Consider the following 71,917-nt stretch of genomic DNA (forward strand, 5'->3'; position numbering starts at 1 on the left):
CAAGAGCAACGGACGAAGCTCCATAGCTCTCAGGCAGAACGAAAGTACGCTGAAAAGAAGAGCAACGGACGAAGCTCCGTAGCTCTCCGGCAGAACGAACGTACGTTGAAAAGAAGAGGTTCGGACGAAGCTCCGTAGCTCTCCGTCAGATCGAACGTACGCTGAAAAGAAGAGCAACGGACGAAGCTCCGTAGCTCTCCGGCAGAACGAACGTACGTTGAAAACAAGAGTAACGGACGAAGCTCCGTAGCTCTCCGGCAGATCGAACGTACCTTGAAAAGAAGAGAAACAGGCGAAACTCCGTTGATCTCCGGCAGAATGAAAGTACGTTTAAAACAAGAGCAACGGACGAAGCTCCGGAGCTCTCCGGCAGAACAAACGTACTTTGAAAAGAGGAGCAAAGGACGAAGCTCCGTAGCTCTCCGGCAGATCGAACGTACTTTGAAAAGAAGAGCAACGGAAGAAGCTCTGTAGCTCTCCGGCAGAACGAACGTACATTGAAAAGAAGACCAACGGAAGAAACTCTGTAGCTCTCCGGTAGAACGAACGTACGCTGAAAAGAAGAGCAACGGACGAAGCTCCGTAGCTCTCCGGCAGAATGAACGTAAGTTGAAAACAAGAGCAAGGACGAAGCTCCGTAGCTCTCCGGCAGATCGAAAGTACCTCGAAAAGAAGAGCAACGGACGAAGCTCCGTAGCTCTCCGGCAGAACGAACGTACGTTGAAAACAAGAGCAACGGACGAAACTCCGTAGCTCTCCGGCAGAACGAACGTACGTTGAAAACAAGTGCAACGGACGAAGCTCCGTAGCTCTTCGGCAGAACAAACGTACGTTGAAAACAAGAGCAACGGACGAAGCTCCGTAGATCTCCGTCTGATCTAACGTACCTTGAAAACAAGAGCAACGGACGAAGCTCCGTAGCTCTCCGGCAGAACGAACGTACGTTGAAAACAAGAGCAACGGACGAAGCTCCGTAGATCTCCGTCTGATCGAACGTACCTTGAAAAGAAGAGCAACGGACGAAGCTCCGTAGCTCTCCGGCAGAACGAACGTACGTTGAAAAGAATAGCAACGGACGAAGCTTCGTAGCTCTCCGGCAGAACGTATGTACGTTGAAAACAAGAGCAACGGACGAAGCTCCGTAGCTCTCCGGCAGAACGAACGTACTTTGAAAACAAGACGAACGGACGTAACTCCTTAGCGCTCCGGCTGATCGAACATACGTTGAAAAGAAGAGCAACGGAAGAAGCTCTGTAGCTCTCCGGCAGAACGAACGTACGTTGAATACAAGAGCAACAGACGAAGCTCCGTAGCTCTCCGGCAGATCGAACGTTCGTTGAAAAGAAGAGCAACGGACGAACCTCCGTAGCTCTCCGGCAGAACGAACGTACGTTGAAAACAAGAGCAACGGACGAAGCTCCGTAGCTCTCCGGCAGAACAAACGTACGTTGAAAGCAAGAGCAACGGACGAAGCTCCGTAGTTCTCTGGCACAACGAACGTACGTTGAAAACAAGAGGAACGGACGAAGGTCCGTAGCTCTCCGGCAGTTCGAACGTACGTTGAAAAGAAGAGCAACGGACGAAGCTCCGTAGCTCTCCGGCAGAACGAACGTACGTTGAAAACAAGACGATCGGACGAAACTTCGTAGCGCTCCGGCAGAACGAACGTACGTTGAAAAGAAGAGCAACGGACGAAACTCCGTAGCTCTCCGGCAGAACGAACGTACGTTGAAAAGAAGAGCAACGGACGAAGCTCCATAGCTCTCAGGCAGAACGAAAGTACGCTGAAAAGAAGAGCAACGGACGAAGCTCCGTAGCTCTCCGGCAGAACGAACGTACGTTGAAAAGAAGAGGTTCGGACGAAGCTCCGTAGCTCTCCGTCAGATCGAACGTACGCTGAAAAGAAGAGCAACGGACGAAGCTCCGTAGCTCTCCGGCAGAACGAACGTACGTTGAAAACAAGAGTAACGGACGAAGCTCCGTAGCTCTCCGGCAGATCGAACGTACCTTGAAAAGAAGAGAAACAGGCGAAACTCCGTTGATCTCCGGCAGAATGAAAGTACGTTTAAAACAAGAGCAACGGACGAAGCTCCGGAGCTCTCCGGCAGAACGAACGTACTTTGAAAAGAGGAGCAAAGGACGAAGCTCCGTAGCTCTCCGGCAGATCGAACGTACTTTGAAAAGAAGAGCAACGGAAGAAGCTCTGTAGCTCTCCGGCAGAACGAACGTACATTGAAAAGAAGACCAACGGAAGAAACTCTGTAGCTCTCCGGTAGAACGAACGTACGCTGAAAAGAAGAGCAACGGACGAAGCTCCGTAGCTCTCCGGCAGAATGAACGTAAGTTGAAAACAAGAGCAACGGACGAAGCTCCGTAGCTCTCCGGCAGATCGAAAGTACCTCGAAAAGAAGAGCAACGGACGAAGCTCCGTAGCTCTCCGGCAGAACGAACGTACGTTGAAAACAAGACGAACGGACGAAACTCCGTAGCGCTCCGGCAGATCGAACGTACGTTGAAAAGAAGAGCAACGGAAGAAACTCTGTAGCTCTCCGGCAGATCGAACGTTCGTTGAAAAGAAGAGCAACGGACGAAACTCCGTAGCTCTCCGGCAGATCGAACGTACGTTGAAAACAAGAGCAACGGACGAAGTTCCGTAGTTCTCCGGCAGAACGAACGTACGTTGAAAACAAGAGCAACGGACGAAGCTCCGTAGCTCACCGGCAGAACGAACGTACGTTGAAAACATGAGGAACGGACGAAGCTCCGTAGCTCTCAGGCAGATCGAACGTACGTTGAAAAGAAGAGCAACGGATGAACCTCCGGAGCTCTCCGGCAGAACGAACGTACTTTGAAAAGAAGAGCAAAGGACGAACCTCCGTAGCTCTCCGGCAGATCGAACGTACGTTGAAAAGAAGAGCAACGGAAGAAGCTTCGTAGCTCTCCGGCAGAACAAATATACGTTGAAAACAAGAGCAAAGGACGAAGCTCCGTAGCTCTCCGGCAGAACGAACGTACGTTGAAAACAAGAGCAACGGACGAAGCTCCGTAGCTCTCCGGTAGAACGAACGTACGTTGAAAACAAGAGCAACGGACGAAGCTCCGTAGATCTCCGGCAGAACGAACGTACGTTGAAAACAAGAGCAACGGACGAAGCTCCGTAGATCTCCGTCTGATCGAACGTACCTTGAAAAGAAGAGCAACGGACGAAGCTCCGTAGCTCTCCGGCAGAACGAACGCACGTTGAAAACAAGAGCAACGGACGAAGCTCCGTAGATCTCCGTCTGATCGAACGTACCTTGAAAAGAAGAGCAACGGACGAAGCTCTGTAGCTCTCCGGCAGAACGAACGTAAGTTGAAAACAAGAGCAACGGACGAAACTCCGTAGCTCTCCGGCAGATCGAACGTTCGTTGAAAAGAAGAGCAACGGACGAAACTCCGTAGCTCTCCGGCAGAACGAACGTACGTTGAAAACAAGAGCAACGGACGAAGTTCCGTAGTTCTCCGGCAGTTCGAACGTACGTTGAAAAGAAGAGCAACGGACGAAGCTCCGTAGCTCTCCGGTAGAACGAACGTACGTTGAAAACAAGACGATCGGACGAAACTTCGTAGCGCTCCGGCAGAACGAACGTACGTTGAAAAGAAGAGCAACGGACGAAACTCCGTAGCTCTCCGGCAGAACGAACGTACGTTGAAAACAAGAGCAACGGACGAAGCTCCATAGCTCTCAGGCAGAACGAACGTACGCTGAAAAGAAGAGCAACGGACGAAGCTCCGTAGCTCTCCGGCAGAACGAACGTACGTTGAAAAGAAGAGCAACAGACGAAAGTCCGTTGCTCTCCGGCATATCGAACGTACGTTGAAAAGAAGAGCAACGGACGAAGCTCCGTAACTCTCCGGTAGAATGATCTTACGTTGAAAACAAGAGCAACGGATGAAGCTCCGTAGCTCTCCGGCAGAACGAATATACGTTGAAAACAAGAGCAAAGGACGAAGCTCCGTAGCTCTCCGGCAGAACGAACGTACGTTGAAAACAAGAGCAACGGACGAAGCTCCGTAGAACTGCGGCAGATCTAAGTACCTTGAAAAGAAGAGCAACGGACGAAGGTCCGTAGCGCTCCAGCAGAACAAACGTTTGTTGAAAACAAGAGCAACGGACGAAGCTCCGTTGCTTTCCGGCAGAACGAACGTACGTTGAAAACAAGAGCAACGGACGAAGCTCCGTTGCTCTCCGGAAGAACGAATGTACGTTGAAAACAAGATTAACGGACGAAGCTCCGTAGCTCTCCGGCAGATCGAACGTACGTTGAAAAGAAGAGCAACGGATGAGCCTCCGGAGCTCTCCGGCAGAAAGAACGTACTTTGAAAAGAAGAGCAAAGGACGAAGCTCCGTAGCTCTCCGGCAGATCGAACGTACGTTGAAAACAAGAGCAACGGAAGAAGCTCTGTAGCTCTCCGGCAGAACGAACGTACGTTGAAAAGAAGAGCAACGGACGAAGCTTCGTAGCTCTCCGGCAGAACGAATGTACGTTGAAAATAAGAGCAACGGACGAAGCTCCGTAGCTCTCCGGCAGAACGAACGTACGTTGAAAACAAGACGAACGGACGAAACTCCGTAGCGCTCCGGCAGATCGAACGTACGTTGAAAAGAAGAGCAACGGAAGACGCTCTGTAGCTCTCGGGCAGAACGAACGTACGCTGAAAACAAAAGTAACGGACGAAGCCCCGTAGCTCTCCGTCAGATCGAACGTTCCTTGAAAACAAGAGCAACGGACGAAACTCCGTAGCTCTCCGGCAGAACGAACGTACGTTGAAAACAAGTGCAACGGACGAAGCTCCGTAGATCTCCGTCTGATCTAACGTACCTTGAAAACAAGAGCAACGGACGAAGCTCCGTAGCTCTCCGGCAGAACGAACGTACGTTGAAAACAAGAGCAACGGACGAAGCTCCGTAGATCTCCGTCTGATCGAACGTACCTTGAAAAGAAGAGCAACGGACGAAGCTCCGTAGCTCTCCGGCAGAACGAACGTACGTTGAAAAGAATAGCAACGGACGAAGCTTCGTAGCTCTCCGGCAGAACGTATGTACGTTGAAAACGAGAGCAACGGACGAAGCTCCGTAGCTCTCCGGCAGAACGAACGTACTTTGAAAACAAGACGAACGGACGTAACTCCTTAGCGCTCCGGCTGATCGAACATACGTTGAAAAGAAGAGCAACGGAAGAAGCTCTGTAGCTCTCCGGCAGAACGAACGTACGTTGAATACAAGAGCAACAGACGAAGCTCCGTAGCTCTCCGGCAGATCGAACGTTCGTTGAAAAGAAGAGCAACGGACGAACCTCCGTAGCTCTCCGGCAGAACGAACGTACGTTGAAAACAAGAGCAACGGACGAAGCTCCGTAGCTCTCCGGCAGAACAAACGTACGTTGAAAGCAAGAGCAACGGACGAAGCTCCGTAGTTCTCTGGCACAACGAACGTACGTTGAAAACAAGAGGAACGGACGAAGGTCCGTAGCTCTCCGGCAGTTCGAACGTACGTTGAAAAGAAGAGCAACGGACGAAGCTCCGTAGCTCTCCGGCAGAACGAACGTACGTTGAAAACAAGACGATCGGACGAAACTTCGTAGCGCTCCGGCAGAACGAACGTACGTTGAAAAGAAGAGCAACGGACGAAACTCTGTAGCTCTCCGGCAGAACGAACGTACGTTGAAAACAAGAGCAACGGACGAAGCTCCATAGCTCTCAGGCAGAACGAAAGTACGCTGAAAAGAAGAGCAACGGACGAAGCTCCGTAGCTCTCCGGCAGAACGAACGTACGTTGAAAAGAAGAGGTTCGGACGAAGCTCCGTAGCTCTCCGTCAGATCGAACGTACGCTGAAAAGAAGAGCAACGGACGAAGCTCCGTAGCTCTCCGGCAGAACGAACGTACGTTGAAAACAAGAGTAACGGACGAAACTCCGTAGCTCTCCGGCAGATCGAACGTACCTTGAAAAGAAGAGAAACAGGCGAAACTCCGTTGATCTCCGGCAGAATGAAAGTACGTTTAAAACAAGAGCAACGGACGAAGCTCCGGAGCTCTCCGGCAGAACGAACGTACTTTGAAAAGAGGAGCAAAGGACGAAGCTCCGTAGCTCTCCGGCAGATCGAACGTACTTTGAAAAGAAGAGCAACGGAAGAAGCTCTGTAGCTCTCCGGCAGAACGAACGTACATTGAAAAGAAGACCAACGGAAGAAACTCTGTAGCTCTCCGGTAGAACGAACGTACGCTGAAAAGAAGAGCAACGGACGAAGCTCCGTAGCTCTCCGGCAGAATGAACGTAAGTTGAAAACAAGAGCAACGGACGAAGCTCCGTAGCTCTCCGGCAGATCGAAAGTACCTCGAAAAGAAGAGCAACGGACGAAGCTCCGTAGCTCTCCGGCAGAACGAACGTACGTTGAAAACAAGAGCAACGGACGAAACTCCGTAGCTCTCCGGCAGAACGAACGTACGTTGAAAACAAGTGCAACGGACGAAGCTCCGTAGCTCTTCGGCAGAACAAACGTACGTTGAAAACAAGAGCAACGGACGAAGCTCCGTAGATCTCCGTCTGATCTAACGTACCTTGAAAACAAGAGCAACGGACGAAGCTCCGTAGCTCTCCGGCAGAACGAACGTACGTTGAAAACAAGAGCAACGGACGAAGCTCCGTAGATCTCCGTCTGATCGAACGTACCTTGAAAAGAAGAGCAACGGACGAAGCTCCGTAGCTCTCCGGCAGAACGAACGTACGTTGAAAAGAATAGAAACGGACGAAGCTTCGTAGCTCTCCGGCAGAACGTATGTACGTTGAAAACAAGAGCAACGGACGAAGCTCCGTAGCTCTCCGGCAGAACGAACGTACTTTGAAAACAAGACGAACGGACGTAACTCCTTAGCGCTCCGGCTGATCGAACATACGTTGAAAAGAAGAGCAACGGAAGAAGCTCTGTAGCTCTCCGGCAGAACGAACGTACGTTGAATACAAGAGCAACAGACGAAGCTCCGTAGCTCTCCGGCAGATCGAACGTTCGTTGAAAAGAAGAGCAACGGACGAACCTCCGTAGCTCTCCGGCAGAACGAACGTACGTTGAAAACAAGAGCAACGGACGAAGCTCCGTAGCTCTCCGGCAGAACAAACGTACGTTGAAAGCAAGAGCAACGGACGAAGCTCCGTAGTTCTCTGGCACAACGAACGTACGTTGAAAACAAGAGGAACGGACGAAGGTCCGTAGCTCTCCGGCAGTTCGAACGTACGTTGAAAAGAAGAGCAACGGACGAAGCTCCGTAGCTCTCCGGCAGAACGAACGTACGTTGAAAACAAGACGATCGGACGAAACTTCGTAGCGCTCCGGCAGAACGAACGTACGTTGAAAAGAAGAGCAACGGACGAAACTCCGTAGCTCTCCGGCAGAACGAACGTACGTTGAAAAGAAGAGCAACGGACGAAGCTCCATAGCTCTCAGGCAGAACGAAAGTACGCTGAAAAGAAGAGCAACGGACGAATCTCCGTAGCTCTCCGGCAGAACGAACGTACGTTGAAAAGAAGAGGTTCGGACGAAGCTCCGTAGCTCTCCGTCAGATCGAACGTACGCTGAAAAGAAGAGCAACGGACGAAGCTCCGTAGCTCTCCGGCAGAACGAACGTACGTTGAAAACAAGAGTAACGGACGAAGCTCCGTAGCTCTCCGGCAGATCGAACGTACCTTGAAAAGAAGAGAAACAGGCGAAACTCCGTTGATCTCCGGCAGAATGAAAGTACGTTTAAAACAAGAGCAACGGACGAAGCTCCGGAGCTCTCCGGCAGAACGAACGTACTTTGAAAAGAGGAGCAAAGGACGAAGCTCCGTAGCTCTCCGGCAGATCGAACGTACTTTGAAAAGAAGAGCAACGGAAGAAGCTCTGTAGCTCTCCGGCAGAACGAACGTACATTGAAAAGAAGACCAACGGAAGAAACTCTGTAGCTCTCCGGTAGAACGAACGTACGCTGAAAAGAAGAGCAACGGACGAAGCTCCGTAGCTCTCCGGCAGAATGAACGTAAGTTGAAAACAAGAGCAACGGACGAAGCTCCGTAGCTCTCCGGCAGATCGAAAGTACCTCGAAAAGAAGAGCAACGGACGAAGCTCCGTAGCTCTCCGGCAGAACGAACGTACGTTGAAAACAAGACGAACGGACGAAACTCCGTAGCGCTCCGGCAGATCGAACGTACGTTGAAAAGAAGAGCAACGGAAGAAACTCTGTAGCTCTCCGGCAGATCGAACGTTCGTTGAAAAGAAGAGCAACGGACGAAACTCCGTAGCTCTCCGGCAGATCGAACGTACGTTGAAAACAAGAGCAACGGACGAAGTTCCGTAGTTCTCCGGCAGAACGAACGTACGTTGAAAACAAGAGCATCGGACGAAGCTCCGTATAACTCCGGCAGATCTAAGTACCTTGAAAAAAGAGCAACGGACGAAGCTCCGTAGCGCTCCAGGAGAACGAACGTTTGTTGAAAACAAGAGCAACGGACAAAGCTCCGTTGCTCTCCGGCAGAACGAACGTACGTTGAAAACAAGAGCAACGGACGAAGCTCGTACCTCTCCGGAAGAACGAACGTACGTTGAAAACAAGAGTAACGGACGAAGCTCCGTAGCTCTCCGGCAGAACGAACGTACGTTGAAAACAAGAGCCACGGACGAAGCTCCGTAGCTCACCGGCTGAACGAACGTACGTTGAAAACATGAGGAGCGGACGAAGCTCCGTAGCTCTCAGGCAGATCGAATGTACGTTGAAAAGAAGAGCAACGGATGAACCTCCGGAGCTCTCCGGCAGAACGAACGTACTTTGAAAAGAAGAGCAAAGGACGAAGCTCCGTAGCTCTCCGGCAGATCGAACGTACGTTGAAAAGAAGAGCAACGGAAGAAGCTCCGTAGCTCTCCGGCAGAACGAATATACGTTGAAAACATGAGCAAAGGACGAAGCTCCGTAGCTCTCCGGCAGAACGAACGTACGTTGAAAACAAGAGCAACAGACAAAGCTCCGTAGCTCTCCGGCAGAACGAACGTACGTTGAAAACAAGAGCAACGGACGAAGCTCCGTAGATCTCCGGCAGAACGAACGTACGTTGAAAACAAGTGCAACGGACGAAGCTCCGTAGCTCTTCGGCAGAACGAACGTACGTTGAAAACAAGAGCAACGGACGAAGCTCCGTAGATCTCCGTCTGATCGAACGTACCTTGAAAAGAAGAGCAACGGACGAAGCTCCGTAGCTCTCCGGCAGAACGAACGTACGTTGAAAAGAAGAGCAACGGACGAAGCTTGGTAGCTCTCCGGCAGAACGAATGTACGTTGAAAACAAGAGCAACGGACGAAGCTCCGTAGCTCTCCGGCAGAACGAACGTACGTTGAAAACAAGACGAACGGACGAAACTCCGTAGCGCTCCGGCAGATCGAACGTACGTTGAAAAGAAGGGCTACGGACGAAGATCCGTAGCTCTCCGGAAGAACGAACGTACGTTGAAATCAAGGGCAACGGACGAAGCTCCGTAGAACTCCGGCAGATCGAAGTACCTTGAATAAAGAGCAACGGACGAAGCTCCGTAGCGCTCCAGCAGAACGAACGTTTGTTGAAAACAAGAGCAACGAACGAAGCTCCGTTGCTCTCCGGCAGAACGAACGTACGTTGAAAAGAAGAGTAACGGACGAAGCTCCATAGCTCTCCGGCAGAACGAACGTACGTTGAAAACAAGAGCAACGGACGAAGCTCCGTAGCTCACCGGCAGAACGAACGTACGTTGAAAACATGAGGAACGGACGAAGCTCCGTAGCTCTCAGGCAGATCGAACGTACGTTGAAAAGAAGAGCAACGGATGAACCTCCGGAGCTCTCCGGCAGAACGAACGTACTTTGAAAAGAAGAGCAAAGGACGAACCTCCGTAGCTCTCCGGCAGATCGAACGTACGTTGAAAAGAAGAGCAACGGAAGAAGCTTCGTAGCTCTCCGGCAGAACGAACGTACGTTGAAAACAAGAGCAAAGGACGAAGCTCCGTAGCTCTCCGGCAGAACGAACGTACGTTGTAAACAAGAGCAACGGACGAAGCTCCGTAGCTATCCGGTAGAACGAACGTACGTTGAAAACAAGAGCAACGGACGAAGCTCCGTAGATCTCCGGCAGAACGAACGTACGTTGAAAACAAGAGCAACGGACGAAGCTCCGTAGATCTCCGTCTGATCGAACGTACCTTGAAAAGAAGAGCAACGGACGAAGCTCCGTAGCTCTCCGGCAGAACGAACGTACGTTGAAAACAAGAGCAACGGACGAAGCTCCGTAGATCTCCGTCTGATCGAACGTACCTTGAAAAGAAGAGCAACGGACGAAGCTCTGTAGCTCTCCGGCAGAACGAACGTAAGTTGAAAACAAGAGCAACGGACGAAACTCCGTAGCTCTCCGGCAGATCGAACGTTCGTTGAAAAGAAGAGCAACGGACGAAACTCCGTAGCTCTCCGGCAGAACGAACGTACGTTGAAAACAAGAGCAACGGACGAAGTTCCGTAGTTCTCCGGCAGAACGAACGTACATTGAAAAGTAGATCAACGGACGAAGCTCCGTAGCTCTTCGGCAGAACGAACGTAAGTTGAAAATAAGAGCAACGGACGAAGCTCCGTAGCTCTCCGGTGAAACGAACGTACGTTGAAAACAAGAGTAACAGACGAAGCTCCGTAGCTCTCCGGCAAAACGAACGTACGTTGAAAACAAGAGCAACGGACGAAGCTCCGTAGCTCTCCGGCTGAACGAACGTACGTTGAAAACAAGAGGAACGGACGAAGCTCCGTAGCTCTCCGGCAGAACGAACGTACGTTGAAAAGAAGAGCAACGGAAGAAGCTCTGTAGCTCTCCGGCAGAAGGAACGTACGTTGAAAATAAGAGCAGCGGACGAAGCTCCGTAGCTCTCCGGCAGAACGAACGTACGCTGAAAAGAAGAGCAACGGACGAAGCTCCGTAGCTCGCCGGCAGAACGAACGTACGTTGAAAACAAGAGCAACGGACGAAGCTCCGTAGCTCTCCGGCAGAACGAACGGACGTTGAAAACAACAGGTTCGGACGAAGCTCCGCAGCTCTCCGGCAGATCGAACGTACGTTGAAAAGAAGAGCAACGGATGAATCTCAGGAGCTCTCCGGCTGAACGAACGTACTTTGAAAAGAGGAGCAAAGGACGAAGCTCCGTAGCTCTCCGGCAGATCGAACGTACGTTGAAAAGAAGAGCAACGGAAGAAGCTCTGTTGCTCTCCGGCAGAACGAACGTACTTTGAAAAGAAGAGCAACGGACGAAGCTCCATAGCTCTCCGGTAGAACGAACGTACGCTGAAAAGAAGAGCAACGGACGAAGCTCCGTAGCTCTCCGGCAGAACGAACGTAAGTTGAAAACAAGAGCAACGGACGAAGCTCCGTAGCTCTCCAGCAGATCGAACGTACCTTGAAAAGAAGAGAAACAGACGAAACTCCGTTGCTCTCCGGCAGAATGAACGTACGTTTAAAACAAGAGCAACGGACGAAGCTCCGTAGCTCTCCGGCAGATCGAACGAACGTTGAAAAGAAGAGCAACGGACGAAACTCCGTAGCTCTCCGGCAGAACGAACGTACGTTGAAAAGAAGAGCAACGGACGAAGCTCCGTAGCTCTCCGGTAGAACGAACGTACGCTGAAAAGAAGAGCAACGGACGAAGCTCCGTAGCTCTCCGGCAGAACGAACGTAAGTTGAAAACAAGAGCAACGGACTAAGCTCCGTAGCTCTCCAGCAGATCGAACGTACCTTGAAAAGAAGAGAAACAGACGAAACTCCGTTGCTCTCCGGCAGAAAGAATGTACGTTGAAAACAAGAGCAACGGACGAAACTCCGTAGCTCTCCGGCAGAACGAACGTACGTTGAAAACAAGACGAACGGACGAAACTCCGTAGCGCTCCGGCAGATCGAACGTACGTTGAAAAGAAGAGCAACGGAAGAAGGTCTGTAGCTCTCCGGCAGAACGAACGTAAGTTGAAAACAAGAGCAACGGACGAAACTCCGTAGCTCTCCGGCAGATCGAACGTTCGTTGAAAAGAAGAGCAACGGACGAAACTCCGTAGCTCTCCGGCAGAACGAACGTACGTTTAAAACAAGAGCAATGGACGAAGCTCCGTAGCTCTCCGGCAGATCGAACGTACGTTGAAAACAAGAGCAACGGACGAAGCTCCGTAGCTCTCCGGCAGAACGAACGTAGGTTGAAAAGAAGAGCAACGGACGAAGCTCCGTAGCTCTTCGGAAGAACGAACGTACGTTGAAAACAAGAGTAACGGACGAAGCTCCGTAGCTCTCCGGCAGAACGTACGTACGTTGAAAAGAAGAGCAACGGACAATGCTCCGTAGCTCTCCGGCAGAACGAACGTACGTTGAAAACAAGAGCAACGGACGAAGCTCCGTAGAACTCCGGCAGATCGAAGTACCTTGAATAAAGAGCAACGGACGAAGCTCCGTAGCTCACCGGCAGAACGAACGTACGTTGAAAACATGAGGAACGGACGAAGCTCCGTAGCTCTCAGGCAGATCGAACGTACGTTGAAAAGAAGAGCAACGGATGAACCTCCGGAGCTCTCCGGCAGAACGAACGTACTTTGAAAAGAAGAGCAAAGGACGAAGCTCCGTAGCTCTCCGGCAGAACGAATATACGTTGAAAACAAGAGCAAAGGACGAAGCTCCTTAGCTCTCCGGCAGAACGAACGTACGTTGAAAACAAGGGCAACGGACGAAGCTCCGTAGCTCTCCGGCAGAACGAACGTACGTTGAAAACAAGAGCAACGGACGAAGCTCCGTAGATCTCCGGCAGAACGAACGTACGTTGAAAACAAGAGCAACGGACGAAGCTCCGTAGATCTCCGTCTGATAGAACGTACCTTGAAAAGAAGAGCAACGGACGAAGCTCCGTAGCTCTCCGGCAGAACGAACGTACGTTGAAAAGAAGAGCAATGGACGAAGCTTCGTAGCTCTCCGGCAGAGCGAATGTACGTTGAAAACAAGAGCAACGGACGAAGCTCCGTAGCTCTCCGGCAGAACGAACGTACGTTGAAAACAAGACGAACGGACGAAACTCCGTAGCGCTCAGGCAGATCGAACGTACGTTGAGAAGAAGTGCAACGGAAGAAGCTCTGTAGCTCTCGGCAGAACGAACGTAAGTTGAAAACAAGAGCAACGGACGAAACTCCGTAGCTCTCCGGCAGATCGAACGTTCGTTGAAAAGAAGAGCAACGGACGAAACTCCGTAGCTCTCCGGCAGAACGAACGTACGTTGAAAACAAGAGCAACGGACGAAGTTCCGTAGTTCTCCGGCAGAACGAACGTACATTGAAAAGAAGATCAACGGACGAAGCTCCGTAGCTCTCCGGCAGAACGTACGTACGTTGAAAAGAAGAGCAACGGACAATGCTCCGTAGCTCTCCGGCAGAACGAACGTACGTTGAAAACAAGAGCAACGGACGAAGCTCCGTAGAACTCCGGCAGATCGAAGTACCTTGAATAAAGAGCAACGGACGAAGCTCCGTAGCTCACCGGCAGAACGAACGTACGTTGAAAACATGAGGAACGGACGAAGCTCCGTAGCTCTCAGGCAGATCGAACGTACGTTGAAAAGAAGAGCAACGGATGAACCTCCGGAGCTCTCCGGCAGAACGAACGTACTTTGAAAAGAAGAGCAAAGGACGAAGCTCCGTAGCTCTCCGGCAGAACGAATATACGTTGAAAACAAGAGCAAAGGACGAAGCTCCTTAGCTCTCCGGCAGAACGAACGTACGTTGAAAATAAGAGCAACGGACGAAGCTCCGTAGCTCTCCGGCAAAGCGAACGTACGTTGAAAACAAGAGCAACGGACGAAGCTCCGTAGTTCTCTGGTGAAACGAACGTACGTTGAAAACAAGAGTAACAGACGAAGCTCCGTAGCTCTCCGGCAAAACGAACGTACGTTGAAAACAAGAGCAACGGACGAAGCTCCGTAGCTCTCCGGCTGAACGAACGTACGTTGAAAACAAGAGGAACGGACGAAGGTCCGTAGCTCTCCGGCAGAACGAACGTACGTTGAAAAGAAGAGCAACGGAAGAAGGTCTGTAGCTCTCCGGCAGAACGAACGTACGTTGAAAATAAGAGCAACGGACGAAGCTCCGTAGCACTCCGGCAGAACGAACGTACGCTGAAAAGAAGAGCAACGGACGAAGCTCCGTAGCTCTCCGGCAGAACGAACGTACGTTGAAAACAAGAGTAACGGACGAAGCTCCGTAGAACTCCGGCAGATCGAAGTACCTTGAATAAAGAGCAACGGACGAAGCTCCGTAGCTCACCGGCAGAACGAACGTACGTTGAAAACATGAGGAACGGACGAAGCTCCGTAGCTCTCAGGCAGATCGAACGTACGTTGAAAAGAAGAGCAACGGATGAACCTCCGGAGCTCTCCGGCAGAACGAACGTACTTTGAAAAGAAGAGCAAAGGACGAAGCTCCGTAGCTCTCCGGCAGAACGAATATACGTTGAAAACAAGAGCAAAGGACGAAGCTCCTTAGCTCTCCGGCAGAACGAACGTACGTTGAAAACAAGGGCAACGGACGAAGCTCCGTAGCTCTCCGGCAGAACGAACGTACGTTGAAAACAAGAGCAACGGACGAAGCTCCGTAGATCTCCGGCAGAACGAACGTACGTTGAAAACAAGAGCAACGGACGAAGCTCCGTAGATCTCCGTCTGATAGAACGTACCTTGAAAAGAAGAGCAACGGACGAAGCTCCGTAGCTCTCCGGCAGAACGAACGTACGTTGAAAAGAAGAGCAATGGACGAAGCTTCGTAGCTCTCCGGCAGAGCGAATGTACGTTGAAAACAAGAGCAACGGACGAAGCTCCGTAGCTCTCCGGCAGAACGAACGTACGTTGAAAACAAGACGAACGGACGAAACTCCGTAGCGCTCAGGCAGATCGAACGTACGTTGAGAAGAAGAGCAACGGAAGAAGCTCTGTAGCTCTCGGCAGAACGAACGTAAGTTGAAAACAAGAGCAACGGACGAAACTCCGTAGCTCTCCGGCAGATCGAACGTTCGTTGAAAAGAAGAGCAACGGACGAAACTCCGTAGCTCTCCGGCAGAACGAACGTACGTTGAAAACAAGAGCAACGGACGAAGTTCCGTAGTTCTCCGGCAGAACGAACGTACATTGAAAAGAAGATCAACGGACGAAGCTCCGTAGCTCTCCGGCAGAACGAACGTACGTTGAAAATAAGAGCAACGGACGAAGCTCCGTAGCTCTCCGGCAAAGCGAACGTACGTTGAAAACAAGAGCAACGGACGAAGCTCCGTAGTTCTCTGGTGAAACGAACGTACGTTGAAAACAAGAGTAACAGACGAAGCTCCGTAGCTCTCCGGCAAAACGAACGTACGTTGAAAAGAAGAGCAACGGACGAAGCTCCGTAGCTCTCCGGCTGAACGAACGTACGTTGAAAACAAGAGGAACGGATGAAGGTCCGTAGCTCTCCGGCAGAACGAACGTACGTTGAAAAGAAGAGCAACGGAAGAAGGTCTGTAGCTCTCCGGCAGAACGAACGTACGTTGAAAATAAGAGCAACGGACGAAGCTCCGTAGCTCTCCGGCAGAACGAACGTACGCTGAAAAGAAGAGCAACGGACGAAGCTCCGTAGCTCTCCGGCAGAACGAACGTACGTTGAAAACAAGAGCAACGGACGAAGCTCCGTAGCTCTCCGGCAGAACGAACGTACGTTGAAAACAAGAGGTTCGGACGAAGCTCCGTAGCTCTCCGGCAGATCGAACGTACGTTGAAAAGAAGAGCAACGGATGAATCTCCGGAGCTCTCCGGCAGAACGAACGTACTTTGAAAAGAGGAGCAAAGGACGAAGCTCCGTAGCTCTCCGGCAGATCGAACGTACGTTGAAAAGAAGAGCAACGGAAGAAGCTCTGTTGCTCTCCGGCAGAACGAACGTACTTTGAAAAGAAGAGCAACGGACGAAGCTCCGTAGCTCTCCGGCAGAACGTACGTACGTTGAAAAGAAGAGCAACGGACGAAGCTCCGTAGGTCTCCGGCAGAACGAACGTACCTTGAAAAGAAGAGAAACAGACGAAACTCCGTTGCTCTCCGGCAGAATGAACGTACGTTTAAAACAAGAGCAACGGACGAAGCTCCGTAGCTCTCCGGCAGATCGAACGAACGTTGAAAACAAGAGCAACGGACGAAGCTCTGTAGCTCTGCGGCAGAACGAACGTACGTTGAAAACAAGAGCAACGGACGCAGCGCCGTAGCTTTCCGACATAACGAACGTACGCTGAAAAGAAGAGCAACGGACGAAGCTCCGTAGCGCTCCAGCAGAACGAACGTTTGTTGAAAACAAGAGCAACGGACGAAGCTCCGTTGCTCTCCGGCAGAACGAACGAACGTTGATAACAAGAGCAACGGACGAAGCTCCGTAGCTCTCCGGAAGAACGAACGTACGTTGAAAACAAGAGTAACGGACGAAGCTCCGTAGCTCTTCGGCAGTACGAACGTACGTTGAAAACAAGAGCAACGGACGAAGCTCCGTAGCTCACCGGCAGAACGAAAGTACGTTGATAACATGAGGAACGGACGAAGCTCCGTAGCTCTCAGGCAGATCGAACGTACGTTGAAAAGAAGAGCAACGGATGAACCTCCGGAGCTCTCCGGCAAAACGAACGTACTTTGAAAAGAAGAGCAATGGACGAAGCTCCGTAGCTCTCCGGCAGATCGAACGTACGTTGAAGAGAAGAGCAACGGAAGAAGCTCCGTAGCTCTCCGGCAGAACGAATATACGTTGAAAACAAGAGCAAAGGACGATGCTCCGTAGCTCTCCGGCAGAACGAACGTACGTTGAAATCAAGAGCAACGGACGAAGCTCCGTAGAACTCCGGCAGATCGAAGTACCTTGAAAAAAGTGCAACGGACGAAGCTCCGTAGCGCTCCAGTAGAACGAACGTTTGCTGAAAACAAGAGCAACGGACGAAGCTCCGTTGCTCTCCGGCAGAACGAACGTACGTTGAAAACAAGAGCAACGGACGAAGCTCCGTAGCTCTCCGGAAGAACGAACGTACGTTGAAAACAAGAGCAACGGAAGAAGCTCCGTAGCTCTCCGGCAGAACGAATATACGTTGAAAACAAGAGCAAATGACGAAGCTCCGTAGCTCTCCGGCAGAACGAACGTACGTTGAAAACAAGAGCAACGGACGACGCTCCGTAGCTCTCCGGCAGAACGAACGTACTTTGAAAACATGAGGAACGGACGAAGCTCCGTAGCTCTCCGGCAGATGGAACGTACGTTGAAAAGAAGAGCAACGGATGAACCTCCGGAGCTCTCCGGCAGAACGAACGTACGTTGAAAGAAGTGCAACGGACGAAGCTCCGTAGCTCTCCGGCAGAACTAACGTACTTTGAAAACAAGAGCAACGGACGAAGCTCCGTAGTTCTCCGGGAGATCGAACGTACGTTGAAAAGAAGAGCAACGGACGAAGCTCCGTAGCTCTCCGGAAGAACGAACGTACGTTGAAAACTAGAGCAACGGACGAATCTCTGTAAATCTCCGGCAGAACGAACGTACTTTGAAAAGAAGAGCAACGGACGAAGCTCCGTAGATCTCCGGAAGAGCGAACGTACGTTGAAAACAAGAGTAACGGACGAAGTTCCGTAGCTCTCCGGCAGAACGTACGTACGTTGAAAACAAGAGCAACGGACAATGCTCCGTAGCTCCCCGGCAGAACGAACGTACGTTGAAAACAACACGAACGGACGAAGCTCCGTAGCTCTCCGGCAGAACGAACGTACGTTGAAAACAAGAGCAACGGACGAAGCTTCGTAGAACTCCGGCAGATCGAAGTACCTTGAAAAAAGAGCAACGGACGAAGCTCCGTAGCGCTCCAGCTGAACGAACGTTTGTTGAAAAGAAGAGCAACGGACGAAGATCCGTTGCTCTCCGGCAGAACGAACGTACGTTGAAAACAAGAGCAACGGACGAAGCTCCGTAGCTCTCCGGAAGAACGAACGTACGTTGAAAATAAGAGTAACGGACGAAGCTCCGTAGCTCTCCGGCAGAACGAACGTACGTTGAAAACAAGAGCAACGGACGAAGCTCCGTAGCTCTCCGGCAGAACGAATATACGTTGAAAACAAGAGCTAAGGACGAAGCTCCGTAGCTCTCCGGCAGAACGAACGTACGTTGAAAACAAGAGCAACGGACGAAGCTCCGTAGAACTCCGGCAGATCGAAGTACCTTGAAAAAAGAGCAACGGACGAAGCTCCGTAGCGCTCCAGCTGAACGAACGTTTGTTGAAAAGAAGAGCAACGGACGAAGATCCGTTGCTCTCCGGCAGAACGAACGTACGTTGAAAACAAGAGCAACGGACGAAGCTCCGTAGCTCTCCGGAAGAACGAACGTACGTTGAAAACAAGAGTAACGGACGAAGCTCCGTAGCTCTCCGGCAGAACGAACGTACGTTGAAAACAAGAGCAACGGACGAAGCTCCGTAGCTCTCCGGCAGAACGAACGTACGTTGAAAACATGAGGAACGGACGAAGCTCCGTAGCTCTCCGGCAGATGGAACGTACGTTGAAAAGAAGAGCTACGGATAAACCTCCGGAGCTCTCCGGCAGAACGAACGTACTTTGAAAAGAAGAGCAAAGGACGAAGCTCCGTAGCTCTGCGGCTGATCGAACGTACGTTGAAAACAAGAGCAACGGAAGAAGTTCTGTAAGCTCTCCGGCAGAACGAACGTACGTTGAAAGAAGTGCAACGGACGAAGCTCCGTAGCTCTCCGGCAGAACGAACGTACTTTGAAAACAAGAGCAACGGACGAAGCTCCGTAGTTCTCCGGGAGATCGAACGTACGTTGAAAACAAGAGCAACGGACGAAGCTCCGTAGCTCTCCGGCAGAACGAACGTACGTTGAAAAGATGAGCAACGGACGAAGCTCCGTAGCTCTCCGTCTGATCGAACGTACCTTGAAAAGAAGAGCAACGGACGAAGCTCCGTAGATCTCCGGCAGAACGAACGTACGTTGAAAAGAAAAGCAACGGACGAAGCTTCGTTGCGCTCCGGCAGATCGAACGTACGTTGAAAACAAGAGCAACGGACGAAGCTCCGTAGCTCTCCTGAAGAACGAACTTACGTTGAAAACAAGAGTAACGAACGAAGCTCCGTAGCTCTCCGGCAGAATTAACGTACGTTGAAAAGATGAGCAACGGTCGAAGCTCCGTAGCTCTCCGGCAGAACGAACGTACGTTGAAAACAAGAGCAACGGACGAAGCTCCGTAGTTCTCCGGCAGAACGAACGTACGTTGAAAATAAGAGCAATGGAGGAAGCTCCGTAGCTCTCCAGCAGAACAAACGTACGTTGAAAACAAGAGCAATGGACGAAGATCCGTAGCTCTCCGGCAGAACGAACGTACGTTGAAAACAAGAGCAACGGACGAAGCTCCGTAGCTCTCCGGCAGAACGAACGTACGTTGAAAACAACTGCAACGGACGAAGCTCCGTAGCTCTCCGGTAGAACGAACGTACGTTGAAAACAAGAGGAACGGACGAAGCTCCGTAGCTCTCCGGCAGAACGAACGTACGTTGAAAACAAGAGCAACGGACGAAGCTCCGTAGCTCTCCGGCAGAACGAACGTACGTTGAAAACAACTGCAACGGACGAAGCTCCGTAGCTCTCCGGCAGAACGAACGTACGTTGAAAACAACTGCAACGGACGAAGCTCCGTAGCTCTCCGGTAGAACGAACGTACGTTGAAAACAAGAGGAACGGACGAAGCTCCGTAGCTCTCCGGCAGAACGAACGTACGTTGAAAACAACTGCAACGGACGACGCTCCGTAGCTCTCCGGCAGAACGAACGTACTTTGAAAACATGAGGAACGGACGAAGCTCCGTAGCTCTCCGGCAGATGGAACGTACGTTGAAAAGAAGAGCAACGGATGAACCTCCGGAGCTCTCCGGCAGAACGAACGTACGTTGAAAGAAGTGCAACGGACGAAGCTCCGTAGCTCTCCGGCAGAACCAACGTACTTTGAAAACAAGAGCAACGGACGAAGCTCCGTAGTTCTCCGGGAGATCGAACGTACGTTGAAAAGAAGAGCAACGGACGAAGCTCCGTAGCTCTCCGGAAGAACGAACGTACGTTGAAAACAAGAGCAACGGACGAATCTCTGTAAATCTCCGGCAGAACGAACGTACTTTGAAAAGAAGAGCAACGGACGAAGCTCCGTAGATCTGCGGAAGAGCGAACGTACGTTGAAAACAAGAGTAACGGACGAAGTTCCGTAGCTCTCCGGCAGAACGTACGTACGTTGAAAACAAGAGCAACGGACAATGCTCCGTAGCTCCCCGGCAGAACGAACGTACGTTGAAAACAACACGAACGGACGAATCTCCGTAGCTCTCCGGCAGATCGAACGTACGTTGAAAAGAAGAGCAACGGAAGAAGCTCCGTAGCTCTCCGGCAGAACGAATATACGTTGAAAACAAGAGCTAAGGACGAAGCTCCGTAGCTCTCCGGCAGAACGAACGTACGTTGAAAACAAGAGCAACGGACGAAGCTCCGTAGAACTCCGGCAGATCGAAGTACCTTGAAAAAAGAGCAACGGACGAAGCTCCGTAGCGCTCCAGCTGAACGAACGTTTGTTGAAAAGAAGAGCAACGGACGAAGATCCGTTGCTCTCCGGCAGAACGAACGTACGTTGAAAACAAGACCAACGGACGAAGCTCCGTAGCTCTCCGGAAGAACGAACGTACGTTGAAAACAAGAGTAACGGACGAAGCTCCGTAGCTCTCCGGCAGAACGAACGTACGTTGAAAACAAGAGCAACGGACGAAGCTCCGTAGCTCTCCGGCAGAACGAACGTACGTTGAAAACATGAGGAACGGACGAAGCTCCGTAGCTCTCCGGCAGATGGAACGTACGTTGAAAAGAAGAGCTACGGATGAACCTCCGGAGCTCTCCGGCAGAACGAACGTACTTTGAAAAGAAGAGCAAAGGACGAAGCTCCGTAGCTCTCCGGCTGATCGAACGTACGTTGAAAACAAGAGCAACGGAAGAAGTTCTGTAAGCTCTCCGGCAGAACGAACGTACGTTGAAAGAAGTGCAACGGACGAAGCTCCGTAGCTCTCCGGCAGAACGAACGTACTTTGAAAACAAGAGCAACGGACGAAGCTCCGTAGTTCTCCGGGAGATCGAACGTACGTTGAAAACAAGAGCAACGGACGAAGCTCCGTAGCTCTCCGGCAGAACGAACGTACGTTGAAAAGATGAGCAACGGACGAATGTCCGTAGCTCTCCGGCAGAACGAACGTACGTTGAAAAGAAGAGCAACGGACGAAGCTCCGTAGCTCTCCGGAAGAACGAACGTACGTTGAAAACAAGAGTAACGGACGAAGTTCCGTACCTCTCCGGCAGAACGTACGTACGTTGAAAACAAGAGCAACGGACAATGCTCCGTAGCTCCCCGGCAGAACGAACGTACGTTGAAAACAAAACGAACGGACGAAGCTCCGTAGCTCTCCGGCAGATCGAACGTACGTTGAAAAGAAGAACAACGGATGAAGCTCCGGAGCTCTCCGGCAGAACGAACGTACTTTGAAAAGGAGAGCAACGGACGAAGCTCCGTAGCTCTCCGGCAGAACGAACGTACGTTGAAAACAAGAGCAACGGACGAAGCTCCGTAGATCTCCGTCTGATCGAACGTACCTTGAAAAGAAGAGCAACGGACGAAGCTCCGTAGATCTCCGGCAGAACGAACGTACGTTGAAAAGAAAAGCAACGGACGAAGCTTCGTTGCGCTCCGGCAGATCGAACGTACGTTGAAAACAAGAGCAACGGACGAAGCTCCGTAGCTCTCTGGAAGAACGAACTTACGTTGAAAACAAGAGTAACGAACGAAGCTCCGTAGCTCTCCGGCAGAATTAACGTACGTTGAAAAGATGAGCAACGGTCGAAGCTCCGTAGCTCTCCGGCAGAACGAACGTACGTTGAAAACAAGAGCAACGGACGAAGCTCCGTAGTTCTCCGGCAGAACGAACGTACGTTGAAAATAAGAGCAATGGAGGAAGCTCCGTAGCTCTCCAGCAGAACAAACGTACGTTGAAAACAAGAGCAATGGACGAAGATCCGTAGCTCTCCGGCAGAACGAACGTACGTTGAAAACAAGAGCAACGGACGAAGCTCCGTAGCTCTCCGGCAGAACGAACGTACGTTGAAAACAACTGCAACGGACGAAGCTCCGTAGCTCTCCGGTAGAACGAACGTACGTTGAAAACAAGAGGAACGGACGAAGCTCCGTAGCTCTCCGGCAGAACGAACGTACATTGAAAACAAGAGCAACGGACGAAGCTCCGTAGCTCTCCGGCAGAACGAACGTACGTTGAAAACAACTGCAACGGACGAAGCTCCGTAGCTCTCCGGCAGAACGAACGTACGTTGAAAACAACTGCAACGGACGAAGCTCCGTAGCTCTCCGGTAGAACGAACGTACGTTGAAAACAAGAGGAACGGACGAAGCTCCGTAGCTCTCCGGCAGAACGAACGTACGTTGAAAACAACTGCAACGGACGACGCTCCGTAGCTCTCCGGCAGAACGAACGTACTTTGAAAACATGAGGAACGGACGAAGCTCCGTAGCTCTCCGGCAGATGGAACGTACGTTGAAAAGAAGAGCAACGGATGAACCTCCGGAGCTCTCCGGCAGAACGAACGTACGTTGAAAGAAGTGCAACGGACGAAGCTCCGTAGCTCTCCGGCAGAACCAACGTACTTTGAAAACAAGAGCAACGGACGAAGCTCCGTAGATCTGCGGAAGAGCGAACGTACGTTGAAAACAAGAGTAACGGACGAAGTTCCGTAGCTCTCCGGCAGAACGTACGTACGTTGAAAACAAGAGCAACGGACAATGCTCCGTAGCTCCCCGGCAGAACGAACGTACGTTGAAAACAACACGAACGGACGAATCTCCGTAGCTCTCCGGCAGATCGAACGTACGTTGAAAAGAAGAGCAACGGAAGAAGCTCCGTAGCTCTCCGGCAGAACGAATATACGTTGAAAACAAGAGCTAAGGACGAAGCTCCGTAGCTCTCCGGCAGAACGAACGTACGTTGAAAACAAGAGCAACGGACGAAGCTCCGTAGAACTCCGGCAGATCGAAGTACCTTGAAAAAAGAGCAACGGACGAAGCTCCGTAGCGCTCCAGCTGAACGAACGTTTGTTGAAAGGAAGAGCAACGGTCGAAGATCCGTTGCTCTCCGGCAGAACGAACGTACGTTGAAAACAAGACCAACGGACGAAGCTCCGTAGCTCTCCGGCAGAACGAACGTACGTTGAAAACAAGAGTAACGGACGAAGCTCCGTAGCTCTCCGGCAGAACGAACGTACGTTGAAAACAAGAGCAACGGACGAAGCTCCGTAGCTCTCCGGCAGAACGAACGTACGTTGAAAACATGAGGAACGGACGAAGCTCCGTAGCTCTCCGGCAGATGGAACGTACGTTGAAAAGAAGAGCTACGGATGAACCTCCGGAGCTCTCCGGCAGAACGAACGTACTTTGAAAAGAAGAGCAAAGGACGAAGCTCCGTAGCTCTCCGGCTGATCGAACGTACGTTGAAAACAAGAGCAACGGAAGAAGTTCTGTAAGCTCTCCGGCAGAACGAACGTACGTTGAAAGAAGTGCAACGGACGAAGCTCCGTAGCTCTCCGGCAGAACGAACGTACTTTGAAAACAAGAGCAACGGACGAAGCTCCGTAGTTCTCCGGGAGATCGAACGTACGTTGAAAACAAGAGCAACGGACGAAGCTCCGTAGCTCTCCGGCAGAACGAACGTACGTTGAAAAGATGAGCAACGGACGAATGTCCGTAGCTCTCCGGCAGAACGAACGTACGTTGAAAAGAAGAGCAACGGACGAAGCTCCGTAGCTCTCCGGAAGAACGAACGTACGTTGAAAACAAGAGTAACGGACGAAGTTCCGTACCTCTCCGGCAGAACGTACGTACGTTGAAAACAAGAGCAACGGACAATGCTCCGTAGCTCCCCGGCAGAACGAACGTACGTTGAAAACAAAACGAACGGACGAAGCTCCGTAGCTCTCCGGCAGATCGAACGTACGTTGAAAAGAAGAACAACGGATGAAGCTCCGGAGCTCTCCGGCAGAACGAACGTACTTTGAAAAGGAGAGCAACGGACGAAGCTCCGTAGCTCTCCGGCAGAACGAACGTACGTTGAAAACAAGAGCAACGGACGAAGCTCCGTAGATCTCCGTCTGATCGAACGTACCTTGAAAAGAAGAGCAACGGACGAAGCTCCGTAGCTCTCCGGCAGAACGAACGTACGTTGAAAAGAAAAGCAACGGACGAAGCTTCGTTGCGCTCCGGCAGATCGAACGTACGTTGAAAACAAGAGCAACGGACGAAACTCCGTAGCTCTCCGGAAGAACGAACTTACGTTGAAAACAAGAGTAACGAACGAAGCTCCGTAGCTCTCCGGCAGAATTAACGTACGTTGAAAAGATGAGCAACGGTCGAAGCTCCGTAGCTCTCCGGCAGAACGAACGTACGTTGAAAACAAGAGCAACGGACGAAGCTCCGTAGTTCTCCGGCAGAACGAACGTACGTTGAAAATAAGAGCAATGGAGGAAGCTCCGTAGCTCTCCAGCAGAACAAACGTACGTTGAAAACAAGAGCAATGGACGAAGATCCGTAGCTCTCCGGCAGAACGAACGTACGTTGAAAACAAGAGCAACGGACGAAGCTCCGTAGCTCTCCGGCAGAACGAACGTACGTTGAAAACAACTGCAACGGACGAAGCTCCGTAGCTCTCCGGTAGAACGAACGTACGTTGAAAACAAGAGGAACGGACGAAGCTCCGTAGCTCTCCGGCAGAACGAACGTACGTTGAAAACAAGAGCAACGGTCGAATCGTGGACGCGCCGGCCGTGAAAATTTGATCGCGCTGCGGGTTACGCGGGACTGACCGTCGGCAGAAAGGAGAGGCGAGGACATCCCTTCGAGTCGGAGAGCTTAGCGTAGCAACGGCGCGGGCGAGGAGGAGGAAACCTATCGGCGGATGGCGGCAGCACGAACGGCTGCCGGCGGTCGGGCGAGCGAGCGGATCTGCCCGACACGGGGCGTGGAACGACGGTGACATCAAGGGCGATGGCGCTCACTGCAAGGCGGGCGGAAGAATCGGCGGAAGAATCGTGTAAAGTCGATCGCGCGGCGGTTTACGCGAGTCCAACCATCGGAATAAAGTAGAGGCGAAACCATTCCTACGAGTCGCGGAACCCATCCGATCATCGACTACCCTACATAGTAGTCTGGACCCCCTTGGGATGTGAGGGTCACCTAGAGCGTGACTATTCCCCCGGGTCCGACCCGCTAGTTTGCAGGTCGGACCTCGTCGCGTTACCGACCGCGGCTCGTATCGGGGCTCGTCTCGTGGCTGACACTTCGGCCTTTAGATCGCACCGGCGGGACTCCGCCGCCAATGCGTTCGCTTTCTCTTTGCTCGCTCCCAATCGCTCGCCGGCTTCGTTTGTCGCCGCCGCGAATCGTTCGACCTGCTTTTCGTCCGTCGAGCGCGTCGGCCGCCTGTCGAAGCGTCTCCTAGCGTGCGTAACACACGGGGACACACACACGCATTCGGTATCGTCGCCGAGACGACGGCCTTTCGATAGCAGGTGGGGTTCGCCGGTGGAGCTCCGCCGCCGATGCTTCTTCCGCTGCGTTGCTCGGTTCACAATCGCTCCTAGTCGCCCGCTGGCTTCCTTCTCGCTGCCGCGACACCTAGCGTGCGTAACACACATACACACTCGCGGTCGGTATCGCTGCCGAGCCGACAGTGCTTTCGATCGCACCTGCGCTTCGCCGGCGGAACTCTGCCGCCCGATCGTCTATCTGCCGCCTAGTCGTCGCTCTGAATTCGGCCGCTTCCGATCGACTCTGCGCGTACGCGGCGGTGACCGGCTGGGCGACCGCCGGCCGATCGTCTGCCTTTCTATCGGCCGCGGTCAGGGTGCGAGTTTGACGATACGACCATCCGATCGACGGCTGCTACTCCTACTTAGTAGTCTGGACCTCCTTGGGGTGTGAGGGCCACCTAGACCGCAACTGTTCCGCCGGGTCCGACCCGCGAGTTTGCGGGTCGGACCTCGTCGCGGTACCGACCGCGGCTCGTATCCGGGCTCGTATCGTGGCCGACACTTCGGCCTTTAGATCGCACCGCGGTTCGCCGGCGGGACTCCACCGCCGATGCGTCCGCTTTCTCTTTGCTCGCTCCCAATCGCTCGCCGGCTTCGTTTGTCGCCGCCGCGAATCGTTCGACCTGCTTTTCCTCCGTCGAGCGCGTCGGCCGCCTGTCGAAGCGTCTCCTAGCGTGCGTAACACACGGGGACACACACACGCATTCGGTATCGTCGCCGAGACGACGGCCTTTCGATAGCAGGTGGGGTTCGCCGGCGGAGTTCCGCCGCCGATGCGTCTTCCGCTCCGTTGCTCGGTTCACAATCGCTCCTAGTCGCCCGGTGGCTTCCTTCTCGCTGCCGCGATTCGCTCGGCCTGCTTCTCGTCCGTCCACCGCCTAGGCCGCGACACCTAGCGTGCGTAACACACATACACAGTCGCGGTCGGTGTCGCTGCCGAGCCGACAGTGCTTTCGATCGCACCTGCGCTTCGCCGGCGGAACTCTGCCGCCCGATTGTCTATCTGCCGCCTAGTCGTCGCTCTGAATTCGGCCGCTTCCGATCGACTCTGCGGGTACGCGGCGGTGACCGGCTGGGCAATCGGCTGGGTGACCGGCTGGGCAACCGGCTGGGTGACCGGCTGGGCGACCGCCGGCCGACCGTCTGCCTTTCTGTCGGCCGCGGTCGGGGTGCGAGTTTGACGATACGACCATCCGATCGACGGGTGTTACTCCTACATAGTAGTCTGGACCTCCTTGTGGTGTGAGGGCCACCTAGACCGCGACTGTTCCGCCGCGTCCGACCCGCGAATTTGCGGGTCGGACCTCGTCGCGGTACCGACCGCGGCTCGTATCGGGGCTCGTCTCGTGGCTGACACTTCGGCCTTCAGATCGCACCGGCGGTTCGCCGGCGGGACTCCACCGCCGATGCGTTCGCTTTCTCTTTGCTCACTCCCAGTCGCTCGCCGGCTTCGTTTGTCACCGCCGCGAATCGCTCGACCTGTTTCTCGTCCGTCTAGCGCGTCTCCTCGCGGTCGTAGGTACGTACGTGCAACTATACATACGTACGTAGGTACGTACGTAAATTCATACATATGTACGTAGGTACGTACGTACATCCATACATACGTTCGTAGATACGTACGTACAGACATACCTACTTTCGTAGTTACGTACGTACGTACATCCATCCATACGTACGTAGACCCATCCATACGTACGTATGTACGTACATCCATACATACGTACGTACATCCATACATACATGCGTAGGTACGTACGTACATCCGTACATACGTACGTAGGTACGTACGTACATCATACATACGTACGCGAGAGAGAGGAGCAAGAGAGAGGAGCGAGAGAGAAAGAGAGAGAGAAGAGCGAGATAGAAAGAGAGAGAGAGGAGCGAGAGAGAAAGAGAGAGAGAGAGGAGCGAGAGCTCGCTCCTCTCTCTCTTTCGCTCGCTCCTCTCTCTCTTTCGCTCGCTCCTCTCTCTCTCTTTCGCTCGCTCCTCTCTCTCTTTCGCTCGCTCCTCTCTCTCTTTCGCTCCTCTCTCTCTTTCGCTCCTCTCTCTCTTTCGCTCCTCTCTCTCTCTCGTTCCTCTCTCTCTCTCTTCTCTCTCGCTCTTCTCTCTCTCCTCTCCCTCTCTCTCTTGCTCCTCTCTCTCTTGCTCCTCTCCTCCCTACCACATGGTCACTGCCCTGTTCAGGCGTTGTCGTCCTCTTTGGGCCGGCCGCCTCTGTTCTGTCCTGCAGCCGGTCTGTTATGACTTTTCCATTTTCCTTTTCCTAACTTACTGCACTCGTCTGATAGTCGAAAGACTTTGTTTGTTTTCTTTTATTGTTGTTGTATAGCTTAAAGGCGTTTGTCCATCATATAATTCTATTTTGTATGTTAAATTCGTTCCGATAGGCGAAAGATCCTTTCTGTTGTTTACTTATTTTTTCCTGTATACGTACATCTGTTTGCCTTGCCCAGAGGCTTAATGCTTTTAGCTTAAGTCCCTGGCCCAACCGGTTTTGAGTAGTATCGGAGATAAGTGGGCGAAACTACGTAGACATTCCAGACTCCGACTGAAGAGGTAATTGGCTGCGAATGATCCTTCTTGTTTTGTCCTGTTTGCCGTTGTTACGCTATCGTCCTTTTTTGATTTGAAGAAGATTTTGCTGCTATTTCTAGGAAATGAAGCACTTGGTGGAGGTGCATTAATAATTCTGAGTTTGATTTGAAGAAGATTTGGCTGCTATTTCTAGGAAATGAAGCACTTGGTGGAGGTGCATTAATAATTCTGCCAGCACCAATAACAAGTGCAGGCAATATTCAAGTATTTTGATGGCTTTGTCCCCTTATTAGCTATTATTCAATCAACTGAAACAAGTAGAATAGTGTAATTCAAGCATAATAGCAGCCAAATCTTCTTCAAATCAAACTCTACCATCATTTAGGAAATGTGTTACTGAGTACTAGCGAAAAATTGTTACAAACACAAATACGCACAGCGTAATTTATTATATAAACAATATATGCGTATAAATTACCATTTTCTGTAATTTTGTCTGCTTCAAAAGAAAACAAACCAAAAAACCGGATGAAATATGTCAACAAGGGATTAATACCATATACACCGCCACAGCAGTAACTGTATTCAACTGAATAGACGTCAGTGATTGGTTAAAATTATCGAAATAAGACAATTTTTAACATGAAATAACTTCGAATACAAAAATTTTTATCTGTTCTATAACACAAAAATATACAAGTATACGAGGTTTGAAAGTGTTTCGGTTCCAAAAACACTACATAAAACATAAATGAAAAATGTTGCCCGTCAAACCAAAAAGATCCAAGGGTGTTATACCCAAAAGGAAATGTTTGATTTTTAAGCATATTTAAATTGTAGTTAAACTGAAATTTTTTTTAATTATTTACTTTTTGGAGTGAGTGATTGACAGAGAAAAAGAGGGGATCTTACGCTCCTCTCTCTGTCTCTGTCTCTTTCGCTTTACGCCGACTTCAAAAGATAAGTCCCTTGATTCCCCACATAAGTAAAAAAAACAAAAAAAAACGGAAAGCGACGATCTTGTTCAGAAACATAAACAAACGCACGTGGATTAGAAATAACGTAAAATGTACTCAAAGCGAAAGATTGCCAACATATTTAAATTGTAATATGTTTATCGCATTTGCATTAAGTGTATATTGAATGTTTAAATGTTTGTTTACTCGCTTCTGTTTGTCATTGAGCATTGAGGTGCTTGTGAGGTGTGCTAAATACAAATATTGACAACAGGTGCTATTTTCAGGATTTCAACGCACAAAATGACAGCTTCCAAATCCTGTTTCCTGACTGGGTGAAAATGATCAAACTTTAAACCTCTATAACTTTTTAAAAGCATTTTTCTGGAAAAAAATTAAATAACTCCAGTAATTCAGTTTGAGCAAGTGTATTATTGTGCCAATCTTTAAAATTTTGGGTCAACTTTAATTTTTGAAATGCTGGCAGCCAAACCGATAAGATCCAAATTTTGTTCCCTTGTTCAAGAAAAATTTTAGAAAAATATTAGAGGTTTAAAATTTGATTACATACCCGATCATAAGTCAGTATTTGGAAGCTGGCATTTTGTGCATAACAGCTGTCTATGACAACATTAGATAAAACAATACAACTGAAGTTTTAATAAGTTTCAGTGAATAAAGTCATGTGAAGTGCTGGAACAGACATGTAAACAATATAAGAATGAAAAATTTTAATTGAATTCTATTTTTGCGAAAAATTACCAAAAAAGAAAAAAAAAATGAAAAAGAACAAAACCCAAAAACTGTAGTTCAGTTCATTTAAACAATTTATTTTTTGTAGGCGAAAATTCCAAAATGAAAGTTTGTGATACACTCTATGAGTTTGTTAAGCAAATTACTATTTTCGTATCTCCTGCATCACATAAACTCGCAGAGATATGAAATGGTCCAGGAAAACACACAGTTCAGAATAATGAAAGAGGTAGTGACAGAACAGCAACCAAAAATATCTGTTAGTTTCTCTCTCTCTCTCTCTCTCTCTCTCTCTCTCACATACACACACACACACACACACACACACGTGAAAGCGACAAAGACAAAGTGGTACAAACGTTCAGAAAATAGGTATTTGTCAGAGAAAATTGACGAATAAAAACAATACGCGTGCTTGGGTTTTTAAGCAAACTATACCTTGCCTTGTTACTATGGAAACAGGCATCAACATGTCAGTGAGTTCTGATGGGCTAAATTTACCCCAAATTTGTAAACTTTAAAAGCTATTAACTGTTTATTCATTAATTTACGACAAAAATGAATTCCCTCTCCATAATTAGCATACAAAACTACATCAATACAAGTTTTAAAATAATTGGAACAAAATTAAAAGAATTGAAAACCGAGCGAAACATAAAAGCCTTAGGAAAGGGGTGAAAGCACGTTCCGCCTTGCGTGACGCTTGGCACTTTTGGGTCTGCTGTATAAGCCTGTATAAGTGCCCAGCGGGGTGAAGGCAAAACTGTCGTACAGTTCAAGGTGAAGGCAAAACTGTCAACAGGTCAAGGTGAAGGAAACAGTCGTTAGCAACCCGCTTTTAAACATTTCAGTAACTACCATGATGGTAGATACTGCCAGATCTACAGGAAAATTGTTTTCGCACGCCACTTTGTCATACATTAATAGTGCTCTCCTATTAAGGGTGGTGAACTTGCACAACTGTTAAAACACCTGAAAAAAAAAAAAAAAATAGTTTGTGGTTTGTGTACCGTCCATTTATGTTTTGAGTTCAAATCCCGTTGAAGTCAACTTTACTCTTTATTCTTTCGAGGTCGATAGAATAAAGTACAAAATATAATTATATTCCTTCTTTTTTGGGGGTGTTATTCTTCGACGTTCTTCACTGGTTACTCTGTCGCGAGAACTTCATGCGTTAAAGCTACACGCTACAAATGTAGCGGCTATCGATGTTATTCTTCGCCACATCTACGCGTTACAATGTTGCCCATCACTTCAACACTCGTCGTAATGTTACCTGTCTTGCTACAATTGGAGTCGTTACCTCTTCACATTAATAAGCATTACATAATCTCGCCATACCGATAACCCCAACATGCAGATCCATCATCCGTTACAACATTTCAAAATAGTAACAATAAGACACTCCATCCATTTTGGAATAATATAATCTATAACACTTTCTTTGTGCAATTCTAATGTCTTATGACTGAGGGAGAATAGCGTATAGTTTGTGAACTACTGAAGAAAATATATTCAGTAATAGTTTCTGATTTAGGTACAAGGTCAACAATTTCCAGTGGAGGGATACCATCACCAGTACATTCGACAGGGGAGGTAACTGTAGTTGACACCCAACGAATTTTTTGCGGGCTACGAACCTGTTTCAAATAGCGTTGCCTACACTATATTTGGCAGATATCGATGTTTTGATGGCGTGCGGAGCTGAGCTCAAAATCTTTTGCAGAGAAGCTTATACCAGAAGGAAAAGATGCTACAGTATAAGTACGAAGAATTTGCTATATTGAAACGGTTCAACTTTTAGCAAAAGAATATCAGATAGCTTCGTGTAGAAGTATGGAAATATAATGCATAAGAATACCGAGAGATGTTTTTGAGTTGGCTGCCCACAAGATCACAAACGGGTAAACCTATGCTGAAGCTATTTGAGGTACAGTTGTGTCTGGGACTTTTGATATGCTACAAGGCTGATGGCAACGATAATCAGCAACTTACACATATAAAAGTAGTGGAGTCTACGAGACAGATTTCACATAGTCATCGACTTAATTAGTCATTAGCTAAATCTACCTTAAACGAAATACCCGCCGTTTTAAAACTGGAGATCACATACTTCTTTTTTAGAGATGCGTAGATTAAGTATGGTTAGCACTGACTATTGGTAACATTGTTAATACCTTAAATATGTTAACCGGAAGTTAAAAACTAAGTTCCCGGCAATAATAACTAATCTTCCCCCACCTTAAATGAACAACTGGAGGAAAGTATCCCGAAAATACATTTACAATACGGTGTCTACGCTCGAACAGGTGACAAAGCGTTTAGAATCACTAAAAAAATCATATCCTCTTAACAAAGCAACATTTCAATAAATAATATAGCATTGTTTCAAAGAAAAACAAAAAAACAAAAAAAAAAAATATCGATATATAATTGCGTTCTGTCGTATGTGGAAATTAGTTCTAATCGTCTAGCGTTGCAGAAACCTGTGTTAAACTTTGGTCTTTACGTAGGAGAGAAATACAAATAGATATAAAGTACCAGGTTTACATCTGAGAAGAGTAAAACTTACATGTTCTTATTCAAGTAGAGAGGAGACATAACTCAATAATTTACTACTTTGAAAGCAGGGTAAGTTCCAGCATATATTGAATTAGACTGAAAATAGCTGCTCAGCTGCAGAAAGACTGATAGAATCTAATGAAAAAATATCGTAAAAGAAATTGAGTTAGTGAATGCGGACTCAAGTCAATTTACACTAAAATGACATATAAAGAGTGGAGGTGCAATGGCCCAGTGGTTAAGGCAGCGGACTCGGGGTCATAGGATCGCGGTTTCGATTCCCAGACCGGGCGTTGTGAGTGTTTATTGAGCGAAAACACCTAAAGCTCCACGCGGCTCCGGCAGGGGATGGTCGCGAACCCAGCTGTACTCTTTCACCACAACTTTCTCTCACTCTTACTTCCTGTTTCTCTTGTGCCTGTAATTCAAAGGGTCAGCCTTGTCACACTGTGTCACGCTGAACATCCCCGAGAACTACGTTAAGGGTACACGTGTCTGTGGAGTGCCCAGACACTTGCACATTAATTTCACGAGCAGGCTGTTCCGTTGATCGGATCAACTGGAACCCTCGACGTCGTAAGCGACGGAGTGCCAACAACAACGATATATAAAGAAAACGTATAATAATAATAATAATATGTTTCAATTATTTATTTTTACTTTGTGAACTTCTTTTACTCACTGAAATCCTATTAATTTGCTCCTAGGCTAGAAAAAATATCAAGCATTTTGAGATAGAACCTAACTAGTAAAGGGAAACTAGTTTTCTAACTGGTAAAGGGAAACAACTTAGCGAGTAAAGTTATTTGAATGCACGCAATTACTTTCCTTGTTAATAATTTACTCACTCGATAAAAAAATAGATATTAAACTTAGATCTATGAATTTGTGCAGTAAGATTCCTGATGTAAAACCGTGTATTGAAACAGATATAGTTATATTTCGGCACCGTAATTTTTTTTTTTTTGCCAAATAAACGCATGCACTATATATTCGTTCTTCACTCGTTTGTTATTGTTCTTATTTTAACTCATGTCTATTGTCCAGAAATATTTCGTCACACATCTGTGTGAGAAGTTTCGGAAAATTCACAAGATCCGAGTTTTCCCCTCATAACTTTTAGGAAAATGGCTTTGTTTTTTTAAATGAAATTTTATGTAAATACCTTTCAAACGGCATAGATTTACGACCGCACTGATGTTTTTTTTTCTTTCTTCTCTTTTTCTGTTTCTGTTCTCCCTCCTTTCTTTTCTTTCCCTGACCCCCCCCATCCTTTGTTAAAAAATTTATAATGAAAATGGACGCGAAATAAAAAAAAACAAAAGGTTCGGAGGTTACACATGTTTGTGGAGTGCTCAGCCACCCTCACGTTAATTTCACAAGCGGGCTGTTCTGTAGACTTGATCATCTGGACCATACACCATCGTAAACGACGGAGTGCTAGTTTTCATTGTTTTTATTTTGGCTTTAGGATATGTAAATCGCTTAAAGTTGTTTGTGTGTGTAAAAGAGAGAGAGAGAGAGAGAGAGAGAGAGAGAGAGAGAGAGAGAGAGAGAGAAGGAGAGAGAGAGGGAGAGAGAGAGAGAGAGAGAGAGAGAAGGAGAGAAAGAGAAAGATTAACACGCATACATACATACATGGTGGTTGTCTACTCCTTACACAGAGTTTGACCACCTCCTGCACCTACACCTTAGCCCGTTCATGGCGTCTGATGTGGCTTTTTAAACCAGACAGTGTTTTGAAAAAACATCCACACAGATTGCACCTCTGATTTGCACTACCAATACCTGCAAGTAAGTTCTGCTCATTGTGGATCCTAACATACATACATACATACATACATACATACATACATACATACATACATACATACAAAAATACCCTATTGTTGATGTTGAAATTCCAATGAACGAGCCTTGGATCTAGGTTGGAAACTGGTTCTTTCTCTATTGGCAAGAAATCTTGAAATAAACTGAATAATGATATACATACATACATACATACATACATACATGCATGCATACATATACAAGATAAACAGATAGACAGACGGACGGACAGATTGATAGAAGAATAATTCGTTTGAAGTTCTTTGCAGTTTGTTTGGAACTCTAAAGTTCTTGCAATTATAAATGTATCTAAACTAATTCAGTCTGCATTTACTATAAGGAGCAATTTTAATGACTCACACGTTATATAACACAAAACAAAAATTAAAAATTCAGTTTTTTTTTCAATAATAACCATAGGTGCAGGCATGGCTATGAGGTTAAGCAGTTTACTTCCACACGAGAAGGTTTTGGATTCAGTCACAGTGTTGGGAAATATTAGGCAAGTGTCTTCTACTGTAGCCCTGAGCCGACTAAAGCACTGCGAGTGAATTTGGTAGGCAGAAACTGAAAGAAGGCGGCGAGCTGGCAGAAACGTTAGAAGGCCGGGCGAAATGCTTAACGGTATTTCGTCTGCTGTTACGTTCTGAGTTCAAATTCCGCCGAGGTCGACTTTGCCTTTCATCCTTTCGGGGTCGATAAATTAAGTACCAGTTACGCACTGGGGTCGATGTAATCGACTTAATCACTTTGTCTGTCCTTGTTTGTCCCCTCTATGTGTAGCCCCTTGTGGGCAATAAAGAAATAAGAAACTGAAAGAAGACCGTCGCACGCGCCCCCTCCACACTTACGCAAGTACGCACGCAAGTACGCACGCGCGCATATATTTCAAGTCTTATTGCCCCGTGTGTGTGTGTGTGTGTGTCACAATGTTTGACAGCGAGCGTTGATTTGTTTACTTCCACATAACATAGTGGCTCGGATAAAAGGATAAGCACCAGACTATAGAAATAAATACTGGGGTCGACTTGTTCAACTGAACTCGATTTGTACAGTACAATGACTGAAAAGAAGTCAGAGATAAAAGAAAGAACATAAGAGAAAACCTTATGGAAATATATTAGTAAAAGAAATTAAGTCTATGTCAACAGTGCAATTCTGTTGTATCCTTTTATATAATTAAAATCAGTGTCTATGTTATTCTCCCTACATGCTAAATTATCTTTAGATCATTTCAAACTTGTTCAATATACTTCTTTTTTGACTATAACAGAATATAACGGTAAGCATGGATCTTTCTCTTTATTTTTTGTATTTTAATCTTCATAATCTGATCTAATTCACTTATCCGTTTTAATTTAACTGCGCAAAATAATATTTCATCAACGCACCAAATTGATTGCTACGCAAGCACAAAGTTTACAGATATACAAAAGAAGCGAAATTAGAGAGAATGATAACATCTAATATTTTTTTGTGACTATTTCTAACGAGTAGACCGTCATGTGTTGTTTTAATTTTCAGTATAATACCTTCTGCTAAAGGCACAAGGCCTGAAATTTTGTGGGAGGAGACTAAAACGCCGGCGGTCTCAAGTGCCACAAGCTCGACCATAAACCTGTCGGAGAGCGACCGATACCATAACAATTCTTTATTTTTTCTTAGCTTGACGAACAGCGGAGCCTGGGTTAGTCGCTGACAAAACCAAGTTGCCGCTAGAGAGAGGTGTCACAGCACGAAAGGACCAAGGATGGAAAAGACTCGGTGGACGTGTTCGAAATACGAGAGTAGAAAAACAGCCAACAACTGATGAAGCGTCGTTCTTTGTGTTGTTTGTCTTGTTTTCTATTTGTGTTTTTCGTTGTTCGAAAAAATAGTTCATATTCCACGTACCCGTATTTCGTATTTTTTATACACGTTTCGTGACGTCCTGTGCCCACATGCTTATATATATATATATATATATATATATATATAAATAATTATTACAATTAAAAGGGTAAAGGATTATCAATTTATTCATCTGTTGGAGTTTCAGCACTTTAGCTGCTATTTCTGAACTTCGGTATGTGGTGAAGCAACTGTTGCGCTGACCCCTTAATTATGTTTATATATATATATATATATATATATATATATATATACGTATAGATGTAAGTATGTGTAGTGGATCTTGCATGCATTAAGTGGATTCGATCCACCATAGCCACATTTAAATTAACACTGCAACAGAACTTTTCCCACGGTATTTTTGTATGTATGTATGTATGTATGTATGTATGTATGTATGTATGTATGTATGTGCAGATTTTTATGTATGTATTCTCATGCATATAATTGCATTTATAGACATGCTCATATATATTTAAATGATAAACTTCTGGAAAGTTTTACAGATTTTTACACTTCCAGTGATGGATTGGCTCTGTAGTCTTCGAATTAGCTTTCTCCTTTCTGGTTTTGAAAAGGCTAATTTCTCAAGATTGGTATGTATGTATGTATGTATGTATGTATGTATGTATGTATGTATGTATGTGTGAAATGTATGTGTGCCAGAGGGTTTGCAAATCCAATGTTAGGATCCACAATGAGCAGAACTTACTTGCAGGTATTGGTAGTGCAAATCAGAGGTGCAATCTGTGTGGATGTTTTTTCAAAACACTGTCTGGTTTAAAAAGCCACATCAGACGCTATGAACGGGCTAAGGTGTAGGTGCAGGAGGTGGTCAAACTCTGTGTAAGGAGTAGACAACCACCATGTATGTATGTATGCGTGTTAATCTTTCTCTTTCTCTCCTTCTCTCTCTCTCTCTCTCTCCCTCTCTCTCTCCTTCTCTCTCTCTCTCTCTCTCCCTCTCTCTCTCCTTCTCTCTCTCTCTCTCTCTCTTTTACACACACAAACAACTTTAAGCAATTTACATATCCTAAAGCCAAAATAAAAACAATGAAAACTAGCACTCCGTCGTTTACGATAGTGTATGGTCCAGATGATCAAGTCTACAGAACAGCCCGCTTGTGAAATTAACGTGAGGGTGGCTGAGCACTCCACAAACATGCGTAACCTCCGAACCAGTACTAGGCTTCCAAAGAATAAGTCTTGGAGTCGATTGGCTCGACTAAAACGCGGTGCTCCAGCATGGCCGCAGTCAAATGACTGAAACAAGTAAAATAGTATATATATATATATATAACTTCTCGAATATATGCATGTATATATATGTGTGTGTGTTTGTGTGTCTGTGTTTGTCCCCCCGCCCCAGCATCGCTTGACAACCGATGCTGGTGTGTCTACGTCCCCGTAACTTAGCAGTTCGGCATAAGTGACCGATAGAATAAGTACTAGGCTTACAAAGAATAAGTCCTGGGATCGATTTGCTCGACTAAACGCGGGGCTCCAGCATGCCACAGTCAAATATATATATATATATATATATATATATATATATATATATATATATATATATATATATATATATATATATATACAACGGGTTTCTTTCAGTTTCCGTCTACCAAATCCACTCATAAGGCCTTGGTCGGCCCGAGGCTATAGTAGAAGACACTTGCCCAAGGCGCCACGCAGTGGGAATGAACCCGGAACCATGTGGTTGGTAAGCAAGCTACTTACCACACAGTGTTATTATAACGCCACGCACCCTCTCTCAAGTAAGTTTTATCGGATCTTTTTTAAAACGGGGGCCACATTTTTCATTAACGAAACACTTTGAAACTTGGAACACTGGTAGAATGTGTCATATAAAACATCTTTTTCTCTTAGTCTTCTTAAAAAAAAAAGAAATCCATAAATTATTCCATGTTAAAGTTGTCGTATTTCTGTAATTTCAACCAATCACTGACGTCCATTCAGCCGATATACATTAAGTGCCGATTACATAAACAAACGATTCTGAAACAATTAATCCTAACCCTAACCCTAACTCTAACCCTAGGGTTAGGGTTAGGGTTAGGGTTAGGGTTAAAGCAAATTTAAAATGAAAAAAGCAAATAAAACGAAGGTATGGAGATTAAATACGCTTTACATCGCTTAATCATCCAAAGGAGTAAATATAAACAACTGAATACTTGTTAGTGATTGGTTGAAATTATCGAAATAAGACAATTTTTTACATGAAATAAATTCGAATACAAAAATATTTTTCTGTTCTATAACACAAAATAGATAAGTATACGAAGTTTGAAAGTCTTTCGGTACCAAAAACACTACGTAAAACATTAATGAAAAATGTGGCCCCCGTTTTACAAAAGATCCGTTTTATCTACCTATATATATATATATATATATATATATATATATATATATATATATATAAAACTTCTCATCACACAGTTACGCCTGTAAATATATCCACACATATATATATATATATATTTACAGGCGTAACTGTGTGGTAAGAAGTTTGCTTTACCGACATAGTTCCGGTTTCAATGTCACTGCGTGACACCTTGGGTAAGTCTCTTCTATAGCTTCAGGACGACCAAAACCTCCTGTGCATAATTTTCTTATGAGTTTGTATAAAGCCACGCACCCACTTCTGCTCATACTCAGCGGCATCCCACACAGCGGTCAACATTTGGTCGGCATTGCCTATATTTTCTATCCTTCTCTCATCGCTTGTTTGCAAAACATTCCGTATCTATTTCTATCTATCTTTCTACCCTTCATTTCTTCCTCTATCTATCGCTGTCACTTACTTCCTGTCTGTTTCCTTCTTTCTCTACACTCCATCTTTCCTCCTACCTGCTCTTACCAGTCTGTGGGTTTCTTTCCCTTCGCTTTTTGGGGCCACAAGGCCATTCAATATTTTTGTCATCCATCCTCTTTTCTGCTTGACTATTGTCTAGGTAAGAGGTTTATTTTTTCTTGCCCCAGCCTAGCATTCACTTCAGAGCCTCGATTTAATTTTCACTTTTCATTCTGTTTGTTTTTTTCTTCTGTCTTTATTCCATTTCATCCCTTCTTTCGATCCTTCTCCTGAGTTCTTTTGGATATAGTTCCCTTTTAGCGTTACTACTTATCATATCTTAAAGCCGCAGTATAGGCAAAAGGACTTTAAATATTGACAACTTTCATTTTTTTATCTTGTCCTAATTCTGTCGTATTATCGAAAGGCCTCTTGCGTATATATTAACACCTGTGTCGTGTTTATGTTTCCGATACTGTCCATTTTTTTCCATGTATATGTGTGTATAGGTACTATTCAAGAAGAACGATCCCGGTGTGCGCACTCACGCATCGGTGCTAGCTAGTCGTGACTATTCGATCCCACAACGCCTATCTATCGCAAATGCGCGTATGCCCAACAGGCATAACTATACTTCATTAGAAATCTACGGATGCACATACGCACATAATAGAGAAAAATGAAACAAATATGGACGACTTGCTCCGAAACACCACCGAGTGGGGAACGCTTCTCAAAAATAACCTGCAGTTGTTTCCTTCAAAATTCCTACATGCTCGAAATGTACATACATCAAGTATATTTGTAGAAAATTTCACGAAAAAATATTAATTTTCCTGGAAGTTAAGAAGAATTTAAGTGGACTCTGTTGGAATTTCCGAAAATTGTCCCCCACCCCCATTCCAAAACACTTTCACCGGAATCTACATAATAAATACTATATGCATAGAAAATTTCATTAAAAAATATTCATTTTTCTGAAAGTTATGACCTTCCAAAGTCGGGGTGGGGGGTACAACTCTGTAGTTATGCCCGGTTATTATATAGATCCACACCCGGTTGAAAACTTGAAAAAAAAAAATAGTGTAGTAGTTGAAGTGCACCGTCTATGAAAGAAATATGAAGGAAAAAATACGCGCTGGCAAACGGGGGGGGGGGGGGGAGGGCTCGGAAAATTCACACGGTCAGCCCTACATAACCCGAGCACTAAATCTCAACACCTGGTCGAAAAATTGAAAAAAAAAATAGTGTATAGTTGAAGTGCACCGTATATGAAAGAAATATGAAGGGAAAAATGTGCACCGTATATGAAAGAAATATGAAGGAAAACATGCGCGCTGGAAAACTGGTGGGGGGGGGGGCATTCCTAGCGGCCCCGCTCCCTCCCCCCATAAATATAAACCACTTTCTGCAGCAAATTCAAAACAACTGTATTTCACAAATAAACGTAATTAACCTATTAATTAATAATTTTTTTTTTACATCTATCACCCCATTATCATCTCCACTTTTCTTAAACTTTCTCCCTGAATCTTTCCACCGCCCCAAAGGGGCAGTACTGTCCCCTTTGAGAACCACTACTCTAGATGAACAATGACCAACAAGTGAAGTGCTTTTGGATATCAAGGGATAAAGAATAGTTAGGAGGTGATGGGTCGCAGCAGAAGTGATGGTGATGGTGGCGGTGGTGGTGGTCTTGAGGAGGAAAGAAGCAGAGTAGAACAAAGATATTTTGCTATTTCTTCATTATTTTCAAAATTACTTGAGACAACTACAGTGTATTTAAAAAAAAAAAAAATCTTATAATAAAAGGTTTAGTTCTAAATTCTTTGGATTGCTAATCTTTGAACTTATGAAGATTTGCTCCATTGTCTTAATCTTACACATGATTAAGGCCATTTTATCCGCATTTGTTACACATCAGTATAGGTAGAATTCCAAGTTATGGAGTAAATATCAAAAACAGTACTTTTTAAAAATATTTCTTGTTGTAGTATCATATGATTTAGTTTGATTTAAGTTATTCTAGTCATAGCTATTTCATCTATTTTTCTGGTATTTCCACCCCCACAAAAAAAAAAAAGAAGAAAGAAAGGCTAGAAAGTCTAGAAATGGTTATTTATTGGACATTGACATTTGTTCTTTCTTATTCTTTCATGAGTAACCATATTTTGCTTTCGATCATAAATCAGTGTTCAATGAGAGTTCAGTCACATCCTGGTCAATGAAACTTAAGTAGCAAATTCATATACTTTAACTCTTTCGTTACCAACCCGGCTGAAACCAGGTCTGGCTCTGTAGTACAAATGTCTTGTTTTCATAAGTTTTGAATTAAAATCTTCCACCAAACCTTAGTCACAGTTTATGTTCTTAACACTAGCTGAACGATAAACTAAGTTATTTTACTAAATTCTTTGTTATATTTAAAGTAATTGAAAGAAACATAGAGCATCTCAAAATAAATACAGTAACGAAAGGGTTAAGAGTACTGTTTAAAGATTACATCTAATTCTGCTAATGGTAGTGAGTTCGCTCTACTTCTTGAATATTCAGTTAGTAATATCATCATCATCATTTAACATCTGCCTTCCATGCTGGCATGGGTGGGATGTGTGTGTGTGTAAATATAAAAACCTTTCCAATACCGCTATCCTCACTGGCATGCACCACTGCCCCTACCACATCACTGACTCCTTTACCTGCACCTTCAGCAATGTCATCTACTGTATCTCTTGCTCCCTCTGTCCTTCCCTGTACGTTGGTCAGATGGGACACCACATAGCCAATTGGTTTACTGAGCATCCCCAGACATATTTCATTCTGATTAGCTCTCTTCAGCAAAGAATGGACTCTGCCATACTTATCAAAGTAGTGATGAAAAACAATACTTGCTGAAGAAATATAAATACTTGCCTGAAAAATGTATCCCTTTGACACTCTTGAACCAGTCTTTTAATAAATGTGTGCTGTTCCTTTTTGAATTTATTCTTCTGTTTGTTTTGAAGAACCAAATATGACTGAGAGTGAAAAGAAAGCTACGTCTGATGCAGAATTTGACGAAAGTAGTTACTGGATCAATCAGTGGAACATTGGGGATATTCGTTTCCACAGGGAGGAAAAGCACATGTAAGTTACTCAATTATCTTTTAACTAATTAACTAAATCAAGTACCATGTCCGGCTCAAGTTGTAACTGTCTAGTTTTGCCATGATTGTGCTGCCATACTATTTAGTTATGTTCATATGCCATGGAAACTGAAATAAACTTTGACCTAATGAGCCTTTAAATTTATGACAGACCTAAAGTCAGTCCCACTAGACCCAAGATATGATCCCAGGGGCTGTTTTTTTTATTGTTTAAGAGCTACATAGGACAGGTGATCTACCCTTTATAAGATAGCAGAGTGTTATTTGAAGGAGGCTCATCTGCTACTTCTAACACATCAGGTAACTGCCTAGAGGCTCCCTTACATGTCTTGAATTGATAAGGATGCTGAGGGATGACTATTTCCTGTCGGCACTTGTGCCCGTGTCATGTGTAAGGACTTTCGAGCGAGATCGTTGCCAATGCCCCTGGACTGGCTCTTGTGCGGGTGGCACATAAAATACACCATTTTGAGCGTGGCCGTTGCCAGTATCGCCTGACTGGCCTTCGTGCGGGTGGCACGTAAAAGCACCCACTACACTCTCTGAGTGGTTGGCGTTAGGAAGGGCATCCAGCTGTAGAAACTCTGCCAAATCAGATTGGAGCCTGGTGTTGCCATCCGGTTTAGCACTTTCAACCAAGCCATCTAACCCATGCTAGCATGGAAAGCAGATGCCAAATGATGATGATAAAGAGGAAATGGGAGAGGATGATGATGATTGTCTTGAATTTATCCTGCATTACCTTCTAACCTTCAGGTTTTAATGATGTGTTTGTTTATGTTCAAAATGACATTCAGGGTAGGTGTGAGATGCCAGATCTGGCCAGTTTGAACATAAAGCAAGTAGAACATTTTGGCCAGATATGTCCGCTTCAAATGTTAAAGGGTTAAAAGGAGAAATTTGTATCATAGAATGAGGGTCAATCTCTGGTGGGTTGGTATCAAATGGGTTGACCTATAAGTAAAATTCTTAAAAGAGTTTGCTAAGTCTAATTACCATTCTTTTGCTCTTACCCTTTCTTCCAAGTGAGACAGAGAGAGAGAGAAGTAGTGTTGTCATCAAATGGTAACAGAAATGAAGGGGTGGCATGTAAAAGGGGTAGGGAGAAGATGAAGGGAAACAAGAATTAGAGGGGTCAATCCATTATTTCTCAGTTACATGAAAATTAATTTATTTGTTTGATGTCTGTTTTCTTTTCCTTGCTAGCAAATACATTTTGCAGTCATTGTTCTCACAATCAGATGGTACTCTGTCAAAAAAATTATTATTGTTTTTATTGAATATTATTGAAATAATTTTTTTTATTTTTGCTGTTCTTTTCCTTTGTCTTTAAGATCACTTGAGAAACATTTGGACAAATTTATTGATGGAAGAAATGGAATAAAAATTTTCTTTCCCCTCTGTGGGAAATCTGTAGATATGAAAGGGTAAGTATTGTCTTTGAATAATAGTGACTCAATGACATGATCCTGAATCCTCATCCTGTAATGAATACTGTTTCCAATCCTTTTCTCAGCCTTACATCCCTCTGGAACTCCTTCCCTGCTCTTGTTTTTCCCTCACCCACTAAATTTATGAGGATCCATCAGAACATTATCTCCAGTGATGTGTGTGTGTGCATGCGCATGCACGTGTGTGTGTGCATGTGCATGCACGTGTGTGTGTGCATGTGTGTGTGCATGTGTGTGTGTGTGTGTGTGTAAATATAGGCAGATGTTAAATGATGATAATAATGATGATGCATATATATATATATATGTGTAGTTTGTTTATTTTTCAGATTAGCAGATAAAGGGCATAATATTGTTGGAGTTGACATTGCTGAACAAGCTTTCCAGGAATTCTTTACTGACCAGAATTTGGAATATACTGTTGAAGAATTAACGGACAACACAGGAAAACTCTTTACAGTAAATATTCATTTTGGTGGTGGTGGTGGTGAGGAGGAGGAGGAGGCTCAGGGTTTAAATACCCAAAAGCCGAAACCTGGTTTGTGGATATCCCTAATTGCATAATATTTTCATTTATGCTGTTAAATGTTTTAATTCTTTCTGTTTTCCTCTTCTCTGTTATCTTGGTGCGATATGGTGGATTAATTTAAGACTTTGGTATATGGTATAATATCTATGTTAGCATGCCGGGTGAAAAGCTTAGTGTTATTTTGTCTGTCTTTACGTTGTGAGTTCAAATTCTGCCGGGGTTGACTTTGCCTTTCATCCTTTTGGGGTTGATAAATTAAGTACCACGTCCCTAAAAATTTCAGGCTTTGTGCCCCCACCTCCCTAAAAATTTCAGGCCTTGTGCCTAGAGTAGAAACGAATATCTATTTCTGCATAAAGTGGTCAAGAAAAAACAGAAACAATAACAGTTGCAACTGCAGCAGCAGTAGTGTATTGATAGTACAGTGGATAGTTGCATTGAAATTCTATTTGAAATATAATTTTGTGAGTTCATTCTCACCTTAAGTGCATTTACACATACAGGATGCTTAATTGTTGAGCATTTAAACTGGTCAGATCTGGCTGAAATATTCTATGTATTTTATGTTCAAACTGGTCAGATCCAGCCTCTATCACCTTCCCTACAATGTCATTCTAAAAAGAAACAATGTTCACAGCATTGAAATCTCAAAGCTATGAGACAATGCATGAGTAATACAGAATGATGAGAATAAAATAAGCAATCATATTTGACAGAGTGATCTGAATACTAATGATGAAATAATAAATGGCAACTTAAGAACTGAGATTATAATATTATAGTAAAGAAATCCAGAAAAATGAAATTAGCTGTTCAAAAATTGTTTCAATAGGTATTTCATTTGAATTTTATCTTTCGTCTAGAGCAAAGATGGAAAAATCAAACTATATTGCATGGATATGTTTAAATTTTCAAAGTAAGTGTTGCATTTTTTAAAACTCTACTAAATTTTCAATATTTGAACATGGACACAGAGGAGTGACAGAGTAGCTAGCTTTGCAACTACATAGTTCCAGGTTCAGGCCCTCTGTGTGCACCTTGGGCAAGTGTCTCCTACTATAGCCTGGAGCTTAAAAAAAGCCAGTTGTGTGTGTGTGTGTGTGTGTCTCCCTGACTTGATATCATGTTGTAGTTGTAAATGAGTGTCACTGTCAAAGAAACAATGTAATTCATTTCTAATATTAAGTGTAAATATATCTGGATATCAGCCTACTTGCTTAGCCAATGGTGTGGCATCATTTGAAAGCTAAAATGATGAGGAGCACGTTGTAACCAGTGATGTATATCATGTGATCACATGATGTCTGGACATGGGGAAATACTAACTTGTTTGAAAACAGATGAGAGTTGGCAACAGGAAGGGCAGTTGTGGTGGCAGTTGTGGTGGTGATGTAGTAGTGGCTATGGTGACTTTCTCATGTACAAGAATTTCAATTTCCTCCTGTCGTAGAAAAAAATCTTCAGGGAGAAATGCCAATGGTGTTGATTTGGGACAGATGTGAGAAAGGAACTGCTCATAAATTGATAAGCTGAATAAAAGCATTTTGTGGCATTTATTCCATGCCAGCTACATGCATTTGGTAATTAAAGATCTTCACTTACATCATCATCATCATTTACCAACACTTTCCCATGCTTGAATGGGTCAGAATTTATTGAGGCAGATTTCCTAAAGGTTGATACCCTTCCTGTTTCCAACCATCACCTGTTGCAAGCAGAGAAAAATGGACGACGATTTAAATTTAAATTTAAATTTTGGGAAAAGATACAGAGGGATTTCCAACATTATCATGGCTTTAGTCACCACCAGAAGAATAGCTTGAATTATTTTTAAGTAGCTCCTAGTTTTTGCATGGGGGGGGGGGGCAAAGCATCTCTGACATTTATTTCACTTGCAGTAATTCCTTCTAGGCCTTCCTTTAACTGAACTAAAATAAAGGAAGTAAAAATAGGTTATTTCTTTTCTTCCAGAATATAATTAGAAGTGCTTTACATTTCAACCAATTGTAATAAATCTTGCAATTAATTTTTCTTCTTTTTCTTTTCTGCCAAATCACAGGGATTTTGAAGGACAGTTTAATGCTATTTGGGATCGAGCAGCTCTTGTTGCTATCAGCCCCAAAACCAGAATAAGGTTAGTAATAATTGTTTAATGGCAATAACATAATTACATAGTCATGGTGACATAATAAATGTTGGTTACATAATGCTCAATAATGATAGCAATATAAACTGATGATTATAAGAATACATCCTTCCATTGATACAATTACATACTACATTTTTTTTAGATTAATATCATTTTTCCTCTTTTATATTTTCCGCATATTTCAGTCAGTGTATTGTCTAATCATTCATGTTGCTAATTCCTATTTAAATGTACATATATATGAGTGTGTGTGTACACATGTATATATGTAGGTACATCCCACCCACACACTCATCTCTCTTTCTTCCACTTCCTTCCTAAAGACAGACATGCTTTTATCTGTCTCTTCTGAAAGCTCGTTTTTCCAAGCATTCACCACTTCACATCGTCTTGGCTTAACAGCCCTCACCATTTGTTTTTACTGTTTTGCTCTCACTGACCTGTTTTTTGTTACCACTTTCACCCTCTGCAAAAAATCCCAAATTCTATTTAATTTGCTTTGCGGGAAGGACTGTTTTAATGAAGTTGTGTCTTGTTCTTACCTTCGAAACGCGGAATAGATAAAACAGGGGACAACTGATGAAGGGAATGTTCTTTATGCTGCATGTCTCATTTCTCTGCTTATTTTTTTCGTTGTTTGAAAAAAAAGTTCATTTTCTATGTTTTTGTTTTTTATGTTTTCGTTTCTCATTCTGTCCACGTTTTTTGATGTCCTTTACCCATATATGCATGTATATATACATATATATGTAGGTATGTATATATATGTATGTATATATGCATATATTTATATATTATTTTATATATATATATATATCGAAACGCCGGTGTTAAAACAGGGGTAGCTGATGAAGTAGAATGTTCTCTATGTGGCTTGTGTGTTTTCTCGTCTACGTTTTGTTTGCAATGTCCTGTACCCTGATATGCACCTATACATACAGGTGGATGTCGGTATGCACATACCTGTACGTATATATGCATATACTCATTTACTATTTGTTTATATATATATATATATATATATATATATATGTAGTGAATCTGAACAAAGAAGAACAAAAACGAAAAAAAGCAACAACGCGAGGATGTGGTATAAGTACTGTATTATCAGACCCTTAGGAAAGAAAAGAAAGAGGATTTTACGTTTCGAGCAAAGCTCTTCTTCGGAAATAGAGGAAAGTCCAAAAGAAAGGAAGACAGAGGAAGAAAATCGCCAATGATACACATGCGGTTACATATATATATTAAGTTGAAATTTATAGAAAAACAAAAGACGAAGACAGGTGTATGAACAACAAGCAGGTGTATTTGTTTGACACTCGGGAAAATGAAAAAATCTTTACAAGGCAAAAGCTGACAGTGATGTAGTTTCAGTTTGCTCGTCATCATCCCATGATCACAGTGTGCACATATGCGTATGTGTGTGTGGTGTAATTGTACACATCTGTTAATTTGACCATAATAGTTGACTGGTATTTATTTTATCAATCCTGGAAAGATGAAAGTAAAGTTGTCCCTGGTAAATGAAATGACCACATTTCTCAGATATTTTGTCCAATGCTCTGTTATCATTGCATTGTTATTGTCTTTGCACAGCTTCTAATGCTGGAGATGTACTATGGTGCCAGTTGTTCACTACCAGTGAACTAATGTAAAACCCCTTATTCTACAAGTATCATCTGGAGTATTTGAGTGGTTCCAAGCAGTGCTGTTTTCTTCAAGTGCTCCACCCTTGTTGCAGACCCTATTTGTTCCATGTACTTCTCAAGATTTTTACTCACAGTTCCTAGGACTCTGACAATTATTGGTACTACTACCACCTTTTCCATCGACCACAACTGCTTAACTTTCCAAGCTAACCTGTCATATCTATCGGCTTTTCTTTCTTCCTTACCACATACCTTGTTGTCAGCTGGGCATGCTATATCTATGATCCAGCGTCATTTGCTTTCTTTCTCAATTAACACTGTCTGATTTCCTATTCTCTGTCTGATGGTCACACTGAATCATAAAACTCCACAGGATCTTTGCATTATCATTTTCGATGATGCCTTTGGGTTTATGTTTGTACCACTTTTTTGCACTGTCAAGTCCATACTTGTTGCAAAGTGTCCAATGGACAATACTTGCTATATTGCCATGACGTCTCTTATATTCTTTCAAGGCTAGTGACGTACATTGGCTGGTAATATGCCATATGGTTTCACCATTATTATCAATATTATTATTAATATTATTATTATTTTATGTTTGACTTTTGCTTTACATTTGTACAAGTTGGCTCCAAGTCTCACCCAGAGACCTGAGAGACATTACTATTATTATTATTATTATTATTATTATTATTGTTGTTGTTGTTGTTGTTGTTGTTGTTGTTGTTGTTGTTGTTGTTGTTGTTGTTGTTGTTGTTGTTGTTGTTGTTGTTGTTGTTGTTGTTGTTGTTGTTGTTGTTGTTGTTGTTGTTGTTGTTGTTGTTGTTGTTGTTGTTGTTGTTGTTGTTGTTGTTGTTGTTGTTGTTGTTGTTGTTGTTGTTGTTGTTGTTGTTGTTGTTAGTAGTAGTAGTAATTTGTACCAAACAACAAATTTGTAACATTAGGATATAGTCAACTGAATTTACTCCAGTTTAAGAGAATGAAAAGTAAAATGGAAACCAGTGGGATTTGAAACCAAAATTTAACAGGTGGAACTAAATTCTGTATCATTTGTCATCAACATCACTTCCATTTTAGTTCCCCCACTTCTCCTTTTTTAGTTGTTAACAAATGTTTTAAAAAGAGCAACCACAGGTTCACCACATGTTATTGTATTAAAAAGACGTATAATGCATATAAAGACCTTAGAGTTAAATCCTGAATTCTTAGGTGAACTGAATGTGGTTTATAGTAACATAATTAACTAATGCTTCAAGGCAGCAGTTAAGAGATATGTATGTTCAAGTCTCACTTCATGCTCATTGTAAGTGTCTCAACTCAATTTGTACTGACTCTTGACATTAAAAATATTTAAGGCAACGAGCTGGCAAAATTGTTAGCATTTTGCCTGTCTTTACATTCTGATTTCAAATTCCACTAAGGCTGACTTTACCTTTCATATTTTTGGGATAAATAAAATACGGACCAGTTAAGCACTGGAGTTGATGTAATCAACTTAACCCTGATCCCTGAAATTGCTGGCCTTGTGCCAGAATTGGAATCCAATATTAGAAGTAGTTAAAAAATGCGATAGAGTTACATTTTTTTGTTTATTTTGTTTTCTTTATTCTTTCCTCTGAACTTCAACAGTATAAAGAGAAAATATTTTATTTTGAAAATATGATTGTTGTTGTTGTTGTTGCATTTAGGTATGCCCAGGTGATAAAAGGGTTACTTTCTCCTGACTGTCGCTATATGATTGCTTCAGTGCAATATGACCCTTCACTATATCCAGGTAAATGAAGAATGATAGAGCAAGATACACTATAACCACTTGAATATATGGTGAGATTTTCCTTTCTTTGAAAATCATCCCTCACAAGAATATGAACCACTTATATTGAAGTTCATATAAATTTCTAAGTAATCATGAAACACTTTCTAAAAAGACTTAAAAATAAGGACCTTTCATTTTTGAGGGACAATGTAAAAGAAAAAAAATCCTCCATTTTATATTTGAGTATATTTATATAGTGTTTACTTGCCTTCTTTTTACAGTTATTTGTATTTCTTACTTTTTTATTAGTTTTAGTCTTGAACATTTCACATCAGCATTGATATATTAGATAGAACCTGGAATCTAAAGAAGCTGGTGGTCTCCATTGATAAACGTTATTTCATAAAAGTTCATGGACAAAAAATATATCAAATTACAATGAGTTGATTTACTATGAGGAGTGAAAAACCCAATGTTTCAGACAGTTGCCCTTCTTTGAGGATACAGAATAGAGAGGCTGATAGCACAGTGTCAGAAAAATAAATGGAAAAAAAGGGACAGAGCAGTGTAGGGTGTTTGTATGGTGGGAGGAGAGGAAAAGGACAGTGTGAGTATTATGGAAATAGAGTAATGTGTGAAGAAGTAAAATGAGGGTGAGGAGCAATGAAAAGTATTAGCAAGAGCCAGGTCAGTTGAAATGGAAGGGAAGTGGTGAGAAATAATTATGTATGGACTGTAGAAAAAGGGACACATTAGAGAATAAGATAAATACACACAACATTGGATTTGGAGAAGAGATAATATGAGGGAAGTAGGTGGGGAACTTTAATGGAATGGTTAAAATTGTTTGAAAGAAAATTGGCAAAGACTGAGAAAGATTTCATGCATTGGTCTATGATTAGAGATAGGAAGGTGGAGGAGAAATGAGTTGAAATAAATGGAAATATAAGAGTGAACAATGTGTCCTAAGTGAAAGAAATGATAAGTAGAAGCATGGTATGTACAGTATATACGCACAGTCAATATGTGCATTGAATGTACAAAATATACACTGCAGTTAAAAACGGAACAGTATACTTAATTACATGGACCAATGAGGGAGGTTTTATGTGGTCATTTAGTCTGCTAGAAATAGCAACCAAATCCACCTCAAATCATACCCCATTATCATCAATATCACTATTATACTTGCTTTTTTTCATGCTGGCATGGGTGGAACGAGACATTTTGTGAAAGTTTTCTATGGCCACATGCCTTTCCTGGTGTCAACTCTTATTTCCAAGTAAAGAACTTTATTTCCATGTTTTCACACATTGAATCACCAAGTTGCTTGACTTTGTCTTATGTAGTATATGAACAATGTTACCATTACCCTAATGGTATCAATACGAAGATATGCAGAGCAACCCCCTCCCCCACACACTTATGACAAAATGGTTGAAAAGTGAAATAGGATAGACAAAGACTGCATAGAAGGGTTTCAATATTAGATGGATTGTATCTATGATGCAAAAGCAGCGATGGTGTTGGTGGTGGTGGTGGGAGACTTGCTTCTATATAATTTCTATTTACCAAATTTCACTTGAAAAGCATTGGTAAATCTGAGACTATGATTGTAGATATTTCCTCAAGATGCCACACTTCCTAAATATTGCAGTAAAGTACCCTGCAAGAGCTGCCTGTATGCCACACAGAGTGTGTTCAGTATTACATACGTCTGCAAAGACAACAAACAACAATAGTGACCTGTAGTCATAACCAGAGGAAAATTTCCACTTCATCTACTGCTCATGAGACTAGAGCTGAACAACCAGGGCTTAAATCTCTTCACAGCTAAGCAGACATAGACTCCTTTCCTTTGACTCTTTTGCTGGTTTCTGTCATTGGACTGCAACTGTTCTGGAGCACCAACTTGAAGGATATAGCAAATGAAATTGACCCAGTAATTATTTTCCAGTTTAGTGTATTTAGTGTACCATTCTCTTGCTGAACTGCTAAGTTTCAGAGACATGAACAAGCCAACAGCAATTGTCGAACAGAGAGACTCAAATACACACCACACAACCTATGCAAGCATGGAAAATGGACATGAAGTGATAATGGTAATGATTATGATATGTATATGGCATACTTCTGCATTGTTACTGTCTACCAAATTCACTCCTATTTATTCAGAATTTCCTAAAACATACCATTAATGCTGATATGGAAAACTACATGTAAAGCTATATATAGAATAAGGAGACAAAATTCACAAGTTTATGAAAGGAATTTAGCATATCATATTCAATAATGATTTATATCTTCATTTTTCTTCAGGTCCACCCTACAATACTACTGAAGAGGATATCCAAAATTTATTTGGTAAGTCTATAAAAGTTACTCTTCAAAGTAAAGATTTTCCCCAAAGCATAAAAATTGAATTTTCTATGAAATTAATCCTAATTTCTTGACATTATCTCTTGTTTTCTTTGAAAGTTACTAACAATTGTTATGAGTTTTAGTTTTCTTTCTCCAATTAAAAAACAAATCCCAATTCCTTGAAAATATGTTGCAAACTTTATAGTGAATCTCACTATTAACCTAAAATATTCAGCTTTTATCAACACAATTCATCTATTTAAGATGACCTAAATTCATATAATGATTCGAAAAGACTGATTTTCAACTATTCTAGGCAAGGAATGTTCTACAATTTGCTACTAATGATTACTAACCTAACACAAAAAAAGAAGTAACGTCCATATTGCTTCTCATAGGACCAACTAATATATGTCAGGATGATGTGATTATGAACTTTTAAGTTGTAGGTGAGCTATGCAATATTCTTAATCATCAAGTATTATGTAGTAAGTACAGGTGTACAGCTATTTTAAATAACCAAAATGACTTTAGCAAACCACAACACTATGTATTTCAAAATGGTTTCACTTTGAAGTCCCTTTCAAGAAAGTACAACATACCAGTTGTCACATAGCAATTTTCATGCACTTGATTTATATTTCTGTTATGAAGGTGATATGTGCAGCATTGAAGAAATTGAGGAAAATGACCTAAGCCACAGATACAAGGAGGAAAAAGTGGATGAGGTGTTTGAACGGATCTACTTCTTGAAAATTAGATAAAGGAAAGCTGACCTTTTTAAAGGTATTGTACTTCTATTTTCTTCTATTTTCTACAAATCTGATTTCAGAATGGCTCAAGATGATTAATCACAAAAATATTGTGCGATTCAGAAGGATGTTGAAAAACCTCTAAAGGCTTCCACATTCATTTTATTATACAAAAGACGCAACTCTGGAAGGATTTTTCCTTGTGTTCCCATCGACCATCGGAGATTTGAACTCAGTTTTAGTCAGGTAAACTGGTAGCATTATGTAGCAACTTCAATGTATTTAAGTTAATAGTGGAGTAACATACTCCTATTAATCTTTGACAGATCAAAACTGTATTAACTGTATATAATTTGAGTTTGCAACTGTAAGCTGTAAATGTGATGTCACTGTATAATCCGGTATCTCCAAACTTAATCAGCAATGCATATTGGAGTTCTGCAATCACTAGAGGAAAATTAGGCTGAAGTATATTATGTTGAATATAGAATGTTAATTTTGAGAAAGAGTGAAGGCATGTGAAGTGAGTAAGAGGAGAAAAAAGACTTAGACTGCTAGTGTACTGATGAAATGTAGAAGAAACAACAGTGACACTTATAGTCATATTGGGAACAGACACATGAAGCAATATTTTATTAATTCATTCCCATTGCGTGGCACCTTGGGCAAGTGTTTTCTACTATAGCCTCGGGTTGACCAAAGCCTTGTGAGTGGATTTGGTAGACGGAAACTGAAAGAAGCCCGTCGTATATATGTATATATGTATATATGTATGTGTGTGCATATGTTTGTGTGTCTGTGTTTGTTCTCCGCAACATCGTTTGACAACCGATGCTTGTGTGTTTACGCCCCTGTAACTTAGTCGTTCGGCAAAAGAGACTGATAGAATAAGTACTAGGCTTCCAAAGAATAAGTCCTGGGGTCAATTTGTTCGACTAAAAGGTGGTGCTCCAGCATGGCCGCAGTCAAATGACTGAAACAAGTAAAAGAGAATAAAAGAGAAAAAATAACTTCTAAATTGCAATCTCTCCCTCTAAAATAATAATCCCTTCCTTGGTTTCTTGACTACATATACATATTTCGTACCGTTTGCTAAAATAATTTCTTTCCTGTCTGTATCTCTCTTATTTCTTGCTGCAATGGCTACACTCCCTGCTGTTTCTCTTACTAGCTTAGGGCAAAGTCTGCTATCTTTATCCATTTCTGGCTTTCACCTCCACACCTGTTCCATCCTCTGTCTCAGACTTTTGTTAGTTTATTCCATGTGTTTGGCCATTTGATGACACTCGAAAATATGCACAGCTAAGCTAAGGATCTCTCTTGTTTTTAATCACCTCATTCATTCAAACTCATCTATTCTCTAAAATAATTCTTTCTTGTTTGTTCTAACCCTTAAAATAACTTTTTCGTGTCTGTGATTATGCCCACCCTTTCCCACTCCCACCACCAACACCGTAAATCTCTTTCTCATACTGGACATCCAGTTGCCCTTCCACTCTCTCTTCTTATATTGGTAACTTTGCCACCCTTTCCTTTCTCTCCCCCACCATCTCTGGACTAACTAAACCAGATAGCAGCCCACTTACCCCTCTTTCTCTCTCTCTCTTTTTTTGTTTTTTTACATTTATATCTGAAGCATCAGTAATGCTTACACCCACAATGCTCATAGCGCTTATATTTACAATGCCACACACACTTTCATATACAGTACTTCCTTACTCTCCCACCCCCCCCAGTAGAGGTAACAGCCTTAACAATTCTAACATGTTTGAATGACAGTAGGTTAAAAGCAAGAACAACTATTATGACATCTGTTACCAAATGATCACAGGAACCTTCTCTTCAGGTGCTGAATAACATCTCTCCTTCCTGTGTTACCTCCCATATATCTTTCCCAGTTTTCAGAGTTAGCACTGTAAATGTAGGCACATTGAAAGGTAGGTCTAGCGAGATTGTAGAGATGCTTGAATGGAGACGTGTTGATGTATGTTGTGTACAAGAGATAAGGTGGAGAGGAGCTTTAGCCAGAGTCCTCGCAGGCAAGACACATAGGTATAAACTCTTCTGGGAAGGTAATAGTAATAGAATAGAGGGTGTGGGCATACCTCTTGCAGAGAAATGGGTAGATAAAGTCATAGAGGTAGTGAGGGTGTGCGATAGAGTACTTAAACTCAGGCCAGTCTTGCAGAATGGTATAGCTACAATCATCTCTGCCTACGCCCCACAAGTGGGCCTACCAAATGAACTTTTATGATATTCTTCTGCAGGCTACCTCACAGATGAGTGACAATGATCTCATCTTTGTGGTCGGAGATTTTAATGGGCATGTCGGACAGCAACCTGGTATTTTCCATGGTGTACATGGGGGCCATGGAGTTGGTACAAAAAATGAAGAAGGAACTAGGATCCTGGAATTCTGTGATACAAATAACCTATTGATCTGCAACACAAACTTCAGGAAGCCAGCTAGCCACCTGATTACCTATCAATCAGTGACTCTGCAGACAGCAGGATGCATGGTTGCTCTTAAATACAAAGACCATCTCTGATGAAGAATGTACCCTGCAGCATAGACTAGTTATTAGTGATTTTAGATTTGAGGCCAGAAGAAAGCCAAAAAGCAGACCAATCTGGAAAGGAAGGACTTGGAAGCTTAAGGACCCTTCACATGGTTAGAGATTTAGGGATATCCTTACCAAGAAATTTGATGATAGGGAGTAGGAGCTACAGTTCTGTGAAATAGAAGACAGCTGGGAATTCCTGTGAGATAGCTTGCTGAGTGCCACAGACCAGATCTGTTGCTGGCGCAAAGTCCCTTCCAGACCTAGGGTAACATGGTGGTGGAACAATATGTAGACAGGGCCATTAGAACAAAGAAACAGGCTTGGAAGGCCTGGAAGAGTTGGGGTAGCAGGAAAATGTATCAGATAGCCAAAAGAGAAGTTAGGAGACAGGTATATATAATCAAGGAAGTAGCAGAAAAGAAGAAGTTTGCCAATGTTCAGTGATGTGAGGACCAAAGAACTGAAGTATTTTGGGTTGAAAGACAGTGTGTGACAGAAAACCATGGTGTCATAGGAGAGAAATGTGTCTGCATGGATGATGGTTCCCTTGCGTTTAATGATACTGTAAAGAAAGAGGCTTAGAGATGCCATTATGAAAGACAGCTGAATGTGGAGAATGAATGGGAGGAGGATAGTCTGCCAAAGGTTGACTCATTTGAGGGATCAGCCACAGAAATTATGTCTTTTGTTTATCAGTTTTGATTTGATTCTACTCATACTACTGAAAAATTGTTTGACCCCATCATATGAGTTTGGCAGTATTAATAGGTTAATGGTAAATTTAGCAACATCTGTAAAAGGATTTCACCATGTAGCATCTTCATAATTCAAAATTAACCAAAACGCCTTTGTATTTATACATCGAATTTCAGTTGAAGCAATTCTTTGTTCATTTAAATGCATTGCTTCTAAAACAGGAAAAAAATGGTACTTTTAAATCTCTCAAAGTATTCTCTACTGAAAAATATTTTGATATTCCTCTGTATATTAAAGATTTCTGGCAAACATTGTTTGAGCTTTTTATAAAGGCAGAATAAAATTTGTTGTTCTCTTTTAAAAATATTATTTTCTTCAGTAGCTGTTACAGTCTTCATGATTATCATTTCTACTACCTTTTGCTCAAACCTGTAGCCTAAATTTGGTTTAGGATTAAGAAGAGGATTTAGAGGATCAATTGTATATGTTGGTAATTCTATCAAATAAAAAGTTCATTCCTAGAATCACAAATCATTTCATGTAGCATTTGAGCTGTAAAGCACTTTCCTTTTTTATACTTGTAGCTTGAAAGTGAGTTTGTATTTCAAACCATTGGCTTAAAATTCTACTTACTGCTGATTCTATAGACAACCACCTAGATACACAAGAATTCCCAATCTTCAATGGTTCTTATTGATAGCAAGGTAAAGCTGCTTGTAAGCTCTTTGTCTAGTTGAAGAGTAAATGAACCATTTATAGGTTTCAGATACTGTGCATTCAGAACAAGTATGGGATACTGCTACTGTAAAGAATGAGAACACATCTAAATAGAAGTAATAATGGAACTTCCACTTTTAATTTCTGGTAAACAACATTGTTGATTCCTATTGTTACATTGGCATTACAGAGCTCAGGTGCTGCCATAGTTATCTCTACCCACCTTCACCTGATCAGGGCTGAAAAGGTAATGATAAAGTACTTGATAATATTTTATTTGGAGTATCACAAAAGTATGAGAAAAAATTCAACAATGACTGATAGTACTAAAATTTGGCAGTAAAATACTTGATAAAAAAGAAGAAAAAAATGTAGCAAAAAGCGGAGAAAGAAAGAAAAAAGGTAACTGTTGCAGAAATGTCATGATCAGAAAAAAATGCTAAAAAAGTATTAAAATCTTTCAAACTGTTCTTTTTCCTGTTAAATGCTAGATTCAAAAATTTCTTGCTACATGCTTAGAAAAAAAATGCTAGACCTAACATTAAAAATGCTAAATTGGTGACACTACTCATAAGGTGAACCTGCTGAAGGGTCGTTACTGCTGCAACCGATCGTCGTTGCCTCCTCCTCCTCCGGCTCGCTCTAACGTGGTGGCGGCATTGTCGAACGAGCGTGAAAAACCCGCGATCTAGCCGATTTCGTAAGCCGCGGCCGGGCCACCTCGCCTTCATCTTTGTCGGCCTTCTAACAGTGCAGCAGCATTGCAGCGGTGGATGCCCGCACTTTTGCTGCTGCCGACCGTGCAATTCTCATCCAGCCGGTGCCCGCCCGACGACCATTGCGCTCGGTCGATGGTGCTGCACGCTTTGTGGCTCCACGACCCTCCAACTTTGTTCAGTGTGCTTATGCCTAAAAATGGAACTGGTTACATTTATGCATCTGCTCTTACCTTAATATTAGTTTCTGCTTAAGCACTGACTTGTTTATTTTAAGCACATGAATGACACAAATAACTGACATAAATAATGAATGACACAAATAACTGGCATAAATAATATTTGTGCCATTCATGCCTCATTGAAGCAATGACAAATGACTGAGACCTTTGGTAATATGCTGTGCTTGAGAAGAAGACCATCAAGCCAAGTGAAATTGGAGTCATGACAGATACTGGTGTCATGCAAATGGCACCTTTGCTGGTGGCATGTAAAAGCATCCATTATACTGTTGGAGTGGTTGGCATTAGGAACGGCATCCAACCATAGAAACCATACAAAATCAGACTGGAGTCTGGTACAGCTCCTATGCTTACCAGCCATGGTCAAACCATCCAACCCATGCCAGCATGGACAATGGACATTAAATGATGATGTTGTGACACAAAGATATAATTGTTTGTAAAAGCTTAAAATTTTCATTCATTTATATTTCTCTTTTGGCAGATTAGACTATGACAAATAAAGAATCAGCCTAAATTTTTCATCATATTTATAAACAGTTCAAAACAGGAAGGAATTAGTTTGCTGAGATGAAGAGGAAAAGACATTTCTTTTCCATGACGAGTCAATTGATTCCACTTTTTAACTGTTTCTTCTTTGATGCTGATCATCACTAATTTCCTTGGGACTTTGCACTGTTTATATTTAATCTTGCCTTTTTTTTTCTGATTTCAGATCCCTCCGACACTGACCTGGTCTTTCATCCTTTTATATATTCATATAAATCAAATATATTTTTACTCTTCTGAAACTGGCTCTGTACTTAAGGAACAAATTTATATTATCTTATTTTCCCTTTACTGGGGCTAGAAATGTTTCTCATATATGTATATAAATATATATATATATATTGGAAAAAATAATAAGGTACTCAGATATCTGGGTGGTTGTACATTTACAGATTTTTATTAATATGTCACATGTTTTATAAATATTAGTGCTTGCACCTATTCTTGTAGGTTCTTCAATGCACATCTGTCACTCTTGCTCATATATATATATATATATATATATATATATATATATATATATACACATGAAATCCTCATTGTTTTAATGTTTGCTTTTCCATGAAAAAGATGAAATTTATTGGGACAGATATTCTGGGGCCCCATGCTCTTCCTGTCATCAGCCTTCACCTGTTTTTGGATGATGGTAATATTTTCCCAGGTTTTCATGGAAGATTGAGAGTTAACATCACTCTTGTACGATGGTGATGCTTGTTTACGACTGTTGTGTGATGTCAAGAGAAGGAAACACTTATATATACAAGCATACACATATACACATATGTATATACTTATATCTGATGGATTTATCTCAGTTTCCATCCACGAAATCCACTCACAAGGCTTTGATTAGCATGAAGCTATAGTAGAAGACACTTACCCAAGGTGGTGTGTAGTAGTACTGAACTTGACACCACGTGGTTGGGAACCAAGCCTCTTACCCACACAGCCACACCTGTGCCTATTTGTGTGTGTGTGTGTACATATATATATATATGATCTTGTCATAAGATTCAGTCAAAATTATGTATTTTTTAATTGTTTAATAATCAATATAAATACTTATAAAAATACAAATGTATAAAGTATACAGAATGTACTGCAATTTTATAAGTAATTTTTATCCTAATTTTATATGAATAAAGGCTTTATAAAATTTCTTAAATAAAGAGAAAGGCTTTATATCATTTCGGAATTGTATGCAATTAAATCGTTCAAACTGTTGATTCTTGTGTTTTGGTGACCTTATTTTCACTATTACGATGAGAGATAAGAGATGACTGTTGTCACTAATCACTGTTTTGTGTCTTTGGTCAGTACTGTGGTGGCAGTACTGTAAAACTGACTGATGCTTCGTTATTCTTCATTTAACTCTAATTGAACTGCAGCTATCGCGGATCAACAGATTTGAATATTCTGGTTTATAATATGAACTCAAGTACTTCTTTTTGAGATCTGGTAGGTACTTATTCTGTCAGACTCGTTTGCTGATCTGCTGAGTTATGGGGACGTAATGTGGTTGAGTCAAGTTTTCCTGGGATATTCGTTCTGGCTCTGTGCCTTGTGAGTTCAGGTTCCGCCGGGTCCAACTTTTCCTCTTCCACTTTCGAAGTCGACAAATAAAGTACCAGTCGTGTACTGGTTCGATTCTTCTCTATTTGTAAAAAGAAATGGCGATGGACTGACCGAGAGGGTATGGGTTTCACCGAGTCTTAAAAAAAGCATAAGTCAGTGTGTATATCAAAACAACACCTCTACAACACCACCAGGAATCGTGGGCTCAAGGAAACTAATCATATTTGATAAATATTCTCGATCGTTATCGAGTGTATACATAGTCAAAAACTGGATTCTATCTAAGGACCATTTTCCAAATTAAGAATAATAACTTTTTGTCTATTAGCCCAGTGGTACATGTACATGCATCGGTAGCTTAGTGACTAACAATATTACAAAGTTAAGAACACTAATGAAATCTGATTATATATATATATATCTAATAAAAACAACTGTTTGCAATGTTATACCGCAAAGGAAAATTATAGTCATCAACTAAACTTGACTAAAGGTATGAATAACATCTACATTGCTAGAAATAGGAGCTAAAATGCTCAAATACTGTTACAAAGCACATAATATATACTTCGACAGGAGCTGCAAACGCTCCGAACACCGAACCGAGAATTCCTTAGACTGACCAGTCAGTTTCGGATATTTTCGTAGCCATCGTCAGTAATGCCAGCTCGTTCGGTCGATCCCGGGCTACGTCGCCTATCAGAGTATATATATTCACCATAAAAATCTAATCGCTAACTCCGAAACATGGAGATAATTGGCAATAATCCTCATTGACTTGCCGGGATTCTCGTTAATGATGTCCTGATTTCGCCGGAGAAACTCGACCTTTTTGACAATGTCTGACCGCCGAGATTGTTTTTTCTTCCCTTTGGCCATATAAGACACATTCTTAGCAGAAGCCAGGAAATCTTTTCTCATTACGAAGGATATGGAAACATTTAAGAAGGTTGCAATTTCAGAATCACTGTAGTTAGTGATAAAGCGACGAGAACAGCATGATTTTTCACCATCTGCGTTTGATTCGAAGCTTCCATGTTGGGATTGAAAAAAGAAAGGATATTTATTTAAACTTTGGGTCACTTACGGTTTTTAAAAATAGTTGACTCACCCTTTATATATAACATGATACGGAAAATAGCTTTACTCGTAAAAAAAAAAGACAAACAAACAAAAAACAAATTAATTTAATTTCTGATTTCATTCGAATGGATATGCGATACATTATAATTGATAAAATTGTCACTATTTCTGATGACACGCGTATGCTTATAAGCTATTAAGATAAAGTTAATAGTTTGGAAAATTATAATCTTATTAACAACTCACTCGAGATATTTAGACATTTAATTAGGTGTTTGATTACCACTGGAGACTATTTCTTAGTGCAGTATATCAAGAGCAAAGAAATTTCGGATGTTTCTTCAGGTTATTGACTTTAACTTCAATTTAGAATGTATGGAAGGTCAGTGAAAGGAAATAGCTTAACCGAGAAGCAATCTAACAACGTAAATTCAAATTTTTGGTAATCTATATAACTCCATAACTAATTACATGTAGCTGCTACTAAGAACGAAAATGAACAGCAATAGTTTAACAACTCGACTATATTTTGTTTTCTTATCTACTATAGATGCAAGACCTGAAATTTCGAAGGATGGTGCTAGTCGATTACATCGTTCCTAGTCTTTGGCTGGTGCTTATTTTATCGACCCTGAAAAAATGAAAGGCAAAATCGACCTTTTCGGAATTTGAACTCAGGACGTAAAAACGGACAAAATGCCGCTAAGAATCTTTCTAAAGGCAAATTCGCTACAGTTACCATGGAACAATTCTCTCTTATGGTAAATGGTTTAAAAACACCATATTTGCCCAGTGTTGCCCTCTATCGGATTTCAGGACGCTGCGTTTTGAGCAGTTTAGCTGTTATCAATGGGAAATCCCAAAGAGAGGTAACTTTGAGAAGATTTAAATTCATAGGTTTAACAAAAACACAGTCAACCGTATTGACTAAGTTGCTCTATAAGACCTCCAGGTCTAGTATGACCATCTTGCTAAATCATCCATTGCACGCGCATACACACACATACATGAATTATATATATATATATATATATATATATATATATATATATATATATATATATATGTATTGCAAAGATAATCTGGAACTCGACTGAAGAAAGAAAACTCCGAATGATCCGTCCTTGTTTTTCTTTGTATCGTCTGTCTGGATATTTTGTTGTCCCTTTTTTGTATCACCTGACTGCCTGGATGTTTTGCGTTCTTGTCCCATTTTTGTATTTTTTATATATAAAAATATAGCGGCATACGTACACTTAGGTCTCTTATATGTAAGTATATACATATCTAAATTTTGTACGCGAGGGATGGGGAGTGGTTACTTTTGTTTTTTTTTTTCGAAAAAATTGAAATTTAAAAAAATTTTTTTTTCAGAATATCATAATCTCCGTTTTTTCCCACGTATTTCGCCAAAAGACATTTGAGAAAAAAAATGAAAAAAATGAAAAAAATTGGGGGTGGTGTTCGTATTGAAATTTTGAAATACAAATATTTTTACAGATTCGTAATCGCCGTAGCCGAAAACATGGGTTTCTGTAGAAAAAAAAATAACACGGAAGTGGGTGTGGTGACGGTCCGCCTTGTCCATACATACATACATACATACATACATACTTACGTATGTACGTATGTATGTATGTATGTATGTATGTATTCACATATATATGTATATAGATATGTGTAAGTATATATATATATATATATATATATATATATATATATATATATATATATATATATATATATATATAGAGAGAGAGAGAGAGAGAGAGAGAGAGAGAGAGACACACACATATATGAGTGGCACGCGCGAATCAGTGTTAAAAAATGAACAAACCTTGGATCAGTTTCAATATGTTTAGGATATAGTTGACCTGCAAAAAAGGCACCGTCATTGTGGTTTACCAGGGAGAAAAAGATGATCGCTTTATGCAAAGGGTGCAAACATAACAAAGTCAGTTCAGAGCGGACTCCATGGACTGGTAGATGTATTTCGAACATTTTGTGCTCTCCTCAGCACCAGATACCAAGCGGAGCAACTCTAAACTGATTAGAAAACAGCTTCCTTACAAGAAATAAGTAAAAATCATCTATTAATCGCGCGCTTCGGCTGCTTGGCCGGAACAAATGGTGTAAAGTGAACAACCCTTAAATCAATTAAAATGTGATTAGGATATAGCTGTCCTGCAAAAAGGTACCCTTACTGCGGTTTGCCATGGAGAAAAATGATCTCTCTCACTCTCCTCTCTCTCTCTCTCCACGCACACGCACACAAACGCGCGCGTACACACACACTCACATATATGTATATATAAACACGCAAACGTTTATACATACATGTATATACAGATATAGATGTTTTGTGTGCATATATGTATTTGTGTGTGGGCGAGGGTGTGATCTGTCTGTCTGTATATATGTACGTACGTACGCATGTATGTATGTATGTATGTATATATGTATATATCTATCTATCTATCTATCTATCTATCTATCTATCTATCTATCTATCAACTGAAATGTGTTCAGACACCCATGCGAGCACACACACTCAGGTATATACACATACATATGCGCACACGCACTCACCCTCGTATACATGCACACACACGCAAACAAATAGCTTTACAGTTCCGCCTATTTTAACAAAAATATTTATTTTGGCAAAAAACCAAATAAACAGCGCCATAACAAGCGTGTTAAGAATCTCTGAGATTCCTCGTTGTATTTCTCAACATTAAAAAACATTAAGTAAAATCATAATGTTTCACTTGGCCTCTTTAGACTGAGAAATATTCAAAGATTTCGAAGTCGCTTGACCTGCAAAGGTTAGATACTGTCGCACTTCCTAGATCCAAAATTATACTTCTCTCTCACACACACACACACACACACACACACACACACACACACACACACACACACACACATATATGTAGAGAGACAGACTAAGATATGTATGTGTGTCTGTGCGCGCGCGCGCGAGTGTGTGTGCACGTGTGTTCGTGTGTGTGTATACACACACACACACGCACACACACACTCATATATATATATATACACACACACACACTCGCATGTATGCATATCTATCTATCTATATATATATATATATGTGTGTGTGTGTGTGCGTATGCATATATATATATGCATACACACACATATAACGCACAAACACACACACAGAGATATACACGCATGCATACACACATGCTGTATCGTTTTAAATCTCAAATGTTTATTTCTCAGAGTAAACAGGGGAGGACGACTTCAATATATTCTGAGAATGAATGTTATTCAAATTATTCCACATAACTTCATGCTTTCTACTGTCCCCAACATTTTGGGGCTTTAAGACCGGTAAAAGAATTGATGGTTATTATTATTATTATTATTATTATCACTACTGTTATTTTATCATTATTATAATTGCAAATATTATTATTCTTTCGCCAATTTAGTTAGGAGGTATTTTATCTAGAAGTTTGGAAGCAATCAGTCTCCTCAAATCTGAAGAATCTCTTTTCAGATAGGATGGCATTTTTCTGCAAGTTGACAATGCAAGCTTCAGTTCCAATTTCTCTGCAGAAAAAAGTGTTGGCGGCCGGATATATATAAAATGGAACAAAAGCGCAATAGAAGACAATAAAACATTCGGACAGATAGATGATACTAAGGCAGACAAGAGAAACAACAATTAGAAGGACAGGCAAAAACAGACGGGTCATTTGTGGCCTTCTTTCCTCAGTCAAGTATACCAGAAATCCTTATTGTTTCGGGCAGTTACACTTGAGACAGTTCGATCTGGTTTCCCCACAAAAAGTCTAAGCTAAGTTTGAACGTGATTGGTTGACTGGTTTTTGTGTGCATTGGTAACAAACAGACAAACAAATAATCAATTTTATATTATATTATATTATATTATATTATATTATATATATATGTGTGTGTGTGTGTGTGTGTGTGTGTGTGTGTGTGTGTGTGTGTGTGTGTGTGTGTGTGTGTGTGTGTGTGTGTGTGTGTGTGTGTGTGTACGCGTGCGTGCGTATGTTTGTGAGTGTGTGTCATGTGTAAGTATGACTGTAAATAAATAAGAGGAAGGAAACATAAATATATATCCATGTATGCGTGGGAGAAAGTATGAAATTTAAAAAAAAGTATACACATATATGCACACATACAGAGAGAGAGAGAGAGAGAGCGAGACAGACAGATAAACACACACACATACACACCCAGGTAGACAGACAGAGGAAGACACACACTCACACAGACAGATAGAGAGAGAGGAGAAAAAAAAAACGGAGAAGTGCGTTGGGAATAGAAATTATGTAGAGAGAAGCAAAACATCTGTACATATGAATAAAATGTAAAAGTAAGCTTTCATTTTTTTTTCTAATTTTAGTCAAAAGATTTCAAGTATGATCATTAATTACGTTAATTCGTAATTAACCATTAATTGGAGTGGTGCAAATTAAATTGCCATAAAATTAATCCTCTAGGCAAACAGGAAAGACAAGTATAGGTTGTTCATGAAGTTTCTACACATCTGCTTACCATTTTCTTAGAATCCTCTGAATTTCTCAGATCTCAGCTCTATCTCTCTTTACGGATATAGCAGAGTGCCGATGGCCGTGTTGGTTGGATACCTGACTGCGAACTCTGAAATCAGTCAGCTCGTGTCCTGTTCCCGTCATCGGATTCTATTTTATGACAGGATATATATATGGTCAAAGATATTTCAGCAATGATCATCATATTTTCAAGCTGTATCCATTGCTTAGTATATCATTCCTCTTTTAAGAGACTAAAATGTAGTCTGAGGGAATTTTAACTGCCGCTTTTAGCAGACAGAGTGACTACATAAACAAGGACTGGACATCTTTTTAGTATCAAGGGAAAACTGTAAGAATTGGGTTGGACATAAAGTCCGTTCGGTTTTTTTAAGCGAAAATAATACACGTTTTAAACACAAAACTATTTATTCAATCAATGGTATAATTACCGTTTCGTTCCAGCATTTTCTGCCATCTTGTGGGCAGATCCATTATTTCCTACTCAAAAAATTTTCTGTCTTTACTAGCGAAAAATTCTTCCAGGTGAACCGTTACATCTTTTTCAGAGCTGAAGGTCTGCCCAGTCAACAAAATTTGAAAAGTCCAAAACCGGTAGAAATCTGATGGGTCATGGTCAGGTGAATATAGATGGTGTAGCAAAACTTTCCAGTCAAGCACCAGTAACTTCTGCCAAAGGCATCTGCAAAGACGTGTATGATTTGGTACAGTCGTGATGAAAGACAATGTCCTTGCGATTAGCAAGTGCTAGGCGCTTCTGGTGAATCGCTGCATTTAATTTGACCAGCTGGTCACAGTGCACATCCGAATCGATGTTCCTGTCTATGGGAAGGGGCTCTATTCCTACAAATGTAAGAGTATAACCTTCTTCGAAGGAAGTCCAACTTTGGAAGCTGTTTATAGCGATTCACCACGCTCTCCCCATGATTGATTGCCTTTCACATTGTTATAGACGATCTATTTTTCGCGCTTTGTCAACACTCCCTTCAAAAAGAATCGTTTTCTTCACGTTTCTGTAACAAATCGTAGATAGAAATCCGTCCGGCGAGGTTAACCGCATTCAATTGATGTGGGACCCAAACATCGAACCTGCTGACGTAACGAAATTGATGTAGATGGTTTTCAACAATTGATTTGGATATTTGGGGAATATCTGCGATCATCCTGGTCGTATAACGGGGATTTGTATTAATCTTTAGGCTGGTTAGAGCATGGTGCATCTTGGATTGAAATATTTCCCGATCGAAATCTTGAAAAACACTTTTGGTACATACGTTTCGTAACAGCATCTTCTCTGTACACAGCGCATATCTTCCTGCAGGTTTCCGCCGTTTTGTTGCTCTTAAAAAAAATAAGCGTATCTCCTCCGGGGCAACGCCTTTTCCATTTTGTCTGCTAAGACCATGAGGTGATTTATTCCCCTCCATAATGTAATATGGAGAACCCTACTTACTGGCGACTGCCGTCTCCAATAACATTAAACGAAAAATCATATCCTTATATATAATGTGTGTGTGTGTGTGTGTGTGTGTGTGTTCACGTGCGCGCGCGTGTATGTATATATGTATATATGTATGTATGTATGAAGAGAACACTGAATGAAGTGTTAGCAGACGGTCAGGTGGGGGTCATAAATCAGTTCGGGCTGTCTGAAAGATAGGAACACACGTCCAATACAAAAAAACAACAACATAAAAATCACTCATACACAGAGACATGTACACAGACATGTTAGCATATTCGAGGTGGTATCAAAAAGTAGCTGGACTAGCTCAGTAGCGCACCAACAGATGACAACACACGGTTACGTTCGCAGTGAGAGTTAGCAGTGACTTTTATGAGGCAGTGTTAATTATGATTTTATTCAATATATTTCCCTCTCAAATTCACATACTTATTGTAGCGACCCTTCAGTTTTTCTAAGCCCTGCAAAACAACTCAGGCTGGGCCTCCAGCCAGGCCTTTCGCTACACCCTTAAAGCCAAGAACTTTTCACCACTCTCTCGTGTGTATGTGTATATATATATATATATATATATATATATATATATATACACACGCACACATACCTTATTTTCTGAACTGCTTAACGGGAAAACTATTTAAAAAAAAATGCATTATTCACGTGACCTTATACTCGCTTGTGTAATTATTTTTCTAAAACAATCCAATGAAATTATAATTATCATTTCAGTCTGTCTATATAAATGCAATCCATGTAATTTGAAACCAATTTGCTAAATGTCAATGCAACAAATCCTTGGCTCTTGAGTCACTCTGTAACGTCTGCCGATAACGCGTGCGCGTGTGTATGTGTGTATGTGTGTGTGTTGCCTTGGACATACAGATGAATGAAGAAAAAAATACTCAATACATAAAGTAGAGTTTATTCATTCATTTGAAACTGATGTTTCATTCTTTTGGCATCAACTTTTTAAAGACGTGAAGAACGTATGAGACACTTGGAGTAGCAAAGGAATGAAATCTCAGCTTGAAAGAATGCATATATTACAGTATATATATTTTTATAATGAATTAATGACGTACGTGAAAGTAGCTTCATATATAGATGTCCTTTTGAAAAAAATTTTAAAAAATCATTTTAACCCATTACCTCCCATAATTCTATTAACTGGAATTTTTTTTATGAAACTTTGATTTCTAGCATAAAACAGCCTTAGAAACACGCTGGAATGATCAAAATAGCATTTCAAAATAACATTTCAAAATAACATTTCAAAATAACATTTTAAATAGAAATAAGCGAGATATTGGGTGAAAAATTAGCAAACCTCATTTGAATATCAGAGAAATATACCTAGTAGATACAGCAAAAATGTTAGATATGTGTAAATATTGACAGATAATTACGAAATTTGTAATTTTTAAGTGATCTCATATGAGATCACTGGTAGGTAATGGGTTAAGTAATAATTGCTTCAAATAATGGACAACGACAACAATATTTAGGGTTGGGAAGCATGTCGATCACATCGACTCCACCGGTCAACTGGTACTTATTTTATCGATTTCTGAAAGGCTGAAAGACAAAGTCGACCTCAGCAGCATTTGAAGTTATAACAAAAAAGAGCCAGAAGATATGTCGCTAAACGATTCTGTTGAACGACGCGCTGACGATTCTGCTAGCTCACTGCTTTGTTTTATTTAGTAATTGTTTCTACTATAGGCAGAAGGCCTGAAATTTTTGAGGGGAAGGGTAAGTCGATTACATCGATTCCACTGCTCGTTGGTATTTATTTTCATTGACCTCGAAAAGCTAAAAGGCGAAGTCGACCGCAGCGGAATTTGAACTCAGAACGTAAAGACAGACAAATTGCTACTTAGTATATCGCCCAGAGTACTAATAATAATAATAATAATAATAATAATAATAATAATAATAATAATAATAATAATAATAATAACAACAACAACAACAACAACAACAACAACAACAACAACAACAACAACAACAACAACAACAACAACAACAACAACAACAACAACAACAACAACAACAACAACAACAACAACAACAACAACAACAACAACAACAACAACAACAATAATAATAATAATAATAATAATAATAATAATAATAATAATACAATCACATACTCAGAATTAATTACAAATTAATTATTAATCACGTATACATACAGCAAACATATTTCATTCTTGAGTGTGACACATCCTATAATATTAAACTTGATATTTTCCTCCTAGATTCCATGACCATTTTAGGATGTCAATGTATAAAAACATGTCCTCATTGACATTGAGGATCATCTGAAAAAGTAGAATCTCTGCATAAGTGAGTAAGTGCTGCAAAATGTGTCTAAAAATTTTATATTGACTACTTGTACATAACAGGCAAGAAACAAATCTTGAGTCACAACTCGAATGTTACATTCTCTTAGTGGCCAAAACAGTTTCAAGTTTCATAGTTCTGGCAAGATCCGGCATCATTCTTTGAAGCTACATGATCCAACGAAATTGTCTATGCTGACAATTGTGTGTTTAATGACTCACCCCAAATTGTCCAATCAAAAACGGGGATGGATAACCATGTATATCTATTAATTGTTATTATTATTGTTGTTTAGCCCAGTTCAGCTCAAACCAAGTAAACCAGGCTCAAAGATGAGCCATCATTGGTTATCCTATTTTTCTTAGTAGATTATTCAATATGTCCGTATTATTTTTCAATGCGGTAGGATGTAATCTGAATGGAGATTTTGCTGCTATTTCTAGCAAACGACCGTGCGGTACTTTTCATGTTGGTCAGCTTTTATACCTATTCTATCAGGGTTCCTCAATTAGGCTTCAGGTAGGTTTTCTAAAGTCAAGCATTTGATGTTTGAAAAATTTCGTACAAGCGACAAACGAAATTGATACTGTAAAGTATCCTGTTTTGTCCTTTAATGATGACGATGATGAAGATGATAACGATGACGATGATGATGATGATGATGATGATGATGATGATGATGATGATGATGATGATGGTAGTGATGGTTTTGGTGGCGGCAATGTCGAAGGCAATGATGACGAAGCAAAAAAACAATTTCTGAATTTTCAATTTATCGATGGAAATATATGGTAAGTGCTGATACCGGTGCCCGCTTTTTTAAACGTCGCGCATGCGCACTCACAGACATACACACGAGCACATATGTGTATTCGTATGCTACTGTGTTCGTATATATATATATTGAAGGAACGTGATACGTTATATTCTGCACGACGACACATGAACAGAAAACATACTTATAGACGTCTGCATTAGCAAATTCGGAATAGTTTATTGATCGACGCAGTCATCCACTCGAATGTAGCACGATTCATTTGTGACTTTGCATTTCACTTGACTTGGCTTCTGGTGACTTTTTACCCCGTACAGTGTGCATGTTTGCTGACCCCATTTTTGGAAACAAAATCCTTGGCAAGTCGCATCCGCCAGACATAGTCGGCCGCAGTCTACAGCATGGAACGCCTTGAAACTTCGCTGCCGCGATGACAGGGACCATTCCGATTTGGCCTTCTTGAAACTCTGTGAATATTGGCAGCTATCTGTAAAGAAAAAGAAAATGTATGTAGAATTAAGACTGAGCACCATTTGGAGAATTTATCTCACAGCAATCAGGAGAGCGGAATATTCTAAGATATATCTACGGAGAAGTTGAACTTAGTACTCCAAACTGATAAAACAGTCGTCAGTTTACAGTGCTCTTCTTTCTCTCTCTCCGATGAGCTCTATCGCCTTCCTGCTGTGTGTTTAATTTAGTGTTAAGTAAGAAGAGTGGAGGCGCAATGGCCCAGTGGTTAGAGCAGCGGACTCGCGGTCATAGGATCGCGGTTTTGATTCCCAGACCGGGCGTTGTGAGTGTTTACTGAGCGAAAAAACACCTAAAGCTCCAGGAGGTTCCGGCAGGGGATGGTGGCGAATCCTGCTGTACTCTTTCACCACAACTTTTTCTCACTCTTACATCCTGTTTCTGTTGTGCCTGTAATTCAAAAGGTCAGCCTTGTCATGCTCTGTCACGCTGAATCTCCCCGAGAACTACGTTAAGGGTGCACGTGTCTGTGGAGTGCTCAGCCACTTGCACGCTAATTTCACGAGCAGGCTGTTCCGTTGATCTGATCAACTGGAACCCTCGACGTCGTAAGCGACGGAGTGCCAACAACAGGTTAGAAGAGTATGGTCGTTACAAATTAAATGCTAACGACAGATTACAAATCACCCTTGCTGTTGTTTGACCCCTGATCTATTAGAAGTCATATAATCAAAGACATTCCAGCCATGAACATCCACCTTATTCCTTACGGGTATAAAACATCATGACTACATTATTCAATATTTTTTTTAAAGGTGATAATGTTAATTTGTAAAAGATTTAGCTGTTATTTCTGGTAAGACTACGTAGAAGCTCCCTAGTTGATAGTCAAGCACCTCATTGGTGTATCGACTCGGTAATTTCAATAGCGCAGTGGAAGGTGTAGTGGGGGCGGCACATTTTGGTCAGAAGTATAAGCCTGTGTAGGCTGTGAGAGCTGAAGAGGGTTGATAAACTCAAGGGTTGTCCCGGGATATACACACTCTAGCCTCACCGTTGGGTAATCTGTGACCCTCATTGAATTAATACAGAAAGTAATGTTAATATTCCATAACCACAAACTAAAGACGGCGCGAACTGATAGAGTTGTTAGAATGTCGGACGATATGCATTGCGGAATTTATTCCGGCAGCTTGTGTTCTGAGTTCGTATCTTGACGACGTTTAATTTTCCATTCATCCTCCCAGGGTCAATAAA

The 71,917-nt window shown here is 42.6% G+C and overlaps 2 protein-coding genes across 4 annotated transcripts in view; one reads left to right on the top strand and one right to left on the bottom strand.

Moving 5' to 3' along the window:
- Window positions 1–34,257: 34,257 nt before the first annotated feature.
- On the top strand, window positions 34,258–59,595 carry LOC106874096 (putative thiopurine S-methyltransferase). 3 transcript variants are annotated; one of them, XM_089352627.1, is made up of 10 exons: window positions 34,258–34,353; window positions 42,097–42,217; window positions 43,572–43,664; window positions 44,018–44,147; window positions 45,081–45,133; window positions 46,277–46,351; window positions 49,707–49,792; window positions 52,094–52,138; window positions 52,790–52,921; window positions 58,538–59,595. In XM_089352627.1, the coding sequence occupies exons 2-9, from the start codon at window positions 42,105–42,107 to the stop codon at window positions 52,897–52,899; spliced, it is 705 nt and encodes a 234-aa protein (XP_089208753.1). In that variant the 5' UTR covers window positions 34,258–34,353; window positions 42,097–42,104; the 3' UTR covers window positions 52,900–52,921; window positions 58,538–59,595. The 3 variants fall into 3 exon arrangements, with proteins under 3 accessions (XP_089208753.1, XP_089208751.1, XP_089208752.1); XM_089352625.1 differs by lacking the exon at window positions 34,258–34,353 and adding an exon at window positions 38,701–38,856; XM_089352626.1 differs by lacking the exon at window positions 34,258–34,353 and adding an exon at window positions 38,850–38,983.
- A 9,626-nt stretch (window positions 59,596–69,221) lies between these two features.
- Window positions 69,222–71,917, bottom strand: part of LOC106874098 (uncharacterized) — a 42,023-nt gene continuing 39,327 nt past the window's right edge. The window contains exon 4 of the mRNA XM_014921703.3: window positions 69,222–70,676. Coding sequence (XP_014777189.2) covers window positions 70,408–70,676 — 269 coding nt within the window. The 3' untranslated portion in view covers window positions 69,222–70,407. The remainder of the gene's footprint in view (window positions 70,677–71,917) is intronic.

The sequence above is a fragment of the Octopus bimaculoides genome, chromosome 5 (genome assembly GCF_046866305.1).
Source record: "Octopus bimaculoides isolate indiv1 chromosome 5, ASM4686630v1, whole genome shotgun sequence".
In the NCBI taxonomy this organism is placed as follows: domain Eukaryota; kingdom Metazoa; phylum Mollusca; class Cephalopoda; order Octopoda; family Octopodidae; genus Octopus; species Octopus bimaculoides.

Bases quoted from the DNA above. Each gene is read 5' to 3' on its own strand.
- LOC106874096 (XM_089352625.1), top strand. From the start codon at position 38,835: ATGTCACTGCGTGACACCTTGG. The intron at 46,352-49,706 runs GTTAGTAATAAT...TGTTGCATTTAG, and splicing joins AGCCCCAAAACCAGAATAAG to GTATGCCCAGGTGATAAAAG. The intron at 49,793-52,093 runs GTAAATGAAGAA...ATTTTTCTTCAG, and splicing joins TGACCCTTCACTATATCCAG to GTCCACCCTACAATACTACT.